Source organism: Lactuca sativa, chromosome 6, assembly GCF_002870075.4.
Source record: "Lactuca sativa cultivar Salinas chromosome 6, Lsat_Salinas_v11, whole genome shotgun sequence".
NCBI classification, from domain to species: domain Eukaryota; kingdom Viridiplantae; phylum Streptophyta; class Magnoliopsida; order Asterales; family Asteraceae; genus Lactuca; species Lactuca sativa.
In genome coordinates, this window is record NC_056628.2 from 125820375 (window position 1) to 125892463 (window position 72089).

Genomic DNA, 72089 nt, shown 5'->3' on the forward strand with positions numbered 1-72089 from the left:
AATTGGGGTTCGTGCTAGCCCTGGGGCAGCGAAGGCCTGAAGATAATGGCATGTGTGTGGGCTAAAGGCGGCGATAGTGGCCGATACATTGTTTGTGCTAAATTTCACGGTGTCGTGGATCGTCGATGGTATTTCTCGTAACTGGAAAAGCGACGGTCGCCCGAGCAGTATGTCATGATCTGCCGGGGAGTGTACTACTTAAAAATTTATCATACATGTGACCCTGTCTCTCCTGTCATGACTGATTATAGTAAAAGGGAAATTTATCATTCCTAACAGCCACATACTATGTCTTGTAAACCCTGTAAGGGAACCGACAGTTGGAGGCGTTAATCTTTCCTTCCAGGATGTTAGTAGTTATTGGAAACAATGCTTGTAAAGGATGCCGGTACTGCTGTCATTGTCTATTTAGACACAGTTGATTTGTATCTAACGTATGTGGGCGATTATCAGGAGTGGATCCTTGGGGTTGCAACCTGGCATCCTCGGGTCCTCTTACGAAAAGCTAATATTGAGGATCTTTTTAGGGAGTACCTCGATGTTAACATTCGTTTCACAATACCCTCTCCTCTTACGGGGCCTCGTGATGGTTAGGATCTCCTCCTTGACTTGGCGTTTTCTGGAATCTTTCCGATCTCGGGTATTCCTATGGTCAACATCGAACTTCGACCTCAAGTCCTTTGCAATTGTCATGAGGTCGTCCCGTAGATGTTTTTCATCCATTTCCTTCCTCAAAATTGTGTGCTCGTCGGTATTGTGTGTTTTGTTCTTGTGGTACTCACAATATTTCCCTTTCTCTTTTTTCTCAACTGCATGCACCTCAGCCTGGTGGCTCTGGGGCTCATCTTTTCCAAAAGGGTGAAATTTGTGAGATGGGTGTCTTGATTGTTGGTTATGCTTGTCGTGGCTTCTGTCATGGCTTCTATCATGGTGACCTTGGTGATTGGGGCTTGCGTGGGAGTTTGCTTCTTCTTGCTTCATATATACGTTTGTGACAGCCTTTAGGTTGGCTTCCTTCCGTTCCTCACCTTCGATCTGTCGAAGGTATTTCTCGACTTTGTATTTGAGCTCTTCTCTTGACTGAGGTACCTTCCCCTACATCTTCTTTGACAAAGGTTCATGGAGTAGACCTTGGGCGAAGGCGCCGGTTACAAGGAACTCTTTGTGGCCCGGGACATTGAGTGTCACCAACGTGAATCTATCATAATATGCATGTATAGACGCTCCTTCTTTTTGCTTGCATGCCATCATGGAGTTTGCATCTCCCTTCCCCTTTCTCAGTTGCATGAAATTGTTGAGGAACAGGTATCTTAGTTTTTCGAAACTCGTGATGTTGCCTAGTCGCAGCGCCTTGAACCACTTTCCAGCGTTTTCAGATAACGCAACGGGGAAATACGTACACATGAACCGCTTGTCCATCCTTAGTGAATTCATCGTCCACTCATAGGTGTCGATGTGCTCGTCGGGGTCAATTGTTTTGTCATACTTGGGGATATTTGGTATCATCGTCGAGTGTGGGATTTCATATTGCAAGAGCTCCTGGCAAAAGGTAGAACCAATGCTTCTCACCGGGTTTTCCATGCGAGAGTATGGAAAACCACTGTACATCATAAATTGTTGAGTGTAATACGAGTTCCCGTATGTTTGATTATACATTGTTGCTTGTGAGATGTATGGTTGGTGCTGGGAGCTCGATTGCGTGCTTTTGCTGCAGTTGTGAGCTTTGTTATGGCTGTTGGAGCATGTTCGGAATTGACCCCTGAGGCTGTTGAGCTACTGTGCCAATGACAAGTGAGGATTGGAATCTTTCGATAACGGTGTTTGGTGGTTGGATCTGTGCGACTGTTAGAAATATGGATTTAATATCGAGGGTTGTTGAGTGAAAAACGGGATATGCGACATTTCTATACTGGAAAGAACTGATAGCTTGACATTGGGTATTGTGTGGAGAATAGTATGGTCCATGGGGACCAAGTGTTCGTCCTCAAATACTGCGATTGCATTTGCGGCTGAGAAACCGCCGGTTGCGACTACTGAGTTGACGGTTGGGACTGTTGGGTTTGTCGTTGCGACTGTTGAGTTGCTGCTAGCTGAGGCGCTGCGGTTATGGTTGTAACCGGCTACTCTGTTGTGACGGTTGACGGTCGCCATGGGGTGGCGATTGCTTCCGCTGTGGTCCCGTTATTTGACCTGGCGTTTGTGTTGCTGGCATGTGGGTGGAGGCTTGTCCATCTGAGGCAGATGACTATGTGGAATCGAGCGACATCATTGATCTGAGCGGGCTCATTTCTCCCCCGCCGAACGCGGCAGTTGCCTTTCCTTTCATTGTCATCGTCTAGGGTCATTTTAAGGTTGTGTAACTATGAGTACACGTCTGGATGGCACCAAATGTTGTGATATGAATGAGCTTAACGTTGTCTGTGGTGGTTTCTCCTGAGTTAAGCTTGAAAATTACAACAATGAAAGAGTCGATGTTAATCGTCGTCTGGGAGGGGTCTTGGAACGAGACTCTGACGGTTTAGTCAGTAGTTGTATGAGAGAATTAGGGTTTAATTTGAGATAGTGAGAGAGACGATCCTTTCTTCTGGAGAAGAAGAATCTCTTTTATACTTATCATCGGGGGAGCATATCCCCCACAATATTTTTTGTCTTATCTGGATCGTCAGGATGTGGGGATGTCCTATTGGTGGGTCATGCACTACTAGTGGTTATCTGTTATTAGTGTAGAACCACCCAAGAGTAGCGCTCTGAACGCTACACTCGTCGATGTGGGGAGTGGTTGGTACTCTTTTGGCCTGTTATGGGCATTGGCGTTAGAACATCGGGCCGAAGCACAAGGCCGCAAGTGCGAGGGCCCGAGCCTAGCACTTACGTCGGATAACGACCGTCAGCTAGGTCGTCCTTTAGATAACCATCCCATTATCTTTGACGTATTTCTATAGGGATACGTTAACAACTCACGACGACTACTCTTTCCAGGAGAGGTATTAACATCCACCCTTCCTCATGTTAAATATGTTTCAACAGGGTGGATGTTGTAGATCACATCCTCTTGGATTGTCCTCTCTTGTTTGATACTCTAGTTTGGATTTTCAATTGGTGTGATATTCTTTTTCAAATATTCCTTTCGATTTCTGATTTTGTGAACTTCGCGGCCACACGGGGGAATTATCCTAAAGAGAGGAAAATCTTCCTTGCAATTTGTTATGCTTACTTGCGGTGTGTGTGGAAGGCAAGGAATGGTGTTTGGTTTAACAGATTGCAGGTGAATTCTTCAAAATTAGCGGATAATGTGATCTCCTTTATTTTTAATTTGATGAAACGTAAGGGAAATTTTGATAATTATAAATGAGAACATTGGGTTTGCTCCCCTTTGACATTGTTTAAGTTGTTTTGTTGTTTATCTGACGCCCGGTATGTCGTTTTTTATAAAGTCCGCCCGTTCAAAAAAAAAATTTGCAACACGTACGTAGGCTTTCCCATTTTCCCACTAGTTATAAATACAAACGTAGTCCAATAGCAATACATTAATTACTGATATACATTAATAATATTTTCTATCGACTTAAAACTTACCAAAAAAACATAAATAAATCTTGCATTCTGTTATTGAAAACCCACAGAAGAAAGGAATACCCATCTCGGGAACTATTTCCAAATAATATGCAAATCCAAAACTATGATTTCCAATTTTGAGCAAACCTCAGTGCACATATTCAAAAAAAAAAAAAAAAAAACTAACAACATGATTAGATTCAACAAAACCAGAGCACATACAATTTATTTAGCTTTAGAGAGTTATTGTCGGTGTTCTGATGCCTAAATCTTACAGTTTCAGGCCTTGTGTTTTCTTATTAAAACGGCCTCTTTGTGGGTTTTACATAAACAAAGAACAATTACTAGCTAATTATGACTAGAGATCTCTCAAGTTCATGATGTGTCTTCAATGGCAGTCGATAGATGATCTTGATATGGAGTTTCTACCAAAGACTTTTCAGGGTGATTCACTGTCTCCATCATTCTCGTATAACAACTTATTATCTCTTGATCCAACTTATAGTAGTACGCCATTTTCTCAAGAGGCTTCATATCCAAATCAATAAAAGACGCCTGATAAAATAAAATAAAATAAAATAAAAAATCAGTCTTTTAAAAACAAGAAAGTTTATGGAGAGAGTCCTCAAAAAGGGTAAAATGGTCATTTACTTTGTAGTCAAAACTTTGGTTACTCGAATCAATGGAAACAACATCATAATTAGACACCGTATTTCCCTTTCCTCTTCCCCGAAACCCAATCATCAAACTCAAATCTTTAGCAGTCGACGCCACAAGAAAATCTCTCACAATCTTCAAACTTTCTTCAAACGAAATCGAATGCAAAGCATCATATTTACTTTGATTACTCAAAACATTCCCTTCTCCCAATTCCCTACACACCACACATGGTTGACCCATTACATCATAGTAAGCATGAATCGCACCTTCAATATCAAACGCATCCAGTTTTTGAACATCAACAAGTCGATTCATGATTCCCGATTTAAAAACCGCTTCTCCAACGAGTTGCAAAAAGGTTGAAGTTCGCATGCCATCGTCTGATTGAATGATGGGTTTTAGGGTTTCTTCGAAGGATTGAGCGATTTGAATATCGGTGTCTTCGGCTTCTCCACCTGAGCTTCCGAAGATTAGGGAACCATTGATGAATACTCGGAAATTGTTTTGAGGGGTAAGGAAGAGGTTTTTGATGGATTTTAGAACTCGGGGTTTTGATCCGGAGAATAAATCCAAAGGGTCGTATTCGCTGATTTGAGATATCTGATTGATAGTCAAATGTTAGAAAAAATATAAAAAACGTGTAATGTATGATTGAATTTATATTTTCATAGTTCATATCAATATTGGATGATTGATTTCTAAAGAATAGTAACTTACTTGTTACTTCCATTTATTTGTTTATGATAGGATCTTAATTTTGTTTTTTTAGAAATGTCTTCCAAATAAAAAATAATTTTCAATGCTATAAAATAGGTGTCACTTTAAAGTATAATGTCCCTTAACAAAAAAAAATGATAATACAAACTACAAGGCTTAAAAGTGAGTAGATTTTTTGAGTATAATTTATTTATAAGAAAAAAAAATGGAAGTATGATGATGTAATAGAAAGAAACAAAAGCATGATGATATAGTGAACAAATAAATAAAGTATGTTGCTATTTCTTCTATTTAGCCAAAAGATAAAAGGTTAATTTCATAAAAGACCTTATATTTTGTGTTTTTTTCTGGATAAAACCTCATCTTTATTTTTTTTCATGAAAAAGACCTTATATTTTTTCATTTTCTCCGGATTAAACCTCATCTTTATTTTTTTTTTTAATGAAAAAGACCTTATATTTTTTCCAAAAAAAAAACTCAACTTCGTCATTTTTTCTAAATGTTTCCAAATAAATCCTCAACTTTTTTAGTTTTCCTGAAAAAGCTCTCACATTTTAGAACTATTTTACAGAAAAATGACTAAAAGGGCCAGATCGGAAAAAATGAAAAAATGCAAGGTCTTTTACATGAAAAAGTAAAGTTCGAGGTTTATTCTGGTAAAAACACAAAATATAAGGATACCCAAAGATAAATGAGGGCAGATTCGTAGATAGTTGGGACTTAATGGGAAAAGCTCATTTCCCTTTACTTTCCATATTAAGTAAGAAAAAACAACCATAAATATAAAAAAAAATGGATTAATTTCTAATTGAGGAAAATGTTACAACCTTTCCTTGATGGAATTTAAGGATCTGATGCAGCTTAAAGCGAGATATCCTTTTCTTAGCTAAGTTTACATCTCTAATAAATCTTGAAATTGGAAGAAATCCACATTTTGGCTGCATATTTTAAAGAAAGGAAAATAAAAAAATTATTTATTAGCAAAAAAAAAATCATATATCAACTCCAAAGAGATTATGCAAAATAAATAAATAATTCAAAGCAAGAAGGCTTACCTTTATCTCAACAGATATGCAGAATTCTTCTCCATGAACAGCTTTGATGAGGAGGGGAAGAAAAAAATAGTAAATTAATAGTTTTTTTTAAACAAAATATGCAACAATGTAGTAAATAGATACATTTACATTTAATCAATCTTAAGGGTGAATAAATAATAAATGAGTATTAGTATTATAAAAAAAAATAAAGATAATTAGATCAAATGTTTGTTTGCAGGAAAATAAAAATAAAGACAAAAAGAAGGTAAAAAGATGAGGACTGAGAAGCAATTAAGGAAAAGTTGAAAAAGCAAAGTCAAAAGAAGGATCAAATGGCAATTTTGGAAAAGACAATAAAACATATTCTCTCATTGTTGAATCACTTTTACTTTTATGTTTTTGAGATAAAATAAAACTAGACTTTCTTTCTCCCTTAAAAAACACACTTCAAAATAACTCTTTCTTTCTCTAAAATCCTTCAAGAGAATGTTTTTATGCAACAACATTTCACATATATGTAACAACTTTTCACATTTTTACGAATCTATGCAACACTTATTCACTTTTTATCAAATTAAGGAAAACATTTCATTCTTTTACGAATTTATACAACTAACACAAATTCCAAAACTAGAGAATTTAGAAGAAAGCATTTATACCATGAGGAAAAATTGAATGATCAGACATGAGAAGTGCAGAATCATGTAGAGTATTAACCCTAGCATTGTCAACTCTCCAAGAAGGGCGTTTAAATAAAACACCTTTATGTACACACTCAAGAAATTCCTTTGTCACCTGAACACGAACCTGACAAATTTCGAAAATATCAACTTTATATAAAAAAAAAGATATAACAATAAAATTGAAATTATCTACATAAAAAGCAATCAAGATTTCCTTTATGTCACATCTCTTGTTATACAGTATATGACACGACTGGCATAACATAACATGATGGTCTTTATGCATTGGACTGATACTGATACTGATATACAGTGATTAGAGACTATGACTAATGACAGATGTAAATGAGATAAAAATTTGATTTTTTTTTTTGAATTCCAACCAAAAGGTGGGACATACCCCGGGATCAACGTGTTGAGAACCTAATAATGGAGACATTACATGCTTAGCATACATATGATTTACAATATCCTTTGTTGAAGCAGATAAAAGGTCTCCCACTCTTTCCCATACAAGACATTCATGTGTGGATAAAGCTGAAGGAGCTTTCTCAAATTCGGATCCATTCCTCTTAACCTTTCGCACCCTTAACACTTTGCCAATCTACATGAAGAATAATAATACAATTGAGTAAACTATATATATATCAATTAATGAACTTTTTGGCAAGAAAAATAAGTAACATTTGCTAATTAAGCTTTTACTTTCAAGTTTCATCTACCCTTTAGATTTAATACTAAACTATACAGAGGTGTTTCTTTTGTACTTAATACAGGAAGAAAGACTTTTCTTAATGGATAAAGAAAGAACTTTTTGAGATGATGCAGAAAGAACTATCTTTTGAGAAAGCCAGACTTTCCACATTAAGTCCTAGTTGTTTTACAGATTTGCCCTAATTTATTACTCCTACTTTTCTTCGATTTCGTAAAGTTTCCTTTAGTGAAAAAAAACGACAGAAAACAGTTTGTTATCAGTTGTAAGCTTCTATTCTGATTTTGAACCCAAACAGACCAAAGAGAGGAAATTGAACGCAAACCACCTTCGAAAACAAGTTAATTTGTAAATATTGTGCAATAATCTTTGAATTACACCCCTCAATTTCAGAAATTTCTCGTGAATTTACAACTTCCACATTGCGGAACTATACCGAGGTCTATGGGGGTAATTTAGGGACTTGCAGTTGACACCATTGGAGCAAAAACAGTTCAAAGTAAGAATGAAACTTACAAAATTGGGAGAGGATCCTTTGTACGCAAGAACAATATTAAGGCCTCCTTCTCCTCTGTAAATCCAATTGCCTGCATCTTTCTCCTCTAAAACCAACTCCACCATCTGCAAATTTGTTAAGAAATCCCTCGAATCTTGTTGCTTATGAGTTTTGAGTTTGGAAAAGAGGTGAAGAATCAAAGGCAAGAGGTGGTGTTCTACTCGATTACCTAAAAACTTAGAGCTTTTCAGGCCATGTGGGTAGATGACTGCTTGGTGGGAACATACTCGCGTGAGAAATTGTTTGGACTTTTTTGACACTTATTCTGATATTTGGACGCCAGGTGGGTGATGCATAGCTTTCAAAACATTTACTCAATTCATTTAAAAAGTACACATGGCTTTCGTATACTTTTTGTTTTATATTAGTTGATTAAAAAACTGTTTTTTTTTATTATTTATTTTGGTTTATTAATATTTTTAACATATGTTTATTTCGTGACGTTATGTTCTTAAAAAAGTTATTTGAGAAAATGCGTGATAATGAATAGATGAAATTAGACGGCGTAAGTGCGGTTAGAAGGTTACATTTTGATTGTGTGGATTGTGTTTTTTTTGGAATTTTTGAATATGTCGAATAATAAGATACATATTAATGATAAATTGAAATTTAGAGTAAATTAAAGTTTTGCTACCTATGATGAAGGGCATAGGATGTGTGGTGGTAGGTGAAGGGCGGAGGAGGTGGTAGTTGGGAAGAGAGTGGGGTTTTTGGGTTCGTGGTTGAGATAAAAAAAAAACAAAAATTAAAGGTCACGAAAAATAACTCCACCTTTTAGATCCAATTCCAAATTAGTGGTTTGGATTGATATTTTTCAACATATTTATATTAGATGTTATTTAATTATTTATTATTGTTTGATTATAAAGTTATATTAATAATTATATCTAGACATAAGTGTGAGATTAGATTTCGAATAACAATAAACTTGTATAACTTTTTAGATCGTGTATAAATGTTTTTTTGGAATCTATAATGCGGCCATAAGTCTAGAGTTACACGAATTAAGATCAAGGAATAATCCAAGAAAACGATTTGGAATACATGCTTAATCAAAATCTCAGAACTCTCGACCCAACTCGTAACCCGATTTTGACCAAACTCGAAAATAAATAGGTTTGGGTTGAGATTTTTGACCCGCCAACCTGTCAACCCATCAAACTTGTATAACTTTTTAGATCGTGTATAAATGTTTTTTTGGAATCTATAATGCGGCCATAAGTCTAGAGTTACACGAACTAAGATCAAGGAATAATCCAAGAAAACGATTTGGAATACATGCTTAATCAAAATCTTAGAACTCTCGACCCAACTCGTAACCCGATTCTGACCCAACTCGAAAATAAATAGGTTTGAGTTGAGATTTTTGATCCGCCAACCTGTCAACCCATCAATCCGTTTATTTCATTGTTTGGGTTGGGTTACTTGTTTGGGTTTGCGGGTCAACCCGCCAACCCGTTTATATATATATATATATATATATATATATATATATATATATATATATATATATATATATATATATATATATATATAGGTTTAGGTTCTATGGAAAACCCTAAAAATCATAAAAATGTATAAAAAAAATACTTAGAGATCACAAATTTTTTTATAAAAAATCGCAGGTTTTTGTTAAAATTCGTTGAAAAAAAAAATAAAAAATCAATTTTTTTTTGTAAAAAAAAAATTCAAAATGTTTTTCACCGATTTTGTATAAAAAACTGCGATTTTTTCAAAAAATAAAGTTTTGTGATCTCTAAATATTTTTGTATGCATTTTTATGATTTTTAGGGTTTTTTTGTTTTCCAAATAACTATATATATATATATATATATATATATATATATATATATAACATTTTAAAAAATTGATATATTTAATTATTAATAAAATTGATTTCCATCTGTATTCGTAATATTCGTATCATTGTATTCATTCCATATTTATATGTAGCTAATCTGTATTTGCGGTTCGTCAATCGAAAAAGAAAAATCACATGTCGTTATTTTTAGATACTCACGAGTCACACATCCACTTTCTATGAATGTTTTCATTTTTCAAATTTATTTGAATATTATTGACTTCATGAATTTATGTTGAAAACTTTTTTTTATGTTAATTACTTTAATCTTTATATGAATTTATGTTAAAAAAACCTCATTTTTTAAAATGTGTTACTTATTTATTAAACGGGTTATATAGGGTGGGTTTGAGTCATTAACTTGTGAACCCGCGAACCTATATACTTAAACAGGTTATATGGGTTAGGTTGGGTTGAGGTTTCCAACCCATGAACCCGTGACCCGCCAACCCATATATTATATGAGTTGGGTTGAGGTTATGTTTTCTAACCTGTCAACCCGCCAACCCATGACCCGTCAACCCGAACCCAACCCAATTATCAGGCCTATGTAATACCTTGTTGTGTTAATCTATTCTTAAGAGAAAAGTACCCAGAGAGAAGAAATAGTTTTTTATGTTCACCTTCTACAACGTCCAAGTCTTCTTTTTATATGTAGAATGTTGGATCCATATGTTTAATTAGGGGTGTTGATCGGGTAATTTTTTCGGGTTTCGGATAATTTAGGTTTTTCATGTTAGAAAAAATACCTGTTACCCTACCCAAACTAAATTCGAGTAATTTGGGTTTGGGTAATTCGGGTATCGGGTCGGGTTTGGGTAAATTCGGGTATTACCCGAAATATATAATTTTTTTTTTTAATTTCACCTGAAAATTAATTTAATGAAATAAATACCTCATGCTTTATTAGTCTTGTTTATATAAACAAACGGGACATAAACGAAGTTACTCAAGCTTTGAACATTGAAATTTTTTAGTCAATAATACCTGAGATGTCAAGTAATTTTTTAACAACTTAATCTAATCTAATAAGATGTTAAAAAAACAAATACTTAAAGATCTTAATTTAAAAGTTTAAAATGTTTAAGATAATTGTAACCATAAGTTTTGTCATGTTCTGAAGTTTCGTCAAGATAATGAGTTTGTTAGTTGCAATAAAAACTATAATCTAGAAAACAGTTAAGTTTTAAAGAATATGATGATATATAAGCAATTACTTTTAATATTGTTAGTGTGATATTGTCATAATAAATAGATTCATGTTTTACAATAATGATAGTTTAAGCGTGATCAAATACCTTCTATATAGTATAAGCTCCACAAAAAAAATGAATTTTTAAAATAATTCGGGTAATTTGGGTATACCCGAAACCCAAAAAATGTACCCTTTACCCAACCCGGAAAAAAAATCGGGTTACCCGATTACCCGAAAAAATTTACCCGATTTACCCGACCTGATTTACCCGATACCTGAAAAAATTGGGTAGGTAATTCGGGTATCGGGTATTTTCGACAGGGCTATGTTTAATAATCACTTTGGAATGATTTTTGTCAATAACATATAATCATATAGGATCACACATTTAGCAAGTCGTCACTTATTGATTATTTATTAAAAAATCGATTATTAATAAATATATTCAAGTCTTGTATTTTAATTTGGAGAAATATTATTTTGTGAAAATATATTTGGGAAATTATTATTTTATTAAAATAATATTCTAAAAAGTATTACTAGCTATTTAATCATATGATATAATTAGATATGAAAAGATAAAGATATGTACATGTATTAAAAGTAATAACGTGTAACACACTTCTTCTCCTCTCTTTTCCCTATTTTCGGTCGAACCCATGTGGGTAAGGTGAGAGTTGCTTGTTTGACTTGTTTTTACATGCATTATACCCTAAAGTTGCCATCCTTTCTCATTAATTAAAGCATGGGTCTTAGATTTCAAGTGTGAGTATATAAGTGTAACAACCCAAAATTTGGAAAGATTTGACTTTTAGTCAAGTATTAACCAAAAGGGCAATTTGGTCATTTCTAAGAAAAATATGAGATTTTGAAGTTGTGACTTCATGAAAATGTCTAAGAAAAGTTGAAGTCATTAAGAAGAGGTTAGATGAGTAAGTTCAAGAAAAAGAATACATGAGGAGATGCATTTTTGGTCAAAAGGGTAAAATGGGAATTTTATGCTTTTTGGGCCTACTTTGGACTTAATAGATTAAGACTTGTATTAATTTAGTGAGAAGTGACTTAATAGAGTTGTAGAATATGTTCCCACTTTCGTGTGGGTATAAAGATCACTGAAAATGGGTAAGAAACAAAGAAGTTATGCACGTTTGATGTTGGAAGAAAAATTGTCTCGAGCTGGAATGGAATCAACAATGTACTTTGCTGATTCCCAAAGACCACGATGTGGCAACACGTAGAGAACACATATTTAATCTGTTAAGCCTCTGTTTTCAAACCAAATTATCCCAACTCAAGCTAGGCTCTATAGGGGCAAATTCATCCTAAGTGTAGATGCACCCTAGGATATAAGTTTTACTATTATAACAACGTTGTTTTAAAACTAACCTAACAAGCTAAAAGAATGAAGGATTAAAACTATAACCTTTTGATAAAATCGATTTGTCCTTCAAGCTGACTTATGTTGATCTCTTGTTGCTCTTGGAAAGATTAGTACCCAAAGTAGAGCACCTCTAATGGTTCACACCCAAAAGTCAAGAACCCTAGAAACTAAAGGAGAGAAATATTAGAGAGGTGAGAAATATTTTTCCTAGCCTTTCAGGACAAGAGCATGAGATGAAAATATGAGCACCCCAAGGGTCCTATCTATAATTACAGCAGTAACAGGATAACCCTAATTTGAATCGATTAAATATTAAGATTTAATCTAGATTCAAATCATTTCTTTATCTATTACTTGGATTGATTATGAAAGCCTCCAAGGAGCCTCCTAAAACCGTCCACCACCTTAAGGTTCCATAATATTCCATCTGTTCAATTATTGAACAATTAGCATTCAGTTAATATACCTCCAGATTAATTCCAAATTAATTCTAATTAATTTCAACTAGTTTATAATTAATTTATTAATCATATAATAAATTAATAAACTATTTTCTCAATCTCCTAAAACTATTTCTTGCTATTCTTGCCCTTGAGGGCAACCTAAAAAGGATTTTGCTATCATTCTCAAAGTTACATCGATTAGTTATAACATTGGACACCTATTTCCAACATAAATATGTATGCAACGCTGTTTTACCATGCTCATTATAAACTTTAATTAACTTATGTTTGTCCATGTACGTCCTCAAATGGTTAATGTTACCGTCACTAGCCAATGTAAACAATCCAAAGTCTAAATTTGAAAAGGTTCTTTTGAAGTAGTAATAAAGCAACTTACCCTCCTCAACATAGTCTAGGGAGTTCATCATCTTGTCAATATCGTAAACACAAAACTCATCAATGTCCATTACATCAACATTTTTTTCTTTGCCCTTGATGTATCTCCTTTAAGAAACATCATAAACTCTCCACCATAGAATAATTTGATGGAGAAGATAGTTGGATGACCATCTATAAAAGAGAAAGCTTGAACTTATTTACTTGAAATTTATTGTTTAGTAGCAATTTTTTAACAAGAAAAAGGGTTACCATAATGTTTCTTAACGTCTTTTTCTGGCATGTTTGCTCTAATCCTCCATCCCACCATTATTGCTTCAAAGAGTCTTGCAGAATTTTGAGAAATTAGGGTTTCTACTTGATTTAATTAAGAGAGAGAGAGCGGTGAAAGTTTGTGTTTTTGATCGTATATAGGGAATGATCTGGAGGAAGAAATGATTTGCATATCTATTTAGACTCCATGTATAAAAGGACGAAAATACCCCTTGTGTGCCAAACACGTGGGGGTCTTAACATTTGGGATAGACGACAAACGAACGCATGGATGAGACACATAGTAAAAATAAAAGGTGAGGATGGTCTTAGTACAAAACAAAAGATAAGGACGAAACACACAACTTTGCCCAAAAATAGGGACAATTTCGGTAATTTGTTCATAAACTTATAAGTCAACCGAACTCAAGATGATCCATAAATTGGCAGTCACTAGATAACTTTTGTCAAAGTTTTGATCCTTGTATTTATTGGTAGTTTTAGGTCACACAACTAGTATTTATATTCTCTATTTTTTGTAACATAATCTATCAAAAATCCATTTCACTGAAGGAATAAGATTGCTCGTGTTCATCGTGGATATAGTCGATCATATTGATCATGTGAACCATGTACTGTGTACTTACTTTTCGTTCTACATTTTATTATTTTGTAAATTAGTATCCACAACTTAACACACAACTGTTGGTATCCATTAATTTCACTTCGATCACAAATATAGAAATTATATAAAAGATATTTGGCACCATATGGTGGGAGGTCCATGTTTTTTTTTCTTTTGAGAAAACATAGATCTACCACACGTTCTTTATTTTCACAATTTTCTCTAGGACTTTATAATTGTTTACAAGATATACACCATTCTTTGGAGAGTTCGTTTTAGGGGAAAAAGTGAACAAATTGATTACATATTTATAAAGGAGCGATCAAAATGTCATCTATTTTGGAAATTGAGGTACTTGATGGCATAGACGAAAATGAAGAAAAATAGAAGTATCCAACCAATGTGAGCTGTTGCCACAATTGGAAGGAAGTCATACTCATACCCAAATCTCTCGTTAATGAAGCTTTTCAACGTCATGTTGCCAGCTCCAGGCACCTCGAGCATGTCATCTTTCTCACCAATTTGGCTGGTAATGAGACCATAGACTGTCCAACTTAGTGGGTTAGCCCAGTAATACCACCTACACCATATTGGTATTTGCTGCAATATGCATACATAGTTTGTTAGGTTCAAAGTGTACATGTCATCAAATTCATTAATCACATGTAAAACGGTCTAAAATAATCCAAAATATATTCATGTGTTTACAACCCTTACATTGTTTTATTATGAAATTTGATTAATTATAGTAATAATTTTGTAAATCTTATTTAATGTTTTTGTTATTTATTTATGAAAATAATAGAGAAAAAATATTTTACAACACCTAGTGTAACCCTAAGACTATAATAATTGATAATTCAATAAGAAAAAAGAAAAATGAAATATATATATATATATATATATATATATATATATATATATATATATATATATATATATATATATATATATATATATATATATATATATATATATATACAACTGAATCGTTACCTATCTCACCCAAATACAAGGTCACACTCACACTCAAACACAAGGTCACACTCACGCCACATATCATAATTCTAGTGGCCTTTTTTTCAACAAAAAATTTATAATTTGTAGGTTAGAATACATGTTTTAAATAAAAAGATAAAATACACTAAAGTTTCATAAATAAGGATATATATATATATATATATATATATATATATATATATATATATATATATATATATATTAACCATCTTAAAAAGAAAAAACAAAAACAAAAATAATGAAATCTCATTTTCTATAATAGAATATTTCTTTTTTATAAATAAAAAATGTTTATATTTTTTATATACTTCAAAATAATAAAAGTTTGGTTATAAATGAAAATAATTCTTAATAAAAGATTGAGTTTTTCTTGGGTTTCTATTTTCTAATAAAAAAAAATGAAACAACAATTAGGTTAATTAGTCAACAATGATACTAAAAAACTAATTTTACATCATAATCTAGTTACTTGTTAACTAACCAATAAGATAAATGCAAATATAAAGTTTTATAAAAATGCATTTAGCTAGTGTTCATTTGAAAAGTAACCTATAAGAAAATGCAAATATAAATTACATAAAAAGACATTTAGGTATATATAATTAAATAAGGTAAAAAGTCTTGTTAGCTTATTAATAAGCTATCTTAATTCTTTTTTTCTAAAATTAGTGATAAATTATTTTAATGGTTTCACCAAATAGTTCGTTGAAATAAGTTCAAAAAATAAGTTATGCCCTTGAAACACAACTTAATAGTTTTAAACCTATTCCATAATTTACTACCTATAATTATACTTTTGAAGAAAGAAGGCAATAAAGAATGATATACCGGTCGTGGGATGATGAAACCAGAGAAAAGGTTCCAAAGGCAGATGAAAAAGTAAATCAAAACAGCAGAAATCTGAGGAGCAGGTGTCAATGCCATAGTCGCCATTCCAGATAAGGTGAAGGCAATGAAACTCATCAACAAATAGTAGTAGAACCACAGGAACTTGGCAACGGTCCACCCGAGTCCCATCATCGGGTACAAAAAGAAGATATAAATACTAGTTTGAATTGCAATATATGTAGACTCTATTATCACCTACAAAATGCCAAGCATTACATCAAGTTATTATTTCTCATTTGTAATGTAAAGTACTTCGGCTTTTCTTATTCATTCATTACCTGAGCAAGTGCATATGGTGAGGATGAATACATCCCTGCAGCCCTTTCCCGATAGAAAACTGTTCTCTCGACAGCAACAACTGGTTGCACAGCATTTTGGTTGATTGCTCCAAGGAAGAGAACAACAGCATACAATGCCCCTAAGAAATCTTGCAGCTCTTGTAGTTTTTGTCTATTTACATAGACTCATAGTTAAGTTGTTTAGTACCATATATTAGGTTGAGAGAAGAGAAATGAAATGAACTAAAGTATGTGACACCAAAATTTTATGATTAATAAGTAAATTGAGGGCCTTACATCTTTCCACCCTTTTTGAAGAAAATTGCACCAAATAGACCAGCAATCACAATGGTGGTGATAAACCGAATAAGATTATATTGTGGGTTCCTCCAGTAAGACCAATGTTGTTTCCACAAACAAGCTTTACACTGTATGATAAACGGTTGTGTGTACTTGGTTTGGAAAAAGAGATCTTGGGAGCCACTTGGGGGTACACTAAGATCCCTTATTAGTTCTTGGTTGTCCCTGAAAAAAAACATCACATGCATCCATTAAAACATACTAGAAATACACAAGGAAAACAATCATATGAGAAATATAGACTTAGAACTTACTGATAAAGGGTGGATTTGGCATAAATCTGAGCATAGTCAACATTAAGTTGATGTTCAACTGAAGAAGAAGTCACCTCTAAGACCCATGTAGCAGGATTATAACCATTCCTGATCCTTGGAACTCCTGGAATAGCCTATAGGAAGTGACTTTTAGGAAAACTTCAACTTAAAATTTATAGACTATGGCTAATATTGCTTAATAGAAATTTATATAAAAAACTCACTTGAAAATATTCCACAAGCTTGTGAGATTGATGACCTAAAGGTCCTGCATAGATAATTTGTCCTCCAATCTTCATCAAAAGTAACTATAAAGTGAAGGATCACAGTCAGATCAACATCGACACCATTAACAATGTCAATATTTTATTTGCTACAAACCTCGTCAAAAGATTCAAATATATCTATGCTTGGTTGGTGGATTGTGCAGACGACAGTCCTCCCAGTGTCAACTGTGTTTCTTACGGTACGCATAACAATGGCTGCAGCTCTAGCATCAAGACCAGATGTTGGTTCATCCAAGAAGATGATGGATGGGTTTGCCACTAACTCCACAGCTATTGTTAACCTCTTTCTTTGTTCTATTGTAAGACCATCTACTCCAGGAAGGCCAACTAAAGAGTCCCTTAAGGGATTAAGCTCAACTAGTTCCATCAATTCATCAACGAATATCTATAGTTCACAATTATATCGTCAATTAAGTGTTGAACAAAAGCATACAAGATTTTGATTTATGATCAACAATAAGATTTAGATGACAAAAAAGACAGTAGATAATAAGTAAATACCTTTCGTGTTCTTGTATTAACATCTGAAGAGAGACGTAGCCATGCAGAGTATAGAAGAGATTCATAAACAGTGACATTTGGTGAATGGATATCATTTTGTTCACAATAACCACTAACACGAGCAAATGTTGATTGGTTCTTTGGGTATCCTGAAATGAAGATGTTTCCTTCAGTGTATCCACCAGTCTTACGTCCTGCTAACACATCCATCAAGGTTGTCTTTCCAGCACCACTAACACCTATAAGTGCAGTCAATATCCCCGGTCTAAATGCACCACTAACATCCTTGAGCAATTGTAGTCGATTATCTTTAACCTCTCTAGCCTTCATTTCCTAGTCAAATGAATGTGATAATATGTGATCAATGTTGAATACAATTTATTCATTTTTGTATAAGGAAGTACATAGAATTAATGAAAATAGTGAATGAAAAGTTGTAAGAAAGTGACTAACAAAAGGTGTATCGATGTAGTAGTTGACATGGTTGAAAGCAAGTGAAAGAGGCTTAAATGGTAAAACCATTCCTCTCCTTTCCATACGGTGAGCAACAATATTCGAATCATTTCTTCTTGAAGTTTTTCTCACGTCTACCATATTAATACCTTCAAGATAATTTACATGTCAAAATAATTTGTCATATTTTCTATTGAAATTGTTCCGAACCTCCTTTCTTGCATAAACAATGTTTTGCTTTTAGTGCAAGCTTTTTTGGATGTGTTGTGTTTGATTGTGATGCATAAGAGCAATACTTTCCTTGTATGCAACATTTTATGTATTGATGTTGTGTGTTTATTAGTTTGACTATGATGCATACAAGGATTCTTATAGGGCTATTATATGGCTATAATAGCCATATGATTAGGATTCTTATATGGCTATTATAGCCATATAAGGATTCTTCTTGAAGTACTTTCCTTGTATGCAACATTTTAGATTATATATACAATCTAAAATGTTGCATACAAGTATTCTTATATGGCTATAATAGCTATATAAGAATCCTAATCATCTTGTAGAGCTTTCTGTATGATTAGGATTCTTATATGGCTAATATACAATCTAAAATGTTACATACAAGGATTCTTATATGGCTATAATAGCCATATAAGAATCCTAATCATCTTGTAGAGGTTTTTTTTTTTTTTTTTTTTTTTTTTTTTTTTTTTGTATGATTAGGATTCTTATATGGCTATTATATAAATCCCTTTAGATTGTTTATTATCATTCATTACTCCATCTTTTTTCTCTCCTTTCTCCTCTGAGATTTATCATCAATGTAACCTTCCAATATGTATTGGTCGTTCATAGTGTTTCTTTTTCCCTTCGGTGTTTCCACTTTCTATCGCGATGTTTGCATGATTGTTCAATTGTGTTTCTTTTACATTGCTTATTTTATGACATTTTTTCTTTTCTAGGTAACTTAGTTCCCTCGACTTCAACCTCTTTTTTTATTAAGGTTAATCATTATGATAGCAAAAGAAAATGCTTACCTTCATAAACCTCCTTTGTGTTAAGGCGATTGTCTGCATTCTTTATTTCCTTTTCCTTTTTAATAACAGGTTTAGCATCAACAAGAGCTGAAAGAAAAGGAACCATAGAATCAAAATATTAAGTATGAAACTAGAGAAAAAGATGTAATGCTTGGTAACATACGATTCAAGAAAGTTAGAGCTAGAATAAATAATATGTTGAAGACAATCGAAAACCCAAGAAGGGCTCCAAGACATATCCAGAACCAATAGTCCTCTGTAAAAAAGCTTCGTGATTTCAGAAGGGCTTCTCCAATGGTTGATGCATTAATTCGCGGATCTATGTTGGGCTGTATAAATCAGACATAAATTAAGGTGCAATGTAAAACATATTAACAACTTCTATATAGTTCTACCTTAAGTTGTAGGGAAATATACAAAAAAGGCACTATATATTGAGCATTTATTTGGTTTAAATATTAGGTTTATTTCGGCCAATACAAGCCACCCTATAGAGATAAAAATGACCACTTTGGCATGGTAGAGTGTAACATCCTAATTTTTAGATGAATTAAAATTTTAATTAAATAATACTCATTCCGTCCCAAAATTATTGTCCACAGAAAAAAACACACAAATTAAGGAAACATTAATTACCACTAACTTTATTAATGAAATGACAGTTTTACCCTTTTGTTGCATTTAATTCCATGGTAGTTACATTTAATTTCATGGTAGTTTAACTAATAATGAGGGGTATTTTGTCCCAAAATTATTGTCTACAATCAAAAAATACACAAATTAAGGAAACATTAATTACCACTAATTTAATTAAATGAAATGACAGTTTTACCCTTTTGTTGCATTTAATTCCATAGTAGTTGTATTTAATTTCATGGTAGTGTAACTAATAATAAGGGGTATTTTGGTAAAATGAATATTTATTTTTAGAAGTAAGCTATTATTTTAGGACCAACCAAAAAGGAAACATGGACTATTAATATGGGACAGAGGAAGTAATTAAATTAAATAAATTATTTAATATTTAATATATAAAATAAGATAATGAGACTTATAATTTTAAGCTCAATTAATTATCAAAGTTATGTTATATAAGTAAGTTGGAGGGACTAACTTTGACAAGTTTGTAAAACATGATTTCCCTTGTGTAGACTTGCTTTAAGAACAAAAATGTTTTATAAATTATGTAAAGGTTAGTTTGGTAAGTTAAGGAGTTAGTGAATAAAGGTCAAGGTGTGATCAAATAGAAAAATGGAAGACTGGGGGTGGGGGTGTTGGTTAAAAGTATTAGTTACGTAAAATATAAAAATAAGCTCATTCTCCCCTTTCATACGAGGAGATAAAAAGCAATTTATTGCTTCTCAAACTCATTATGGATTTTTCCGAAAAGCCAGGAATGCCTGACTTTTTGAAAAAATCATTTTTTCACTGAAAAGTTAGTGTTTACCAAACACCTTTTTAACTTATTGGTTTTTGAAAAGCTAATAGCTCAATACTTTGAGATCTTGGGAGGATGAAGATGGCGATTTCTACATATTAAGGTTTTTGTTGGATAGTGATTAATGCGGTGTTGAAGAAGCTAAGCTAGGAAATACCTTTAAAAGTCATTAAAGGTAAAGAATCTAGCTTATATTCTTCAATTTTTGAATTAGGCTTTCAAAATTTTCTAAATCCGAAAATCAATTGTATCTAGGATATTTTAGTTGAGTTTTTAGTTATTTTCTATCTCTAGAACATTAATATATGTTCATTCAACTCATATATTGTTTGATTTGTTGTTTAAGAATCAATTTTGAAAGTTCCAAACCCTAGCTATAGTGGAACTCGATTTTGAACATCATCTTATGAGTTTAATGTGACTTTCAAACTTGTTCCAAGTTTTATAAATTCCATTTGATCAAGTACATCCATCATTGTTAGGAATTTTCCCTAATTGATCTAACTGAGTATTTCAAATTGACTTGTGGATTTAATGGAGTTTTCAAGCGTCATTCATGAATTTATCTTGATTTTGAACCATCAGAATTCCTTGTAATGTCATGATCTGAAGTTATTAGAGCAATTTGAATCACATTTGGTGATGATCTAGAGTTATTAAAAGTTTTGTTTTCATTTGAAGATCATATGGTTTCTATTGAACATAATCAAGTTTTTGATGTTACTGAGCATTAGATAGTCGCATTCTTGGACTTAAATTTTGGTGTACTTATGTTTATGAAATATAAAAGATAAGTATTAAGATTCCAGTACACATATAAAATCATTGGAAGTAGTTTACGTGGTGTGGGAAGAGGTTTTTACATATCATGAAAACATTAAGACAAATCCTCTCGTAATTGTGCAGGGTATAAATGTCTGCAATATGGAATAATTATTTGTTAAATATGCATATTTATGTATGCAATATGGGGCAATTGTTTGCAATTTTGGTTATATATGTAATATAGATATTCAACTTTGTCTAAATGGGCAATGCTCTTATAGTTTCTTTGGTGCTTCTTATATGCTATGTAATGGTGAAAATAAGCTAACCTGAATTGGAAGTTATGTTTGGGATTGAATTTATGTGTTTAGTTTATTAGTTATTGTTAGATGCTACAATTGTCGATCATAGGTATTCAAAGGTACACTCTTGTATCTATGTACCAGTTGGTGTTGATATGGTCATTTAGATTTAAAGTATAGAATATGTGAAGGAGATAAGTGACGTGACGGTGGTTGTTACAAAGAATGGAGCCTCGATTCTTGTTATATGGTTGTAGTTTATGGTGTGTGACATAGTTGATGAGTGTGAGTAGGAATCACCACCCATTGGCGAGACAAGAGAATTAAAGAGAAGACTTAATGGTTGGAAGTCCAATGTGATGGCTAAAATTCCTATAGTGATGGGTTGAAATATGCGGTGATGATGAGAATTTTGGCTGAGGAAGACATTGAAGTTGGAGGTCCGACAGTGTTGGCCAGAACTACATTGTTGTTTGGGTATATTTCAGAAAAGAAAATAGAACAATCTGATAACTAATACTGAGAAATAATTATCAAACTACCAAAACATCAAGAAAACGATTGAATAATTGATATTCATGACTATATATCCAATAATTATAATCAATGCAACAAGATGTCTGTTCAATATATGAACACAAAGTGAATATTATTTGATGATGACGCTTGACGTATCATAGGCTTCCATGTGGGAATTAGGGGTGTAAGCGAGGCAAGCCAACTTGTGAGAAACTCGAAAAAGACTTAGAAAATACTTGAAATCGACTCAAACTTAATCCAGCCGAGCTCGAGATCAAGCTACTCGAGTATCTTATCGAGTCGCGGTTGAGTACTAAAATACTCGACTCATAAAGCTCGCGAGTTTAATTGAGCTTAGTGTAATTTACATATATCTCATTTCTTTAAATAATGTTTATTTTTGGTATTTTGGAAGTATGTAAAAGTTATGACATATATGGTTGGCGATGTATTGATATTAGGAAGTTAATTTTGATATTTTTTTTGGTAGTTAGGACATTTTCATGTGGAATGTTTTAATACTTCTTACTCAATTTACTGATTTTTTTAAAAAAAATATTAGTTGAGCAGAGTTGAGCTCGAGACTTTCGAGTATTTCATGAGCCCGAGCTTAAAATCAAGACCCGAGTCAAGTTTGAGCTGAGTTCCGAGCACGAGTATTTCAGTCGAGCCGAGCTTCGATCTTGGTTGTACCCGAATCGACTCGTTTCGTTTACACCCCTAGTGGGGATTCATTGACTTGATAAATATCCTACGAGTTGGCATTGTTATCCAAATGCTTTTTCAATTTCAAAACTAGAGTTTATCAGATTTCTAGAGGATTCTAGAGACTTCCATGTGCCTACTCACGAAATCAACGTATGTTACCCAGGTAGGGGTGTCAAAAAAACCCGAACCCGATTAACCCGACTCGAACCGAATCCGAATAAGGTACTTAGGGTCGGGTTTAACAGGGTCAAAATTCTAAATCGGGTCATTCGGGTTAACCTGACATACCCGAATTGCATTTAGGGTCGGGTTTAGGGTTGATTTTTTTTAAAGAATCGGGTTGCGGGTTAACCCGATTAACCCGAACAAGGGGCATACTTGATAAATGCCATGTTCACACAGAATAAGGGGCATACTTTATTAACCCGAACAAGTATTTCATATTTAAGTTTTTACCATGTCAATTTATAAAGTAAGTAACTAACCAATTACAAATTACTAAAATACAAAAAATGACATATTTGATAAATGCTATGTTCATAGAGAGTTCAAAAGCTTAAAAAAAATCTTTATATATATAAGTTACACAGAGTTCAAAAGGTAACAAAAGTTATGTATATGTAAGTTAAAGTAAGTTTATGAACCCAAGTTTTTTAGTTTTTAAATTCATTCCATGTACAAAAAGTTTATTTTTTAAAACGTTACATTTTAGGTCCTTATATTTGTAAGTTATTTGCTAAAATAAACAAATATTATTTTATTTCTATTTAAACCCGATTAACCCAACTAACCCAATCCGGTTAACCCGAAACCTGACTAACCCTAACCCGACTAACTTGAACCTTAGTAGGGTTGGGTTTAGGGTCAATTTTTTTTTAAAAAAAATCTGATTAACCCGACCTGTTTAATCCGAAACCTGATCGGGTTGACCCGATTAACAGCCCTATACCCAGGTTAATCTAACCTAAACTGCAAAGTGAAAAGTATGCCTAAATCGCACCATTTTCCGAACATATAGCTAGTTGTGTCTGTCGCCTTGGGCCAACCTTTAACCTTCACTAAAGCCTTTAAAACTCAAGGCTATTGAATTATGAACTCACAAAACTTTCTTCTGGCGAAAGGTAATTTACCAACTTGTAAATTAGCCTCTTAAATTTCCAACATGGCTAGGGTTCGGCCATAATTGATGAGAGATAGCATACTACCATGTTTTAAAAGGAGAGTGAATGAGAGAAATATGGTGTTGTTGCGATATTAAAGTTATGATTTCCCATAATCTGGGAGTTTCTCATTAAGCAAAAAATATATAGAACATATGACAAGACTTAAGAAAAGATCTAGATACTTATACACCTTAAGGTTTCTAACTAAACATTTATACAAAATGTTGTCGATTTCAGTGTCATAAGGTCATTTTAATATAATGGAATTTATAGCCTACCATTAGAGTTCAGTTCTTGATTTTATCTACAATTTAGGTGGTGTAGAGTGCATGCTTATATAAAACGAGTTTGATATTGGTTCGGCCAAATGACGGGGGTCAAGGGGGTTGTGCCACAACGCCCCTTATAGGGTCCTAGGGTCAGCTCCATCCCTAATTAAGGGGGGAAAATCAACATTTAATATTTATTTGCACTTATCTTTGGTAACGAGAATAATTAAAATTCAATATAAATCCCTAGTTGTATTTCTTTTCAGTGCCTTGATCAAAAGTTGTTCCTTTTAAAGATTATCCCAGTAATCTGGATTTTGTGATGTCTAGCCATAGGGTTTAAATATCATATTCAAAAAGTGATTGCATGAGCCTTCATTAAATCCAGTAAACCTCTCGATTTAAAAAATGATACTTCCTCCCAAACCTTAACACAAAGAGGGTAGAATATACTGTCTAATAACTGAACAAAGTATCAAGAGAACTTACCATACTCCATCTTTTATCAAGAAACTCATTTAAAACCAAAGCATTCTGAGCATACATCATAGGAGAAACGTAGAATCCCCATGAAATCCATGCCTCGCTATCATCTGAAATTAATTTATTAGATTTGTCAGTTTGCTTAATTATGGTGTCAATATTACTTCTAGGGGTCATAAACTATGTTATATATATATATATATATATATATATATATATATATATATATATATATATATATATATATATATATATATATATATATATATATATATATATGTATGTATGTTGTATGGATGTTTGTATGTATGTTATATATATGTATGTAGGTTATATGTTTGTATGTATGTATGTATGTATGTATGTATATACGTATGTACATACGTACGTACGCACATATGTATGTTATAAAATCATAATCTTGAGCAAAGAAGATACCCTTAGCCACTATGAATCCTCCAAGGGTGACTATCAACAACATGATGAAGGCCCCCAAGGTATTTGCAAGTACCTCTGTTCTTGCTATAGCAGCAAGTAATCGAAACAGAGATAGAGCCATTTGATGTATGGCAAAGAAAGTCAAGAGCTGTTGACAAAATCTAAATCACAAAAACTGTTAGATCTATGATAATATTAAATCATGAAAATCCAGAAATTCTTAAAGTTTATTGATAAAAAAATAATAGTTTACCTGATGGCATCTGGAGCATACCCTATTGTGTAATACGTAAGAACCACCCAAATTCCTGATTCCATTAAAGACAAAGGGATTCTAAGTACCCAAATGGGAAGAGCAAAAGCCCAAGCAGGATACAACAATGCATCTCTTTGTTTATAGAAAACTGGAAGCCTCATCACTGTCAATGCAAGCTCAGCCATCCCATTAAACATCACAATAAGAAGACCAAAAAACAGTGAGCCAAAAAACTTCCCTCCATCCTCCATATTTCCCACATGCATTTCAGTTCTAAAAAACATTGCCATGCCTACCAATGACATAAATGTCAACTGGAATGTCTTAAATATATAAAGCACTGAGTTACGCTTTGATAACAACCATTCCCTGTCGAAGCATGCCTTAAGTAATTCAAGATTAGATATGCCATACTTTTCTTTGAACAATGCATCTAAATGTGTTTTAGATTTGTCATAAGGAATATGAATATCGGTTTCAAGTTTTTGTCCAATATGGAAAGACTTGAATGCTTGTGAAAACTCAGGGATTGTAATGAATCTGTATGGTTGATCTACTTTAAACCAGTATTGCTCTTGGTCTTTCTTTGATGTAACCTCTTGAAGAAAGTCAGCTACCCCTTTCCTTTCAGGACATTTAAATCCCATCCACTCAAAAAACTCAAGGACATTTTCACGAGGACCTTGATAGACAATCTGGCCTTCTGACATTAGTATGACATCATCAAAAAGTTTATATGTCTCGGGGTCAGGTTGCAAAAGAGATATCACCATAGTTAAATCCATTACATGTACCATTTGTCTTAAGAACTTGGTGATGCTATAAGTAGTGGAGCTGTCTAGTCCTGTTGATATTTCGTCCATGAAAAAGACATTTGCTGGCCCAACTAACATCTCTCCTGTATCAATTTATAATTAATCAAATGTAGCAACCAAATAGTATAAGTACTTTTATCATTTGATTTGTAGATTTTTACATCTTATGTAAATTAGGTGGAATATGAGAAATTGTAAGTGTAAAGGGTTCTTAATTTACCCTACAGTTCTCTGAAAAGAAGTCAAAGAGTAACATAAAAAGGTTTTAAATGAATACACTTACTACTCATAGCTAGGTTTTCATAAAAAATGGAGAACATACCAGTGGTTACACGTTTCTTTTCTCCCCCAGAGATACCTCTTCTCATTTGATCACCAACCATAGTATCAGCACAGGTTTCCAATCCAAGTATCTATAAAAACGAAAACACTAGTTTCTAATTACCTTAAGTATTCAACAAAAACCTTACAGAGAGCTAACTCTAAAAACTTTTATTCTAAAGAATAATAATATGTTTAAATAACTGATGCATAACAAATGGAGTAGCATAGGTCTCATTTTCCTTTTTACCGTATATATGAGCTGCTAAGTACATCATTTGCCCATTTTACTTTATGATCGAGTGTATCTAATTTTCTATTTTCTCCTATGTATCTGTTACTTTCTACTATATTTTCTTGCATTTTAATATTTTCTTTATCATTAGGTGGAGGTATATGATTGTCTCAATCTAACTTCCCCTTTCTTTTTTGTTATCCGATTAAAGTTATTGTTGTTGTTGCTGTTAAAGGATTCTGAAACATATAAATCTTCTACCTAGAATGTGTACTTATTGCCCTTTTGTTAGTTTACAAAAAAAATCTTGCTTCAATAACAAACCTTGAGAACATATTCAGTGACATAATTGGTTTCTCTTGTTGGGTTTGTTGTGGCATTCATGAATGTCTCGATATCTGGATCAGGTTTGGTTCCTGCATTTCTTTCCATCTTCAAGATTTCTGTAAGTAGTTTGTATCTTAGCCCAACACCCAAGCACCTTCCTGAAAAATCCAACGTTTCTCTCACTGTCATCTCCCCAGTATGAAGATTATGTGGACTTATATAAGCACAAGTTCTTTGAGGAGTAAATTCTGATAGTTGATGACCACAATAGCTGACATTTCCAGACACCTGCATTGCTTTCACAATCCATCATTTAACAATGAACCAACAAAAGGTGATTAAGAAGAAGCTGCAAACGATTTGCAAAGAAATATATTACTTTGAGATCATGATCCATTTTCCCTGCAAGTGCTAGCAGCAATGAGGTTTTACCTGCACCTGGTGGACCTAGAAGTAGTGTCATCCTGTATTTAATCTTAACTCCTTAATAGGAAAATGAAAATGATATCTATAAAAGTAGAAGAAAAGCAATATGAGATGATCATTGATCCATAAAAGATAAAATATTAAGAAATTCAAATACCTTGATGGTTTGATGATCCCACTAATGGATTGAAGGATCTTCACTTTTTTCTTCTTGGAAGGAGCGAGCCCAATAAATTGCAGTGTGTTCTACAAATTTGTTTGAGATATAACTATTAATGTGTCATTGGAAATTTGGTGACCTGAATAGATAACCCGACCTAAAAGGAATTCAAACAAAATCGAATGGACTTGTTTAATTATTATGTATTTCCATGTATATGGGCGCGACCCTATAGTTTCTAGGGTTTTACAGTTATAACTATTCATAGCCAGGGATTCCATTGTAAATACTATGAAACAGTCTGATAATTGAAGAGTTCTTTGGTTCTGTCCATGGACATAGATCACATCGAATGAGCCATGTTATATCCTTGTGTATTATTGTTTTCTTGCATAATACGTGATATTAAAGTTGTGGTTGTTCGAGCGGCAAGATATGTTGATTGAAGGATGTAGTTTTACATGTTTGATTTGGAGAAATTCAATGGATTAAATGATTTGACGTTGTAGAAGGTGAAAATGAAATCCATTTGGGTTCAACATGTTTGTGCGGCTGCATCATAAGGAAAGGAAAATTTTCCGAAGGAGATGCTGACATATGCAAAGGTGAATATTCTGGGGAAAGCACATAGTTCGAATGTGTTATATCCAACTGATGAAGTGTTATGGGAGGTTATTGATCAAACTGTTGGGCGTTGGGAGAAACTAATCGACAAGTATCGAAATAATTCTCTCATGAATCGGCTATATTAGAAATAACATTTGTACATCCTTCGGATGTTTGAAAGTACTTAGGTAAAGATTCATCTTGATATCTTTAATATATTATAATGAATTTACAAATTGTCGAAGTTAAGTTTGATGAAGAGGATCAAGATCTTATTTTGTTGTGTTCTCTATCAAATTTATTTGAGTATGTCGATGATACCATGTTGTATGGTAGAGCTACAATCACTTTCATTGATGTGATGGATTCTTTGATGTCTAAGGAACTAACGCATAGGGTTAATGAAGAAGATTCCAATTCAAGTATGTTTGTTTGTAGAGTAAAACATAAGAAAGAGAGGGTGGAAATCAGGGGAAGTCAAGTTCCATATCTAACACTACTAGTAAGGTTAAATGTTGTAGGTGCAAGGAATGAGGACATATTAAAAAAGTTTATCCACGGTGAAGGAAGGGAAACAGTAAGGCTGAATCAAGCAACAATGTTAGTGTTGATGTGGTTCAAGATAGTTTTGATGAAGGTGTAGATATGGTTCAAGTAAAATCGCATGGAGGACACTCGTATTTTATGAAATTTATTGATCACTTCTCTAGGAAAGTTTGGTTGTGTCCTCCCTGGTTATTCATAGCAGGTTCATCAAACTAGCAAGGAATAGCCTAAAAAATACGAATTTCAAGATCAACAAAGGGAGCAATAGTCTAGAGATGTTGGTGCCGAGAGAGAAGAAAATAAGGAAGAAACTATATGTAGTAAAGGGAAGGCGGAAAAAAAACTTTTAAAACTCAATTTGATATGTTGGATGTGCTAATACCAATGACACGGATTATGTAGCATTTGCATTGGCAAGTAGAGAAAATATTGATAAAAATGAGCCTTGATGATAATAAGAGGTTGTAGTAAGTAAAGAAGCAACAAATTTGTTAATGAAAAAGAATGAAGAGATGCAATCAATGGAGAGGAATGAATAATAGAATCATGTTCTATTACTAAAAGGAGCAAAACCAATGGGATGCAAGTGGGTAATTAAAAGAAAAGAATAAATCTCTGAGTTAAACCTATAAGATTCAAGGAACGGTTGGTCGCAATGGGATTCTCACAGAAAGAAGTAATCGACTATCATTAGGTTTTCTCAGCTGTCGTGAAACACAAAACAGTTCAGTTTCTTTTTAGCCATGGTAAGTGCATTTGCTTCACAATTCAGTTTCTATTAGCCATGATGAGTGCATTTGATCTAGTTCGATGTAAAACCCACATTTTTTCATGGCAATCCAAATGAGAAGATTTACATGTCTCATCCAGAAGGTGTTCTTGATTAAAAAAAAACACTCTTATATGTTTGCTAAAGAAATCTCTTTTTGGTTTAAAGCAATATCCAAGATAATGTTACAAGAGATTTGATTTTTTATTTCTTTACATGGTACATTCAAACCCAGTTTGATAATTGTGCTTACTCAAAGGAATATTCTGATTGCACATACATATATTTGTTATTATATGTGGATGATGTGCTAATTACAATAATGGATATGACTAAAATAAATGATTTTAAGAAAGTGTTGGAAAGTAAGTTTGAGATGAAGGATTTATGAGATGCAAAAAGGATATTAAGGATGGATATTCGGAGGGACATAAAGGCATGAATTTTATTCATATATCAACAAAGAAACATTGAGAATGTCTAACAATCATTCCATTTTTATCGGCCCAAATTTGTTGGGACTCCTTTAGTAGCACACTTCACACTTGATCAATGTACAATACCAGGTGCAGATAAGGAAAAAGGTTATATGAGCATGGTTCCATATTCAAGTGTTATTGAAAGTCTCATGGATTCTATGGTATGTGCTAGACCTCATTTGGCTCTTGCGGTTATTGTGGTAAGCAGGTTTATGGGTGATCTGAAGAAAGCTCACCAAATATGTTTTAGAAGAAAAAGGTTCTCTATTCAAAAGATAGATACTAAGGAGAATCTGACCGATATGTTGACAAAGTCATTTCCCTCAAAGAAGTTTAAGAATTGCTCTTGGGGATCCTTGATGGTTGAAGACAATTCAAGTCAAGGTGGAGATTATTAACGTGTGATTTAGGATTTGGTAAAATGTATGGATAAGTCGGCCCAAAAAGATGTAAAGAAAACCCGAAGGGAACTTATTCGTTTTTTTGTATTTCTGTGTATATGGGCTAGACCCTGTAATTGATATGGTTTGAAAATTATAATATTTATAGCTAGGGATTCCAATGTAATAACTTTAATACATTTTTGATAATAAAAGAATTCTCCAATTTATGCCAGTAGACGAAGGTAACATCGACCAAACCACATTAAATCCTTTTGTCGTTCTATAGTTTTCTTGAGTATCAATAACAAAAATTAATATTAATATATAAAAACTAGGATAAATGAAGGAAAATTGTACCTCGATTGAATTGAAGGTGACATTATAAAGAGAAGGAAGAGCTCTATCACCGACATATCCATATCCTTCAACCAACAAATTCTCATATCGTACTTCAATCTTTGGTATGAACTCATTCCCTACCCTACACATATTAATTTTAAGAAAGTATCTTTTTATTATCTTGGAAACTATCCAAAGCTACAAAATTACATATACGTGCTTTTAAAGATTCAAGAAGGATTATGAGCATCGAAATATATGGAAGATATGTAAGGATTAAAGTTTTCGAGAAACACAAACACGATAATGAAGATGCCAAGAATAATAAAGACGACAATAAGTTAACATGGTTTATTTGACACCATCGATATAGATCGACCCATAGTCGTACTTGATCCCTAAATTATTATGCCATTCTGAGATTCAAAATGTAGAACTCTATCTAATCACCAAGTACCACGACAATATGGAGATATTCAGACTTGTTTTGAAAAAAAATTATAATGTCTTATATTTTGTTAGACAGAAAAACTAAATATATCAATATTCAAAATTATGTATACCTTAAATAAATAAACAAACATATATATACACACACACATATATATATATATATATATATATATATATATATATATATATATATATATATATTAAAAGAATATTCTTTTTTCATTACTTCTCATTTAGATTCAAACATCAAAAACTATATTTACACATATTAATCAATATAAAAACAACCATTATATATAAGTTTTTAAATACTTTTTAATCATTCACGTTGAATTTGAAGAAATTTACTTATAAATATAGTAAATTTATTTGTATTTGATCAAAATGGTGAAATTGTAACAAAAACAAAATCAAACAAATTTATTTAAATTCATATATATATATATATATATATATATATATATATATATATATATATATATATATATATATATATATATATATATATGTGTGAATAATTCTTCAACTTTACAGGTATATTATGATATGTAACAAAAACAAAAACAATTTTAGCTTATTAAAATTATATGTTAACGAGTAATTAACGAATGATTAATAATTTTTGAAAAAATAAGCATCTTGGCCATTTACAATTTCAATTATCTTTTATAAAAATCCATCATAGTTTATATTCATAATTTGTATATGAAGTAAAAAAGAATCCTTTTTATATATCAATATAAATGTTTATTTATAGCATATAAAAAAATATGAATTACGATACAAAATAAAACTAAAGAAAAAAAAAAGGGGTATTAATAATCTAATACATTTGTGTTTCAAACATGATTTAAACCCGTGACTTTAAGAAAAGAAGACAAGATTTAATACTATTAGACTAAAATTGTTTATATATATATATATATATATATATATATATATATATATATATATATATATATATATATATATATATATATATATATATATATATATATATATATATATATATATATATATATATATATATATATATATATATATATACACACACAAATGTATATCCTTAAATGAAAAACCAATCAAGAGCCAAAAGTTGAGTTGTAAATTTATAAGTTGGAGTCGCATTCAACAGATAAAATCAAAATTAGTTTGTTTTGTTTTGTTTTGTTTTGTTTTTTTTTTTAATTTTATTGAAAAAAACCAAATATACCAAAAATTCAAGGTTTTTATTTTTTGTCATCTTTCCATAAAGAGTCAAATAGTTATTTAAAAGAACATTTTTCCATGCGTTTTTTATTCCTTTGTACATCAACTATCGTTCACATTTACTTGTTAATCTCAACTATATTAAATATTTATGGAAGATAATTCACATTTAAATAGTTGTTGGGTATAAAAATCATTTAAATTTATCGAATTTTTAGTCCCAAATCACATTTGGATGACAATTAATATTAATGATAAATATCTAAATGAAAGATTGTTAATCAAAAGTTATCAAATTTACAGGGGGTTTGAATAAAAATTCATATTTACATGTGAATCTAACTAAGTTAAATATGAATCTATGAAGTTAAATGGAAAATAAACTATTTTTTATATACTAAATGTGAATCTAACTAAGAAATATAAAACATTTCTTTTAGATGTCGATCGTTTGGATTTCTAACAACTAGTATGTTACTGTGGTTCTTTAGTTCCTAGTTAGTTATGGTTACTTAATACTATATATATATATATATATATATATATATATATATATATATATATATATATATATATATATATATATATATATATATATATATATATATATATATATATATATATATATATATAAAATGGTTGGAACACATTTTAACCTCCAAGTACTCTTACGCTCAAGGAGTTGTTACTTGGGGTGGAAGATTTTTAAAACTAAAGATGGGATGGTTGAGGATTCGTTAATGGAAGAATAAAACTTGATTTTGATTGATGGTATATACTATGTCTGCGAATTACATTGTTAACTAATTATGTGACGTTGTTAAAAAAACTAATTATGTGATAAAAGGATTTTGTTACGTATCTAAATATAGTAAGAATTCTAATTCAATAAAGATTGGAACAATTAATGCCAAGTTGTAAGACCCGTTACTATGTAGATTGATTAAACCAAAAAATTATAAACATCTAAACCACAATCATTTTTTAAATAAAAATTCGAAATAAATACAACGGAAATGATAAATAAATAAGTATTTCAATGAAATATTAAAAGAAAATTGTTGTCATATAACATACATAATGTAGACATTATACTCGTATAATTCAATGACATCTACTCGCGATTTATGTTTAAATAAAACTAAACATGGTTTAAGATTTAATATTACAATTTAACATTGTAATTGTTTATTTAGAAATTACTTATCTATTGATTTTTTATTTAATTTCGATCATGATAGTTAATGGATATATAAATCATTGTTTGCAAGTTAACGTAATGTAATTGTTATGTTATTTAATTAAAACTCAATTCTTTGGAAAATTTGAATTATAATAAAAATAATTTTTGATAATTTTTATTTAATTTGAATTGCCGTTTTATATTTACAACATTTAAACATTTTTACTTATTTTGAAAAATAGTATTTTAAATATATTTTTTATAAGTTAATTTAATAATATAATTTATGTTTTGGATTTAACGTAATATCTAAAATAACAAATATGTGTATTGTTATAATAATTTTAAAAATCTACCAATAATAAAATAATATTTTGTATTTATTAATATATTTAAAATTAGATTAATTATATTAATTTAAAATTGAATATTAGATTTTAAATTTGAATGAAAGGGAATCAATTCTTGTATTTTAAAATCGAAATACATTTATTAAATCAAGAAAGAAAAGCCCATTTGACTTATAAATACCATGTGAAATTAACAAAATAGAAATAAAAACCACAAAATGCCATGTGAAAAATATTTATTTGAAAATAACCAAAAAAATAAAATGTGACAAAGTTAATGAGAGTGTTAAATGTCGCAAAGACTTTCATTTATTACAATAGATATGTTTGCCAATAGTAGCTTATATCCGGTAGCCGAAATCTCGATGTTGGAAGTAGAAAACTATAACTTTTATTTGTATAGAAATATTTGAGAAAAATATATCTATGCTTTTCAAATATTGTTCTTAGTCTTCTTAGGTCTTATTCATCCATTTCTTATCATTCCTCATTACAATTTTAGATCATCAAGTTCTCTACTTTATGTTGTGACATATTACAAACTATAAATAAATCTTTATAAGAACATAGCAAGTTGTTGGTGATTAGAATAACCAAAGTGGTTGATTGTATAAGTCGTCAAATTCTTGATAACCCTTTGGATATATTTGAGGTGGTTAGTCGGGTAAACAAACTCGAAGAACAACTTCTTATTTTTAAAATCGATTTTAGAAAAGAGTACAATACTATTTCATGAGATTCTTTGCTCAGAATTCTTTTATTTTTTTAGGTTTTGGATCGTAATTGATAAGATGAGTCTCAACTTGTCTTTATTCAACCCAAGCTTTCGTTTTAGTTAATGGTGTAATGCCCGGACCTTGAGGTACTTTATGTTTTTAATTTGTGTTTTTGGCATTTGAGGGTTGCCACGACGTGGTGGAGGCACCACCACGACGTGGTGAGGCAAGTTGGAATGCGTGTTTCATTTAAGCTGCCATGACATGGCAGCTGGCTGCTGGAAGACCTTATTTTTTCGAGTTTTCTCCATATTTAAAGGAACGAGGAGGCAGGGGTTTGCTCACCCTCACCCTCCTAAAGATCTGAAGAAACCCTAATCTCCTTCCTCCATTGTTGAAGCCCTTCTTAGTGTTCTTGGAAGTTCTTGAATGAAGAAGGAAGAAGAAGTGATCTAAGATTTAGCAAGCAAGTCTCCATTCTTCGCCCTAACACTCTTCGGTACCTTTGTAAGTGTCTAAGACTCGAATCCATGTCTTGTTTAGCATTTTTGGAACCTAGGGTTTGAGATTTTGACCTTTTGGGCGGTCTTAATGGATAAAGTTGGAAACTTTATCCTTGTAGACCATGTTTTAGACTAGATTTGAGCTTTGGAGCTCTTGGAATCGAAGAAAACAACATAACCCATTAAGCTGTTGGAAACCCCAGCGCCCACAACGTGCTTTAGGTCGCCACGGTGTGGTAACTGGGAACAACCCATCTGTCTCGATGTATGAGGGCCACAACGTGGCCATGAATAGCCACGACGTGATGGTTGACTAAAGTCAGGTTTGAGCGTTGACTTTGACCATTTACTTGTGACTTGACTTGACTTTTGGTCAAACTCCTAGTTGTAAAAGAAGAGCTAAGGGCTTATTTGGTATAACTGTATAGGTGGTACGTAACATCGATATTTCTGGTAGTGAGAGCAGTAGCAGTTGAGTATCAACTGAGAGGTGAGTCTTCTCACTGTGCTTGTGGGTCGAAGGCACCAATGCTGGCACACTGGGTGGTGTTATGTAGGATGCTAGCTGTCTTTGTGACTCTTTGCATGTTTGTATGTTTAGTTGAAAAAAATCTCAGTGTCGGGCCCATAATTATATGATTGAGTGAAAGACACCCTAGGGATGAGCCCATTATTGCATGTTCGGGTTGAAACATACTCTTTGGTTGGGCCCATGATTGTGTGTTGGGTTGGAATATACCACAGGGCTGAGGCCAACTGTGTGTATGGTATATGATATTTTGGGAAACTTACTAAGCTTTGTGCTTACAGTTTTATGTTTATGACTTCAGGTACTTCCGATACAAAAGGGAAATGCCTGACATGATCGCACAACATCCCCGTCCTGATTCCGTATTTATGACTATTTTTACTCTGATGATTTTTGATATACTATTCCGTGGTTGATTTTGAGACATTTGATGTATGGTATTAATGACTTATAAAATGAAAAAAATTATCACTGTTTTTGGGATGTTACAAATGGTAATCTTATTCGTTAGTTTAGATTGGAAAGAGGTTAGCGGTAGGGTGATCCACTTTTTTTTTTTTTTTTTTTTTTTTTTTTTTTTTTTTTTTTGATGAAAGGTCTTTGTGTAGTCATGAATGATGCTATTAATTATACATGAGATTATTCATGGAGTTACAATTGGATCCATATATCTCAATCTTTTCTTTTATATATTGATGATATTTTGGTTATGGATAGGTGGATACGTTCAAAAATTGTAAATCTAGTAAACATTTTTTCTTTTATTTTGTTGTTGGGGTTGAGAATTAACCTACACAAATCAGCAATTTTTGGTGTTGGGGTTCAGATGAAGTAGTTTTGATTTATGGATTCCGTTAGGTGTGCTTTTGAGAATATATTTGTATTACGTTTTGTCTAACATGGAATGGGAAGTTGGTTAGAGTAAAATCATAAAGAGATTCATGGAAAAGTCATCATATTGAAGGTTTTTAAAAGACCGTTCTTGAATCACAGGGTATTTGAGAGTTTTTCAAAATGATTTATTAACTTATTGACTTTTCAAAAATTCAGTAAGTTAAAAAATGTTTGGTAAATGCTAAAGTTTTAGTATAAAAATAACTTTTTCAAAAGGCTAATTCTTGGCTTTTTTTCCAAAAGTCAATAAGTTGATTGAAAAGCACTCCAAACATCCCATTGGTTCATGTCCCACTTTTAAATACTTGAAATTGTTAATAGAAAACTAAATTAATCCTTGTTTGCACAACTCTTTTGGATGGTGAAGGTAGCACGAGAAAGATTAGTTGAATCAAATGGAATAATGTGTTGGCAAGTAAAGATAAAGATGGTCCCGAGATTGGTAGTATAAATGTGTTTGACGACGCACTCATCCAAAAATAGTGTTGGAGTTTCTATTCTCATGATTCGGCATTTTATTCTAATGACTCAACATTCTAGGTCTCTTGCATTAAAGCTATTCACGATGTAGAAGAGGGATTCAGTCATGTAGCTAAGCACTTAAAGGTTAAAGGCAATTCGTTTTAGATAGTAGGATCTATTAATTAATCACATGCATCATAAACGGTAGGTACCGCTTTTGGCTCAGTTAAAAAATGTATTAGAGATCGAGCAATGAATAGGTTCTGAAGGACTATTGGATTCCAGAAGATTTGCTTATGAATTGCTTCCTAGACTTTTCTTGGTTGAAATCATGGTTGTTCATGTTATAGATGTCGAAGATTAAATGGTTGGATTTGGCCTATATGTTGGAGGGAGTGTCTTTGGCCTATATATATGGGGAGTTGAAGGTTTCAAGGTGGCTTCGGTTGGGAAACATATTGACGATTTATGTATGGATGGTAGCTATATTCCCATGAGATGTGTAGATTTGTCCCAAGAAAAGTCAGTAACTATATATCTCCTAGTAACTATCCAAGTCTTCCAAATACATAATTTAAATATAAAAATACTAGAAAATATAAATTGTAGTATAAGTTAACTAACGATCGGTCCTACCTTGACATTGCAATGAGCCTTTGCTGTATTAATTAGCAAAAAGTACGCAATTTTGCAAGGACATGCCATTTGAAAGGTCTGAATTTGCAAACCCCATGTGATTAATGCTTTTAGAGTTATGAAGAAAGTGATTGTTACTTAAAAAACATGAGCTTCTTGCTTCTCCTCCACAAGTTCCTAATAGAAATCAAGAGACGCTAAACAGCAATATTCTCTTTCTTAATAAGCTCATAGATAGTAACAATTTTCCAGATGTGTAAATATTTATATGTCTTATATTTGACGCATCCTCTTTATCTAGGGGTGGAGAAATATTGGCTACACCTCATATTCCGTTACCCCCATTACAATGAATTTATGTATTATGATTGTTCTGAAAATACGTTTTTCCTATACAAAATTTTGCCAGTTATTTCAAACTCATATTTCGGGTTGTCTATTATGCTATTTTGTATGCCATATATGATTTTATGTTTGTGATATAAACATAAAAGAAAACTTCTTTTGTACATAATGAATATTTGTAAAAATATCAGAATATTAAATTGACACGTCTAAAAATGATTCTCACCCTTTTATCAGTATTAACAATCTTAAAAAATATTTCAAATAATTAAATTGACACATCTCAAAAGGAGACAAAGAGGCACACAAGCAAGTTAGTGACAACCTTTGTCTTTTCCTTTCTTTCTATATGAAACTCAAGGCTATAACTTCTACTTCCTGCTAACAAGTAAGAAACACTTTTTTGTAAACATTCATAATTTTGTTTATTATTTGTCGTCCTACATTACCCCATATGTCTATCAAACAGTTCTTACTTTTCTCATGCAATTTTTAATGGCCTGTTTTCATTGTTCCGACAATTGGTTATAACATTGCTTTCCAAAAACTATTGATGGTAATTTTCTATTACAAGTAAGTTTTTCATCTCTAAGTTTCAAAAAAGTCCCCTATTAGTTTTAGCTTTTAGAAGTAAACCGAAATCTTGGAGACTAAAATCAGTTAAGACATTTAGAAATGTGGTTAATTAAACATGTTACTATAATATTGTTGTATACAAAAATACTTAATTAGTCCTATATTTGTGTACACCGATATAAATCTCTTTCAGATCTGTTCCAAACCAAAACTGTTATATAGGATTGTAAAACAAAACCGTGAATGTGAATAAGTTTTTCTTTTCTGGCATAAGGATCGCCCAACCATATCCATAATAAATGGGTAGATGTGCCTGTGCGAAGACAGTTGAGGAGGTGAACATTTCATGTCTCTCATTTAATGAATTGAGCAAATACATTGACTATTTATTTTAATATTAATAAACATAACTTAGAATAAATTTTGATTTTTCTCGATCCAAAATTTAACTGTTTTTTAGAAACAGCGAATAAAATTAGTCAATGTAACACTAACGACATTATCCACAAACTAAAATCAACAAAAACCCGATTAAGTATTATATATATATATATATATATATATATATATATATATATATATATATATATATATATATATATATATATATATATATATATATATATATATATATATATATATATATATATTATTTAAGAACTCTAGATTTTTTTTACAAAACCAACACCACCCAGAAATCTAATACTTGTGTCTCATGCATCCACAATCTAAAATCAACAAAAATGGGATTTTTTTTTTAAGTTTTCTTTATGTGCAGTTGTGCACATTTGTATTTTTTTCAAAATTTGTATGTACGCATATTTGAATATGCATATAACAACATTTAAATGTGTATATATGGACATTTATTGTTTTTTTTTCCCGTTTTTTCAAGTCTTTGACCAAATGGCTTAGACGAAGTCTTTAGGGTCGTATGGTGGTTTTGGATTTAGAAAATTATGGATGGAAAAAAATTATCTAGTTCTCGCGTATGTATTTATTTGACTAAACTAATAACTTATATATATATATATATATATATATATATATATATATATATATATATATATATATATATATATATATATATATATATATATATATATATATATATATATATATATATATATATATACACGCACACGTTTGTGTGTGTACGTATAATCATATGTATAATGAATTCTTTGTTCAAAGATTTTATCACTCTGCCATCGGAAGATCTATTTTAGTTTTTATGGATAAAGAACGTTTAATAATATAAATTGCAATTTTCATTAGAACAAATTAAAAGACGAAGTGGGATTAAAAGCAAACACTTACCTATCAATTCTCTCTCTCAATCTCCTCAAGAATCTGACATGATCTTCCTCTTCAGCCTCAACTAGACTGTTCATTAACTTCATATCCTCCACTTTAAGTTTACTCCCATCATGGTGGAGTTCTTTTTCATCAGTTATATCTTGCCTCCTACTGCAACTGCTCAACTGCTCAGCGGAGCCGGAAGAACCACCTCCTCCGCCATTCACAGCAACTACTGCCACCATAGCAACTGCGTAGCGTGGCCTGAAAACTTATACGCTAGTTGAGGAGAATATATATATCTATATGTATGTATAGATATTTATATGTGTAAAGAAGTTAATAAGGTATAAAAACTAAGATGCACCAAACCGTCATATATATATATAAGAGGTGTTGGTGCATGAAGAGTGAAAATAGTGATTCTGAGTGAAGGGGAAAAAACAATTTTATATAGGCAAGGTAACATGTCACTATGACTTGTGAGTTGTGATATAGAAATATTGGACTTGAATAGTCTAATATTGATTTTATATATGATTGAAAGAAGTAAGACCATTGATTATACTGAAGGAAAGGTTAAGTGCCACTTATGGCAGCGGTGCATTTAATATGTTTGCAAAAAGAAAGAACCACCGTCATTATTATTATTATTATTATTATTATTATTATTATTATTATTTTTATCTTTGATTATTTTTTCATGAATTATTACAATATTTACATGGGTATGCTATAAAAATAGGCATGTTGACATGGGCGTTTGGTTCCAATCTCCATCTTGATGCAACAACACGTACTAATATACATAGATGTAAATGTAATAGGTTGTCTCATTTATATCGCCTGTGTATAAGCACAGGAGAGGACAAGTCGACAGAAATGGGTACACGTGTACTTTTATCATATGACAAAATAAAATTTACTCCCTTAATTAATTATAACCTTATTAAATAATTATGAAGAGTAGGGACGAGTAGCCAGAAATGGGTGCATGTGTACTTTTATCATATGACAAATAAAATTTACTCACTTAGTAAATAATTGTCGAGAGTAGGGACGAGTCGCCAGAAATGGAACTCGGGGGGATGATGAATCTAGGTGCCGTGACAAAAACCTCTCAAACATTTTAGTCCGATGGAGCGACTTAAGGCTATGCATGGGTTGAACCAAGAATTTATAATAGAGAAATTAAATATTCTTCTACCATTTGTTCTTACTTTTCTTTGTATCATATCAAATGTTGATATGTGTCACATTTAATTAGATATTTAATAAAATTAATAATCATTTAATCACTTGTCAACATTTAATATGATAGGAGGAAAAGTAGAAACAAATGTTAGGAGGATATTTATAATAAAAGAGGTTTATATTTTAATATTAGGTTTAAAACTATGGAAATCACGGTTGGATACAAATCAAAACCTAACAAAGTGATAAAACAAAATAAATCAAATTTAATTTTATTTATAATAGAAGGAATAGACAAAATAAAAAAAATTACAAAATGATACAGGTGTGTTGCTCTAGTTCTGATGACTGTACAAGCTCTCGCTTTGACCATAGTGCAATAACACGCTTAATGACATCCAATAGATTGTTTTGATTTATGGTTTTGCCCTTGACTGTAGTATCAGTTTCATTTGAACTTAATCCAAATGAAATTAACATTCCATAAGCCAAAGTACAAACCTTGGAATATCCAAAAAAATAATACTATAAAAAAGTAAAAAACAGATTGCTGTAAGAGAACATTGTTTGCATCAGGCCTTTTCCTCGTAGTTCATATATCATATGCAGTGAATTAGGGAAAATTGAGTAATCTAACCCATATAAATAAACAATTTGCACTACAAGAAAATCATTTTTTAGCGGCGACGCTATTACCGGCGACATGGGCCTTTAGCGGCGACTCTAGAGAGTGTCGCCGCTAAAAGCCCCTGTCGCCGGTAATAACGTCGCCGCTAAAGGGTGATCATCCGAATCTGCGTCTTCCCCTTCCGTTACATCTACACCGTTCGATCAAATATCCAATCCAACGGTTAGGGTACCCTTATCCGAACTAACCTAATACCGGCGACATATGTGTCGCCGCTAAAGCTTGAAAATGTCGCCGCTAATAATGCACTAAAAAATGACCGGGTACCCTTCCCTCCAGATTGTCGCCACTATTGATAAGAGTCGCCGGTAATAACCTAATTGTCGCCGCTAAAGGATGACGCAGATAAAAAAAAAACGCACGCAGAACTTCATTCTTCTCACTTGTTTTCTGTTTGCTGCCTTTTCTCCTTCGCCCCTTAAACCTTCTACCGAGTTCTTCCTCCATTTGCTTCTTCCATCTTGATTTCTCCATATATTGTGTCATATTAAGTGTATTAGGGACTAAGGTGTGATTTGGGACCAATTTCTAAGTGGAGTTCTTGAAAAAATTAAGGTAATTGATTTGAATATTTCTTTGATAATTTCTTTGTTAATTTATTTGTTAACACTGAAAAAGTGTTGATTAAATTTCTAAGTTTTGGTAATTTAATTTATATGTTACCCTTGCAAATATTGTTGAAATGATTTGTGACATTTTGAGTGGCTCCCAGGTTTTGGATTTGTAGTTTCATCGGGTGAATAAACGTTTTTCCAGTTATTACCGGTTGATTTCCGCCACTATAGGTTCTATTATTTCATTTTTTTTATGAATTTGATATTTGTATGTGAAAAATATGTGAAAATTGTTATATTTGAAAATTCTATGTATATTTGATATTTGTATGTGAAAATTGTGTGTATATTTGATATTTGATGTATGTGGTATATGAGTATTTGGTAGAAATATATATATATATATATATATATATATATATATATATATATATATATATATATATATATATATATATGATATTATTTAAATATATGTGAAATTATATGTATTTGTTATAAGTAGGATGTTATTGTGTATATGTGAATGTATGTATGTTTGTTGTAAATGTGGTATATGATTGTGAAATTTTTGTATTTGGTATAATTAGGATGTTATTATCTATATATGTAAAATTATGTGTGTTTGGTTTAAGTAGGATGCTATTTTGTGTGTATGTGAATGTATTTATATATTGTGTATATGTGGTATACGTAAAAGTATGTGAATTTCATGTTCTTATGTATTATGTAAAAGTATGTGGTATATGTATGTAAGTAGGATGCTAGAATTTAAAAAAAATATTGTTATAATTGCAAAAAAAAAATTATTGTTATAATTGCAAAAAAAAAAAAAAAAAAAAAAAAAACCACAAAAAAATGTTATAAAATTGTTAGGGTACTATACACATATTCACGTGTGTATTGGATATATATATATATATATATATATATATATATATATATATATATATATATATATATATATATATATATATATATATATATATATATATATATATATATATATATTTGGGGGGGGGGGGGGGGGGGGGGGCGAGGGTTGAACTTTGAATGATTATCCATTTTTTAAAATCATGTCATTTTGATTATTGTGACAAAGTGTTAATAATCACATTTTAATGTTTGAATAGATGTGAATATAATAAAATTAAAATGATTATTTAAAAACCAAATTGTCAATACGCACAAAAACAAATATGCTTTTTATGAAAACGATAAAAATTACTTATCAAACCTGTTTTAAATACTTTTAAGTCATATTTATTATTATTAATAATTTTATTACTAGAAAAAAAATGAGAATAAAAAATTGCAAAATAATATTAGTATAAGCTTTACAAAATAAGATTAATATAATTGACAAATATAAATCAACACTCTAAAACCAAAAATATATATATTTTATAATCTCGACGGTAAATTACAAATACTAGAAACAACAACACAACAACATAATATGTTACAAATATATATATTTTTTAATTTCGACGGTAAATTAAAAATATATATATATATTTTAATCTCGACGGTAAATTACAAATACTAGAAAGAACAACATATTTATAACATATTTATATAATGTTATAAATAAAAAATATATATATTTCTATAGTTTCATATTTATAACATATTTATAATATATTTATATTAAGTTATATAGTTATATAGTTAACTTATTTATAACATATTTATAATAAGTTATATAGTTAACTTATAATCTTCAAATTAACTTATAATGTTATATTTCTATAGTTTCATATTTATATTTAATACTTACAACTTTTGCCTATATAAATTACAAGTAATTGTAATTAAAATTAATTAAAAAAAAGCATAAATAAAAAATTTTAATTAAATTTTTTTAATTTTTAATTTTTTTTTCTTTTAATTGTAAAAAAAATGTGGATCGGAAAAATTGTATTTGTATATCTTATAGTTTTTCAGGAAATGATGAGTATATGGATTTTGTTTATGTATACCATGGCTGCTGTCATGGGTCGTGGACATGGGGGAGACGGAGCTGAGGACCCACCTATCCCAGGTGGTAGAGGTGTCGGTCAGCATGAGCAAGACGGTAAATATTATTATGAATTTTTATTTAATATTTTTGTTCAATTATTATAAATTAAATATCGTTTCTAATAATTTTTAATTATATTTGTAGTTGAGGAACGTGCCCGAAGGAAAGTCCGAGACAAAGCAAAAAACATAAAACTTGAAAAAGCAATCTTACGGAACCAGGGGAAACCAATTAGCTTGCAATATGATAGGGATATCACATTTGATCCCGTCGGAGAGCCGAAAGACATGTTTTTCCGAGAAGTTGGAAAAACAATGTGGCAGATGGTCCCGTTTGACAAATGGACTTGGAAAAAAGTTTCCCCTTCAATACAGGATACCGTATTACAACATTTAGCGGTAATTATTTATTTAAATATATTTTATATGGTTAACTGTAATTGTTTTTTACTTGTTTAACTTATTTTTTTTTTGTAGACAAAGTTTGATTTGGATCAGATGTACCAGGATGTACAAGGATGTACAAACTAATCTGTTGACAGAGAGTTTTCAAGCAGCTTTGTTAAAAGGTTATCGAGAACGTAAAGCTGACGCAAAAGAATATTTTATGTTAGTTGGAGGATATGATAATATCCCGGGAGCATTAGCCAATCCTCCGGAGGGTATGCTAGTTGATAACTGGGCGAAGGCAGTTGAGTATTTTCAAACGGACGGACACAGAATCGCATCAAAAAGGAACAAAAAGTCCGTGAAATGAAAGCAAGTGTGAATCGTGGGGGGTTCGAGCTTGTATAACAGTACTTGCTATAAGAAGGTACCGTACGATAATGTAATTACTTTTTTAAAATATAATCTAATATTTAAAGTTAAACAGAACCTTAACAGAGTGGAAACGTTTTGCAAAGCTCATACCGATAAGAATGGTGTATTTGTTACTGCTGAGGTGGAACAACAATACGTAAGTATTTAATTATAATTTTATCATATAATTAAATGTTTATTTATACTTAATTATTACTCACTTTTGGGAGTTATAGAATCGGTTAGTTGAAGAGCTGTTAGAACAAACTCAAGGTGAAAGTGAGTTAACCCCTGCTCAAGAAAGAGCTGCATTCGAGAAAGTATTAGGAGAGCGACGTGGCCATATTAGAGGCATTGGCCGTAAACCTTCTGCTCTCCCGCCGATTCCACAGCCTTCGCAACCATCATAACCATCACAGGTAAAACAATCTACTTTGGTTTTTGTCCCAAGTGCAAGAAATAACAATGTACTTTGGTTTTCTATCTTAGTTTAAAAATAGCAATCTACTTTAGCATCGTACAATGCAGGTTGAATTGGTAATTTTGGTTTTGTGGTGATTATTTGCTAAAAAGTTTGGTAATTTGGTTTTTGTCCCAAGTGCAAAAAATAACAATGTACTTTGGTTTAGTTTTCTATCTTAGTTTAAAAATAGCAATCTACTTTAGCATCGTAAAATGCATGTTGAATTGGTAATTTTGGTTTTGTGGTGATTATTTGCTAAAAAGTTTGGTAATTTGGTTTTTGTCCTAAGTGCAAGAAATAGCAATGTACTTTGGTTTTCTATCTTAGTTTAAAAATAGCAATCTACTTTAGCATTGTAAAATGCATGTTGAATTGGTAATTTTGGTTTTGTGGTGATTATTTGCTAAAAAGTTTGGTAATTTGGTTTTTGTCCCAAGTGCAAGAAATAGCAATGTACTTTGGTTTTCTATCTTAGTTTAAAAATAGCAATATATTTTAGCATGGTAAAATGCATGTCGAATCGGTAATTTTGGTTTTATGGTGATTATTTGCTAAAAAGTTTCGTAATTGAGTTTTTGTCCCAAGTGCAAGAAATAGCATTGTACTTTGGTTTTCTATCTTAGTTTAAAAATAACACTGTATTTTAATAGTTTTTATTTATGTTTGACAATCTAACTTATAAGTTTATATATATATATATATATATATATATATATATATATATATATATATATATATATATATATATATATATATTGTTATTAATTATGTAGTTGGAAAATTTTCGTGCAATGCTCAGCGACCCGACATGTAGGGATGAACTCTATTCGTTTTTTCAATCCCACAATAATCAAGGAAACGATGGGAACGAAGATGGTGGTATGTAAGGATGCGTTTTATTTGCGTATGTTGTCATGCTTTGCAACTTGGTAGATTGTAAAAATTTGGTTGTTTTGCTACTCGGATATTATGACTTTTGATATTTAATTGTAATCGGATGTTTGTTTGTAATTTGTATTGACACTATTATGTTTATATTTAATCGGATGTTTGTTAACATTTAATTTGTAATTAGGATCGACACTATTATTTTTGATATTTAATCGAATATTGTTATTATCGGCGACACTTTTACTGGCGACATTATCACCGCCAACCAAAATCATTTATTTAAAAAAAATGAAAACTGTTATTACCGGCGACACTTTTACCGGCGACAAGTGTTATTACCGGTGACATACTTATTAGCGGCGACAGAACTCATTAGCTACGACATAGTCAATAGCGACAACTTTTCTCATTAGCGGCGACATAGTGACCAATAGTGACGAAGCAGTAGCAGCGACTCATTATCGACGACGGGTCGCCGCTATTAGTATTACCGGCGACTTTTGGGACTTTTACCGGCGACTTTTGTCGCCGGTAATGACCTTTTTCCTTGTAGTGTTGATATAGGGATGAGCGAGTGATGGAATCAGTAGCGACTAGTACGGTTCTTGATTTTCCAAATACTGAATTGATTGAAATTCAATCTCAAGTACCCTACCGAATTAATGTTACCGGTATCGGTACCGAGAATGGTACCGGTTTTCGGTATTAGTACCGGTACCGACGGTACCAAATCCCGAATTTCATGATTTTGAATATAAAATACCGTCCCATATTTTTACATATTATACGGTTCAGTACCAGTTCCGGTACGAGAACAAGATTGGTACAAACTGTTCATTGATAACAATAACCAACTTTTTATAAATCTTAAAAAATGACCACTTACTCCATAATAGCGTATTCCGGAGTTGGGGTGGTTGGTAGTTATACCGGGTCCGAAATCTGATAATCATACGTTCTAGATTGACATAGTGTATTTAAGACTATATTTTCCAGAATGTGATATTCCGGAGTATTTATGTTCATTCCAGAGTTGGTGGTTGTTGGTAGGATTCGAAACCAGAATATGACACATGCACATTCCAGACTGAAAAAATTGTATTCCCGACTTTACTCCGAAATATACGATCATTATGGAATGGTGTTCCAGAGAGGTATTATTAGGGTATTAGTGCGTTTTTTGTTCATCCACAAGATACATGTAGTATATTTGTGTCTTTGTTCTCTAATTCATCCACAAACAGTGTTCTTTGATAATTTTCATGTTATAAAAGAATGAGTATGTATACGATTTTTTTTCGAGTGCCAATTTCTAGTAGAAGGCAATTGCTGCATATTGAGGGATCTATGCAATATATTGGTCCAGACTACATATGCTTTGGTATAAATGTAAGAAATGATATCAACTTCGTTGGGTTAATTGTGTTGGTTGTTTCTATGTCCAAGTTACACTAATCAAATATGTCTATCTTTTCAATGTACTGGATCAAATATAATTATGCAAATTCTTGACACTAGTTATGTCAGATATTTTCTTAGTTTTGTTAGTAGTATGCCTCCCAACACAGTACAATTGCTTGTTGTTGTGAAAACTATAGAAATTAGGTCATCGTTAAATGAACAGTGTTAACCTAATCATTGTTGTAATAGACCTAAATGTGTAAAAAAGATGTGGTTTTGTTGTTTATAGGGTTTTATACTTTAAACCATATCCAAAATATCAATCAAGTCTTGGATTGATGTGAAACCCTAATAAACGAACAATTTCAATATACATAAGGAATGAGTTAATGCATATGGTTGAAAGAGATATATGTATTAGACACTATTATGTGGTAACAATAGGCTCATCACCTAGTCTATGAAAATATGAAAATTTAGAAACAAAGAACATTGAAAACAAAGTTCGTATGCAAAAGATACGACTGTTTTAAGAATATGAACAATCGAGCAATAGCTCACCGCCTAATAGGTGTTAAAACCTGACTTCAAATGAAAACCGAGACTTCTTAGGAAATGAATTTTTATTTCCGATCAATTTTCCCATGAGTCTCATTCGGTTTAGGATATTATCATGTTCCTAACTGTTTATGCTCGAAAATATCCCAAGCTGTTGAGGACAGGGTTGAACAGCTAAGGTTCACCTTCTTCCCTAAGTAATCTTCGTACGACCTGTAGAATCATTTTCGGGTTTCGTATCGAAAAGTTAGTTATATATTATGAATCAGGTTTTGATATAGTATTTGATTTAAGAGCTAGCTTTTATGTCACACATCATATCGACTCTTTTACGAAGTGAAAGTTCGCGATTGTAAACGAATAATGTCCGAAAAACACTTTCAAACGCTTCGTTAGGATGGCTACACTATTTATTTGTGACTAGAAATCGAACAGTTTTTCTTAGGAAAATGTCTAATGTTTGATTTTATTAACGAAAACGTTGTCACTCAAAATTTCCCGAAAGCCTGCCGCCTGGTGTAAATAAGGTTGAAAACTTGGATTTGATTGTGGACCATTGTATCGGATTTTTCATAGACAGTCGTATTGGGATTAGAGTTCCTATAAAAGGAAGGGAGGGGCTCCCTTACGATCTCACACCTTTCTCTCCCTATCAGGATTTCTCTCTTTCTCTCTCTCTCTCTCTCTCTGATTCCGATCGCCGACGACCACCATGAGCCGCCCACCTCCACCGAGCCTGAGATTTGAGAACCGCCGGAAAGGTCGACTGCTATCCTTCGTTCTATGATCTAGCAATCAGCAAAGCTCCGACCAAACCTCACCTTTTGATGAGCTACCTCCGACGTAGCTCATGACGCCGAAAGCCACCCCCGTCGCCGTCTACTGCCGCCCACCGCCGTCGTCCATCGCCGCCCACCACCGTCGTCTACTGTCACCTGTGACTTTTTCGACCATATTTTCGCTCAGATTCCAGTGGGGTACTATTCATGCTAGTCAAGATGACTATTGTAACACCCGGAATCTAGAAGGCTAATTATGGAAAATAAAACCTCATTTTGAAAGGTCTACTCGTCGAGTTTAAGGTATAAACTCAACGTGTAGGAGTTAGGAGTCACGCTCATTTTCGAAGATCAACTCGACGCGTTGGAGGGACCAACTCGACGAGTTGGTCGCTGTTTGAGAAACCCTAAATTTGGGGTTTTGCACCCAATTTAAACAACTTAAGCTCCAGGGTTTGGCCTCACTTCTAGCCTCCATCGCCCAAAACCCTAACCTCGAAACCCTAAGGCCATTTTTGAGTGTTGTGAGTTCATAAGGAGAATTTGTTGGTGATTCTTGAAGGAGACTTGAAGAGGGAAACACCTAGCTTGGAAGAGTGACACATCCAGAAACCCTTCATCAAGAGCTGCTTCTTTGAGGTATAAAGTCGTCACCTTGACCTATAGCTTACTAGATCTCTTTTCTTGAAGTTTTAGCTTGAGTTTTTGAACTTTGATCAAAAGGTCCGAAGAGAAGAGGTTTCAAGGGGTTAGTGGCATAGATATAAACCTTATATGACCTATTGAGGCTTAAAGTTGCAAACTTTAATGGCCTCCATGTCCCATTCATGCAATATGTCCATTGTGAAGCCAAAGATGGACATTTGAGGGTGTTTCTAGCATGCATGAACGTAAATTTGGAAACTTTATGTGATTTGTCCACCTTGGGACATCAAGTCTGTATGTTGGTGGGTTGTAGTAGGAGTTTAAGGGCTTAATGGATCAAAACCACCTTTAAAGAAACTAAGGCTAGAGTTTTAAGCTTAGTAGATGGTTCTTGAGGGTAAAGTTGGAAACTTTACCCTTCTAGGCACCATAATGGAAAGGACCTGAGGTTTGGAGCTATTGGATTTGAGAGAAATGGCTTAATGCATTAAGCATGGTTAACAGACTGAAGAACTCGACGAGTTCACAAGGAACTCAACGAGTTGGAACGACTATGTCCCGATTCTATTAAAGGAACTCGACGAGTCCATAGGGGAACTTGATGAGTTGATTCGAAGTGTCCCGATCCTGTTGAAAATGAGAGAACTCGACGAGTTGATTCATAATATCACAATTTTGTGGTTTATGGGAACTCGCTGAGTTGAATGACAACTCAACGAGTTGAGTCAACTCAGAAAGTTGACTTTGACTTTGACTTGGATGTTGACCTTGACCTTGACTTGACTTTGACCAAGGTTGACCCTTGGGGGTTATGAAGTACAAAATGGGTTCTAAATGGTAGTCCCATGTAAGGGTTTGGGCCCCATTTGGAAAATTGGGCCATTGATAGGCTTTCATAGATTTTACAATATGAACTTTGATGGGTCGGGGGTGAAACGGTCATTTCACCCAAAGTATGGATTATGGATCATGGGTTGAGACCCAATTGCTAATTAGGTGATATTTTGGTATTGATAGCTTGAGGAGTTGCTAGGGCAACAGCTAAGGATTTCTTGCGATAAGCTTCAACAGTGTGAGGTGAGTTACCTTCCAATAGGAGTGGGTTGAAGGCACCAATGTCGGCCCATTAGTATTGATTATAGTTGAGATGATTGTCTTTGTGATAATTATCTGGTATGCCACTATCTGTTATGCTTTATGTGCTAGTATGTTATGTTATTATGTGATAGTGGTAAGAGGGGTAGGTTAGATCCCGTAGCCGGTTGAGATAAGCCGGAGGGTAGGTCGGGCACCCAGTTATGCCTGACAGTATGTTATGCTATGTTATTATGTGGTAGAGGTTGGGGTGAAACAATCCCCAGTTACCGGTCGAAAGGACCGAAGGGGTAGGCCAACACCCTGATATGCTAGGCAGTATGTAATTTATGTGTATATGCTAGGGTATAACATGGTAGTGGTAGGGGTGAAATAGTCCTCGGTTACCGGTTGAAAGAGACCGAAGGGGAAGGCCAACACCCAGATATGCTAGGCAGTTATCGGTTAAAAGAGACTGAAGGGGTAGGACAACACCCAAATATGCTAGGCGGTTACCGATTGAAAGAGACCGAAGGGGTAGGCCAACACCCAGATATGCTAGGCGGTTACCGGTTAAAAGAGACCGAAGGGGTAGGTCGGGCACTAGATATGCCTGATAGTATGATATTTGTATGGTATGTGGTATAATGGGGGAACTCACTAAGCTTCGTGCTTATGGTTTACAATTTTAGTTTCAAGTACTTCTTTTTCAAAAGAAACAGAGCCGACATGATTGCAGCTCATCACACTATGATTTTTGCATTATGTTATCTTTGTGAGTTGTACTCTGATAATACTTTTCTATGACATTTTTCAGTGATTTGAAATACTGGTTTTTGATTATGAAATGGGATGACACTATGGATGTTTTTATACTTTTTGTTTTATAATAACTTATTTAAAAATGAAATTTTTGGTCATAAATTTTGGTATGTTACAACTACTCACCGGTCAAAGTTACTATTCGTCAGGTTATAAAACTGCCAATTTCCAGAAAATTGTATTCTCTTCGCTTTGTCGCATACACTTCAACCAAGTGAGTGTCACAACCTCATTCAAAGTCTTTTATCATTTCAGGGGGTGGGGGATGCATGCAATAACTATTTTATTTCTATTAGGCTTATAGAAATGGTATTTAAACTATATCAAGAATCTGTTTAATCAAAAGATATAGTAGGTTTGTATTGTAACAATGTTATTTCAAATACCCAATACAGTAGTCTTACTGTGGAACCTAAAAATTAAGGAATGTTTGCAGTATTGTATATTATTGCAGGATTAGTAACCAAAAACTTGTAATTAAAGTTAGGGTTATTAATAAACTTTAAATTCATGTGAGCCTTCTATTCATCAACCTAAGTATCACTATACTTAGAAAGACCTCTGGCTTATAACCGTTAATTGCAGGAGCAGGAGAATTATGTCTAGATGTTGAGGGGTTAACACCCCCACCTACAATCGCTAGCTACAACCTTGATAGTCGAGTTATACTGGGTGGTAAGTATCTTTTCTATTATTTGATGCCCTAATGAAGTGTCAGGAGAGGCATATCAGTCAAAACTAGCTCGGTTATGGCACTCATAGTGAATATAATATGTATAGGAAACTTGAAATACCTATAACATATAAAAGAATATAGGAAAATTAAAATACCTATAAGGGATATATTTTTATGAGGAACTTAGTTATGCAAAGTTAGGTTAATAAAGATACATTGTATATAGATAGAGAGCTATCTATATATCCAAATAACGCTTTTTGGTCTCGAAAAGTACTTACCAATTCTAGTATAGCTATACTTTAGGGAGAAAGTATGTTTTGGTTTAAATATTACAAAATTGTGAACTCACCAACTTTTTAGTTGACACTCTTTCAAAATGCATGTATTCTCAGGAGGTTAGACTTTTGGAAGAAATATTACAAGGATGATCATGGGTTGCAGTCATCTTTTATATTTCAGTATTTCCCTTGTTTCCTATATGTTAATGATCGTTTTGTACCTTTCATTTTTTTGGTACCCTAGACAAGGGGATATTGCAACCTACTTCTTTCAATGACTAAAAGTACCTATTTACTACATTATTGCGGTATGTTTAATGTATGCTTATTACTATGATCCATGATGTCGTCTCACCACCTGATGTTTTCACTGACAATTAGGGTGTGACATTTGATAATAATGTTATGGAAAGTGGTATTCAACGATTTCACACGGAAAATCATTTTGGTGGCAATGGGTCTTCCGGTGGTGGAAGTAACCAAATTTGTAATTTATAACCTACGAAAATCAACCATGTTCTTTCTTACAATAGCCTTACATATGGGGTTGATTTTAGGTATAAAGGTAAGGCTGTTGATGATGCTTCTCCAACATTTGATGTTGATGAATCTTCAAATGATGAGACAAAACTAATGTTGTTGGTTGATGATGGTAATATAATTCAACATGGAGAGCTTGTTAAACATTTTCAGAGTTTCACTGAATTTGATGGGGATGATACTGAACATAAAGATGAGGAAACTAAGCCCTTAAAAACTAGAAAATCACATAAGGAAAAGTTTTCTTATTATTTTTCTGATTTTGAAGAAACACAAACCACTCATTGGGGGTGTTCCTCAACCTTTACCATTGTCTGAATTAGCTAAAAAAAACATAAAGGTGCCACATCCAACAATTATATTTCCTATGTAAAGAAGTATCAACTCTTTAAAAGAAAAGAAGAACATAAGCTTAAATGAAGATTCAAATGTGTTATTGAAGGCTTCTAATATAAACTAACAAAATCTACAAAAGACAAGTATGGAACTGTTTTCTTTAAGGAAAATTGTAAATGGCGGATACATGCTACAAAATATAAAGATACTGATACATTTCAAGTTGTTAAACTATCGGAGAGCCATACTTGCTCAAACATACAACTCCTTCCTCATCATCGACAAACAAAAAAAGAAACGTATTGGGTTAATTTTTGAAGGTCATATTAGCCGATATTACAGGTAATACGTTGTGGGCGAAAGCTTTCTTTAGGGGTCCCCCTCAACAGATTTAGAGGTATTGGGTTAAGTTTGAAAGAATTCCTTTATGTTGTTTTATTTCGGAGAGGAAGAATCCAGGGGCTGTTACACATATAAATACAAGTTAGGAAAACAAATGTTAGTACATTTTCATGGGTATTGGTTGTGTAATAATATTTATTATATAGTGAGTTATTTTAATTGTTGTTATACATGTGTTTGATTGAATGACTAACCTATTAATAATTATTGTGTAGGTTCGAGCGTTTCAAACATGTTGTATCTTATTATTGTCATTAACAGAGCACATCTTAAAGGGAAATACTTGGGTTTCCTAGTTGTCGGCATGAACGGTAATAACCAAATCCCCCCTATTGCATTGGTATTGGAAAAACAGAAATTAGGGTTTCATGGATATGGTTTTTATCAAGACTCAAAGAACGTATCGGGGACATGTCCTCTTTGGCTATCATATCCGAAAGAGCCAATTCAATTGAAATAACCATTTAAGTTGGGTTTCTGAATGCATATCATGGAGTCTGCTATCACCATTTGTTGATAAATATGAGGACAAATATTGGCAAAAAAGAGATAATCGAAATTTTGTTTTAGGAGGCTGCATAAGCTTACCGAGAGTCTGATTGCAAATAAATCTTGGCTAGGCTACGTTGTGCCCTAAATGAAGACTATCGTACATGGTTAGAAAGAATTGGTTACCAGAAATATGCAAGGTTGTGTTTCCATGCGGTTCGGTATAATATAATGACATAAAACATCACTAAGTCCATCAATAAGTTATCTAAATACACACGAAAATTACCAATAACAATGTTGATTGACTTTTTTCGAGAAACTATGCGACAATGGTGGTGTTAATGATGTAATGTTGGAGATAATTGTTTAAATCATAATACTTCCATGGTAATTCTATTATAATTTACTATGAAAGATCTAGTATGCTCAAGAATCATATTAAAGTGATATTGTTAATTAACATATGATACTATAGTGCCGCACTAACAACAACTTGTTATAATTGATTATTTATAAGAAACAAATTTTAATAAATATTCAATAAACTCTTATAATTAAATTGGAAATTATTTATTTCTAGGAACTAATAATTTTCATTAGCAAGTAACATTACATAATTCATATGGTATGAATTAATAAGTCATGCACAACATTTTGGATTAGATAAATTGTTTTGTCTTTTACCAAAAAGTTAGTGTTTATATTTATAAACTTGGTTTATAAATATAAAATTTGCATTTATAACTTTGAAAATAAGTTGGATAAAAGAGAGTATGGGCTCTTCATTTGTTTAATGAAAAGAACACTTCTCTAAAAGGGCAAACATGGACAATATGATTAAAATAAAGAGTGATGGTCTTTTGATTATTTTATTCAAAAGAAAGGCATGACTTAAAGAATGGGGAACACATAGGCTTTTGAGGCATGGGTTCTTAAAGTGTTAAGAACTTATTGACCAAACATTTTTTATATAAAGTGAGGCTTTCAGTCTCTTGGCTTAACCCATGCAAAAAATTCGAAATTTGTTCTCTTCACCTCACTTTCTCTAGTTTTGTTAAGAACACTTGAATATTACTTGCTTCTTGATGCTCTCTTTAGGTTCTTATTTTGATAAGAACATAAAGCTTAAGAACCTTAAGAGTTTTATACAAAAGAACGAGCATTCTACATCAAGTTGATTTATTGTTGGTGCCTCTAAAGTTCTACATTCTACATCAACTTCCAAGCCTCCCAAGAGGATCCAAAGAACTAGAAAGGTTGTAATTTCTGCATCTTCTTCTTTAGTTTGTGTTTAATCTTTCTACAACTATCAAGAAGATCCTTGGTGGGTTATAAACTTGTTTATGTCATTCAAAATTTATTAAGTCTTCCGTTGCTAAAAAATCATGTTTTTGAAACTAGTTTTTGAATAAAAACCCAACATACTATGCATGACAAGATATACGTATTTTTTTATAGCTCAAAGCAAAAAAATGTTACTAAGTATGCTGATAAGGTTATCGAAAGGAAGATCAACAAATCCTCTAGTTTTCGAGTATACCAGATTGATCAAAGCAGACGTGAAGTGACTAACGAATGAAAAATGTTATAGTCAACTTGGAATCTCATTGTTGCACATATTAGAAATGACAATTGTCTGAAATACCTTGTTCTCATGATATGGAGGTATTCAAGGAATTAAGATATCAACACTACAATATATGGGTGTCATCGTACATCACAATGGAAAAATATCGATCACCATATATAGAGATTATGTTTCATATGCTAGTTCAAGCGGAATACGGACAATCGAATGAAGTCATGGTTGTATTACCATCATTGATTGAAAAACGAAAACCAAAGGACCATGAAGCGATAAACATATCCCATCCCATGGTGAAGGCCTGATTCAAAAAAAATGCAATCGTTGCCAAATGATCGATCACACAAGTAGAAACTATGACGCTCAGTTTCCAACAGATTCAACAAAAACTAAATCTTTAAGTAGAACTAAGTCAAGTGTCAAGATTAAGGGTAAGTCTAAGAGTATATCTAATGTCACAAGCTAGTCAAGAGTATGATATTGTTGGTCTAAATAACATGTAGTCAAGTTTTTATGAAATTATAATATTCTAGAAATTCTTCTGCTGTTAGGTAAACCTGTTTTTGCTACATCTTGATAAGGAGATCGCTTAAAACATAAACAAAAAAAACATATCTCATATATCAGGGTAATCTACAACATCTATCCTTGGTGAACTCTCAGTCTACTAGAAAGCAACATGCTCCTGCGAAGTAGGCTGCAACAACTTGTTAGGGGACGCCGCATAAAACAATATATAAAGGTTAATGTTATGTTATTTTATCATAGAAAGCTATAGATTAAGGTAAACTAAGATAGATACATTTCTAACATCAAGAATGCATTAACAATCAACATGTAAATGCCTCGTCCTAATGTATGCAACCACCCGAGGGATAACACCCGATATAGGATAACTAGCTATAATACTGTTGGGAGATTTCTCCATGATCCATATCTACAAAATTAAGATGTCAAACAACTAACTGGTTGAAATAGGTGTCCGATTTCATAACTAATTGATATGAATTTGGCATTAATAACAAAGTCCTTTTAGGGTTTCCCTCAAGAGCTAAAATTGCTAGAAAGGGATTTAAGATAATTAGATTAATAGTTTATTAATTTATCATAGCTTGATAAATTAACTAGAAACTGTTAAAATTAATATAAAATTATTGGAATTGATTAGAATTAATTTGCATTTAATTAAAAGTATAAGGACTAAATGTTAATTATTTAATAGTTGAGAAAGATGAAAATTCTAGATCCCCATAAGGGGTGGATGGTTTTGTGGAGTCTTGGAGGCTTCTAGAATCAATCCTGATAATAGATAAAGAAATTGTTTGAATCATGATTAAACCTAATTATTTAATTGATTCAAATATGCTTTTTCTGCAAGCTACCTCAACTTTAAATAGAATACTTTTGCCTTTGAGAAATTCAATCCAACCTTTTGTAAGTTTGATACATTAGGTTTTGATAGCCTCCCTCCTTTCTTCTAAACTTTCTAGGGTTTTAAACTTTTGGGTGTGAGCTATTAGTGACATTCTACTGTGGGTGCTAGTCGTTCCTAGTGATTACAAGGAATTTGATTTCTTCATGGAATTAAAAGTATATATGATTATACTTGAAAGGTTAGTAATCCTATCCATCTTTATTAGTTTAAATTCATAGTTTTGAAAGTATGTTGCTTTAAAAGTAAATCCTAGATCTATGGTGCACATACACATAGGGTTTTAGTAATCACTTCTGTTATCTGAAATTCATGTTTAGATACATAGAAAACCCATCAGTGGTATTAGAGCCATTAAGTTTTATTTATGTGCACTAATTGAAAAAACTAAGAAAACTAAAACTAACCTGCTAGTCGCAGGGCGTAGAGCACCTAGATCCGGACGCGCTGCACTTTGAGCAGATTAGGTTGATTTCAGGATTTTCACTATAATTTTGCTTTTTAGGGTTTATATTTAGGTTTAAATATTGTGTTAATATATTAATATTAGATAATTAAACTAAGATGATCAATATGCCTAAGTGATTTGAAATATAGATAATTGATTTAAAATTAATCAATTAAAGGTTAACTAAAGATAATATTTTTAAATCATGCAATTTTAATTTGTTTAAAATTCACCTTACATATAATTATAATAGTTTATAAATAGTATATGAAAATAAAAAATATTTACATATGTAATATGATTGCTATATGTATGCGTACCATATGAAATTTGTCCTCACATGTTTAATTAATGATCGTTAGTCGAATCAAGAATGGCCTATAAGAGGGGTATAAGGAAATGAATTGAAAAATGACTGTTGAATGAGTTTCCTTTTCACTCACCTCTTCTTTGTGTTGTGGATTTCCATTAGATGAAAGAGTTTGATAGGATGATGTAACGTTAAATGTATAACATGTAAAGTACTAGAACAAAATTTCCCTTCTAGTTATATTAGGAAAATGTGAATAGTTTTTGACCCCATGAAAAATGCACAATATTCCTTATTTGACTATATGTGGATCATGTGTGGTTAACCGAAACATAAAGTTAAGACTTAAGAAGAAGATGATGTAGCACTTGTAGTTGTGGTTTGTTGGCGATGCATGTGTGGTTAACCAACATGTCAATTTGATAGCCATGACATAATCAAGGATCAGACGTTTTTTGCGTGGTTGGTTCACCATCTTATTTGTTAGACCATGATATCCCTGTCACAGATGGAGGATCTGCAAACTGAGATTAACTTACCATTAAATAGTTTTAATGAATCTCAAAAGATATAGAGTTTCATAGTGATTTAAATTTGTAAAGTGTATTACCTACCTAAATAACTTTGTGGTGTGTTGATGGAAACCCTCTACACATCACAATGACAAATATGGATTCTACCTTAGTAAATAATAATTTAAGGTTGAATTTTTTTTAAAGGATTAATAAAATAACAAGAATTGAATTAACATTGAATGATGTCAACTAGATAATCCACTAAAATATACTACTATATGACCTCACAAAAGGATTAGATGGAAGGATGACCAATCTAATCCAAATTTGTAATTTGAGAATAGTTCTCATTTATGAATAGAAACATCATGCCTTAGATAAAGCTATTCATGAGGTTCCTTTATCCACTACATTCCACAATTGTTAAGAAAAGTTATGAAATAAATTTATTGAAGTGAAATGGAATTTCATTTGGTTAGGAGTTGACTATAGATATCAACTAGCTGACATGTACATATAATCAATTCACTTTGATTTTGATATGAACAAAATTGAAAAATGTTTGTTCAGGAGTTGAATGGCATGTAGAGACCCTTTAGGACTGATATGGTCCAATCATAGAAACTCTAAATTAAAATTTTCCTATATTTCCTATCACGAATAAAAGTTTCAAGAACAAGAAAGTTGTTGCCCATACGTAAAAGGTGATTAACGTTGAAATACCTAGTTGGTCCCCAAATGCCAAGGACAAAATGAAGGCCTATTCTAAGACTTCTTCTGATAAACTATCATTTCCTAAATAAGAAAATGACTTAGAAAGCATTAAAGCCTAATGTGTTTGATGAGTAAGACTAAAAGATTACGATCCTATGCTACTATCCATGAGATCAAATGAAAACTTATTCTCATTAATGTTTAGTCTACAATCGGATATGTAAATTTTTACCACCTTTAGAACATTACTTCCAAACCTTGAGTATTTTACTAAGGATAAAGTGTTGACATTTGCAAGAATGTGAAAGGACTAAAAAAGGAGTAAATGCACTAAAATATCTAGAAGCAAAGTTAATTATGAGTATCAGGCTCTTGCTATTATCCATATGATCAAATGACATCTCGTCTCCCAAATATTTAGTCTATGGTATTATGATTCGAAAAGTGTTTATACAAAATTCATGAGATTATTCTGACTCATTTAAATGTGGAGCATTTCATATGTTTTGTATTTAAAAGAAAAGTCATTAAATCCATCAAACCGGTATGTTGACAACAATTCTAAGGATTGATCCAAATATTTGAGTAAGATGTAATATTATGGAATCATATTCTTGAAAATGGGAATTGTATTGCCAAAGTTCCAGTTGGATAAGATTTTTGAATTAATTTGACCACAAGTCTTATGATAAATGCAAAACCGATTTGTCAAGACAGATGATAAAATCCCTATGTGATAGCGTGGATATCTGTTGGAATTAGTTTTGACTAATGGTCCATTCAATCTATCCACGATACGTACTAATTTGAATACATCCAAAAGTTTGGATAAAATCTATTTGTGGAGTCATTGTGTTGAAACCTGTAAACATGAAGTGCATTACCAAGTATCCATTTGGATTGGATCTTGGATATCATTTAGTTGCGAGTCTTATGGTAAATGCAAACCATGTTTATCAAGATAGATGACATTTGCATCACTAGGTGATGAAAATAGGGGAAATTAGTTATTAGGGTAATTAACTATTGCTCCTGTACTCAATTGGTCACTTTTTTTGTATCTCATTTACCATTGAACTTGTTGTAGGTGTTCACAGAAACCATTGAAACCGGTTATTGAAGGTTTCCGGCAATTTATTATCTTCGGCAACTCTCCGGCAAAAACGAGTTTTTCCGGCGGACTTTTCTCGACTGCCATCCAAGCGGCATCCACCGCCCACCATCACTAGAACCCACCTGCCACCTCCCTCTCTCCCTCCTGTCGATTTGCTGCCAGAAAAAGGAAGAAGGGACGCAGGCAGCAAGCCACCTGTCACCTCATCCTGCCATCACTGGAACCTACCTGCCACCTACCTTTTGCCGGTGGTAAACCACCATTACCACCTCCTGCTACTATAAATCATCAAATTGAGACCCAAGGATTCGTTGAAAATCTCATTTTTGTCGGAGGCTCGCCGGAGAGGACGACCAGAGAGTCGCCGGAGATAAGAAATTACCGGAAACCTTCAATAGCCGGTTTCAATGGTTTCTGTGAACACCTACAACAAGTTTAATGGTAAATGAGATACAAAAAAAGGAAGTGACCAATTGAGTACAAGGGCAAGAGTTAATTACCCTAATAAGTCATTTCCCCATGAAAATATATGTTCGAATTAGTGCATACTAATGGACCGTTCAGATAAACCAAAATACATAGTAAGATTGACTTTTTATGAACATGTTTATCTGAATAAACATTGAGATTGGAACCTTATAGGTATTCAGAGTTCTCATAAAATGAAGTAAAGAATCAACTAGGAAAAAGGATAAGATACTTAGATCCAATAGGAGTGGTGAGGATCTTAGTCAAACCATATCGATCATCTAAAGAATTATGAAAAGTGTCATAAATTATCTCCAACATTGTCGCAATGGGTGTTCTAGGAGTTTCTTTTGTTTGCATAACTTATAATTTATTGAGAAAAAAATGAAAGAGAGAGAAGCCGAGAGCGTTAGAGTTTTAAAATCGAAGACCACACCTTTTGATAAATGCGGGGGGCCATCGTGTGCAATTTTAGCAAAGAAAGGAAAGAGTTACATAAATTATGACCTTAAAAGGTGTCTTAAAAACTTAAGAGGGTAAAAGAGTTTGCATAACGTGAAGACTTTGAAGAGGAAACACATTCTGTTCACGCCTAGTTCTCACAACGTGAGATATATCCTTCATGCCGTGAGTTCGATAAAATCATGATTCAAACATTTATTCCAGTCTAATGTCGTGCCTCTCTGCAGTTACAATGTGAGATATCATTAATCGTGTTTATGTTCTTTCTTTCGACCATAAAATGTGGCGTATGCTTTCCCAGATTACATTACATTACTTTGAAGTTTCTTGCACCAAACTTTTGAAAGACGTGAGTTTTTTTTTTCACACTTTTATGTGGCGAATTTATAAGTAGCTGCCTAAGTCCAGTTACTGTATAAATTCAAGATGCTCAAGCTTTCCACACACTTTCAAGAATTCGATCTCGCCACTACTATCCTATGGGAGTCTGTTCCAATATCTCCTTTTTACTTTTATGTTCTTTAATTGTTTAAGTATGCAATGGGGACATTGCATCAATTAAGTGTGGGGTAGGGTTTGAATTTAGGAATACAAGCTTACTGATAAAATGACAAAAAATGACTAGGATTTAAAAGTTTTAAATGATTTGAAACAATGATCTAAAATTTAATCTAGTTAATAAATTGTTGTAGTGAGATCTAGGTTGCTAGTGTTATGTAGGACGATCCGATATGGGTTTCAATATTTATTTGAGACAATAGATGTTCTAGTGTATTTGTGGCTTCCCTGTCCCAGTGAAATCATGGAACAAAAACACGACATTGCTTTGTTTGAGGGACATAATATGTTAGGCAGCGTGTACCAAAAATGTATCCAGGAGAGCTCATTGCACTTAGACTAATACTTTTAACCAATATGGGTTGAAGTTAAGTTCCCTTGCTTAAGCAAATGTTTTTTTAGGATTTTAGTTTTGAGTGAAAAAAGTGAGAAAAGAAAAAAAGTGAGAAGGTTGTGAAAAAAGAAAAAAAAAAAAAGAGAAAAAATAGAAAAGAAAAAAAAAGTTGTTGAGAGAATATGAGTCTGCAAAGCTATGAAGATCAAAGAAATATTATGAAGAAACATTCGAAGACTCAAGAATAAGGCAATTTGCCAAGTTATTATTATTATAATATTTCTTTCTAGGTTATTTTTCCACATGTATGCTTGGGAGCTTAACCAAAAATACATTGAGATTAAAAAAGTTTTATGGGGATGGATTGAATGGATGCATAAAATGAATGTTGTTCAAAAGTAGTGGGGAAGTGTTTATGAGGATCATAAGTATTTTAGATTGGAGAAGCTCTTAGGAAAATTTAGACACAAGTACATGCATTACGGTCTTGATGTAATGGAGAAACTCAAAACGGATTGTCTTGTGCGATGTTGGTAGCCAGGGTTTTAATATGATGGTATGATAATAAAAGTCAATTTTGCTTGAGGGCAAGCAAAATGTAAGTGTGGAGTATTTCGATATTGCTATATATACATATATTTAGGCATTATTTTAATATATTTTAAGCTATATTTTGGTTGATTGCAAAGATATTTGGTACTTATTGAGTTGAATTACATTTTGCAGCCAAAAAGGACATTTTTGAAGAAAATGGAACAAAAATGATAAAAGGTGGAACATGGAAGGACTAGAGCTGAAGTTGGGGGCTAAAAGGAGCATAATAGGAAGAAAAACCATGAAAATACAAGTTCCAAGACATGAGGAAAAATGTCGACGATATGAATTATAACTGAGCTCATGATGTGTAGATTATAAACTCAGGTCGTGAGGAAGATTCTCCCAGAAGATAACTATGTGAATGCAGTTTTCATGCCGAACACGAATTGTACTGAGCTCACGACATGAGCTTTAGTTCTGACGACCTGAGAGGCGATATTTAGAAACTAAAAGTATCCCTTTACATATCGACTTTAGAGAGGTCGGATCTAATTTTCTTGAGATAATCGATTTTACAGGACTGAGATCTGCAAAAAACAACCCTTTGAGAGATTGAGAGAGAGAGAGAGAGATAGATAGAGAGAGAGAGAGAGAGAACACTTGGAGATTGAAGATTTAAAGATTACACACCACATTCGGTTTGCATATGATTAACTATAACACCCGTTTTCTTGAATGAATTGAATTAGGGTTTCAAGGAGTTAAAAGGTTGGGATTTTGGAAAAATGGAGTCTCACAACATGACCTTTGAGTGGTCATGACGTGAGATGAGTTTATATAAAACTTTTGTTCGTGACTGGTCTCACGATGTGAGACATAGAGTCTCACACCGTGAGAACTGATGCAGCCGAAGCCCATGATCTTTTAGGGTTTCCTTTGTATTTAAGCTCCTCTAAACCCATTTTAAGGTTCATTATCAGCCTCCAAACCCTCATTCACCTCAGAAAACCCTAGCCTTCATCCCTTGCTTGATTTTTCGGCCATTTTGGAGCCTTTCTTGGTTTGAAGAAGAAGGTGATCTTTTGTAGAGGATTGCAAGGAATCATTGTGATCATCGCGTTATATTGTTTCTGGACCCTTGTAAGTGACAAAGCTTCCATATTTATTGTTGTTTCTAGCTAGATCTAAGTTTTGTCCCACTTTTCTCCTTGGTTGACAAATTTTGAATGAATAGAAGCCATAAAGTTGGAAACTTTATGAGTTATAAAGATCCTTAGAGTGCCATGAATTCCTGATCTAGTGAATGGTTGGGTTTTGGAACCTTAAATGAAAGTTAGATGATCTTTTCTTTAATATTGGTCCCAAATAATATCTAGAAATGTGTTGTACGTACATGCCCATAAATCATCGAATTTTAAGTGTATTATGGAGTTATAAGGCATTTTGGAAAGTTAGAGTAAAAGGCTTAATGGATTAAGGACTTAAATTGTTGGATTTTTGGCTTCAGACTATGCTCACAATGTGAGACATAGGGTGTCTCGACATGAGGGTCGAATGACCCCATTTTCTATTAAGCTTCTTGGAGCTCATAACATGAGAGGAGGCTGCTCACGACATGAGGGCATATATAGTGACTTTTCATGTCTAAGTTGGCTAAGTTGAGTTGAGATGAGTTGGAATCGGACCAAGTGAGCTCTCAAGATGTGACCAAGGGTTGGTCATGACGTGAGGCTGAATAATGGACATTATGGGCTATTGACTTTGACTTTGACCTGGGTTAACTTTTAGCCATGATGACTGATTTCAATGTGTAGTCTAAGTTTGGACCTTGTATATTGTGATAGGAGTGTTGCAGCGATGGTTGTGTGGCTTTGAGCTGAGTGTTAGTCGGCTTTGTGATTCAGGTGATTTTACTCACTATACTCATGCATCAAAGGCAACAATGCCAACCCACTAGGATATGTTAGGTAGGATGCTAGCTGTCTTCGTGAGTCTTCCATTTGTATGATAGGCTAGGCCCATCATATGTCGGGCTAGGCCTATTGTATATTGGGCTAGGCCCATTGTATGTTAGGCTAGGCCAATGGTATGACGAGCTAGGCCCATTTTAGTTTTAGGTTAGGCTATTGATTAGGAAGGGTTAGGCCCATATGTATGTTGGGCTAGGCCCATTTATTAGGAAGGGCTAGACCCATTATTATGGGTTGGGCCCGATGTGAGGGATATACCTAAGGATATGAATGGTATGTGGTATTTTGGGGAACTCACTAAGCTTTGTGCTTATGGTTTCATGTTATGGTTTCAGGTACTTCCAGTATAAGAGGGAAGGGCTTGATGTGACTACACAACATCCCCTAAAGCTTATTTCGCATTGATAACTTTACTCTGATGATTAAATACTATTTTTCACCTTGAATGGTTTTGGGAACAAATTGTTATATGGATTATTATTTTAAAAATGAAACTTTTACCTTGGATTTTTGGGATGTTACAAGTTGGTATCAGAGCCTTGGTTTGAGGGATTCGGGCACATTGTCGGGTGTGACTGAACTCAAACTGATTTAGCCCTAGAATGACTGATTTAGCCTTAAAAATAGAGAAAAAATAGAAAAGAAAAGAAAAGGTTGTCAAAAGTTGTTGAGATAATAAGAGTCTACAAAGTTATGAAGATCAAAGAAATATTATGAAGAAAAATTCGAAGACTCAAAGTTAAAGACTCAAGAATAAGGAAATTTGCCAAGTTTTTTTTTTTTTTTTTGTAGTTTTTCTTTCTAGGTTATTTTTCCATATGTATGCTTTGGAGCTTAACCAAAAATACCTTGAGGTTAAGAAAGTTTTATAGGGATGGATATAGAGGTTTGCATAAAATGAATCTTGTTCAAAAGAAGTGGGAAAGTGTTTATGAGGATCGTAAATATTTAGGATTGGGGAAGCTCTTAGGAAATTTAATACAAGTACATGCATTGTGGTCTTGACGTATGGAGAAACTCAAAATGGATTGTCTTATGCGATGTTAGTAGACATGGTTTTAATATGATGGTATGATAATAAAATTGAGTTGTCCTTGAGGGCAAGCAAAAGGAAAGTGTGGGGTATTTTCATATTGTTATATATATATATATATATATATATATATATATATATATATATATATAGGGATTATTTTAATACATTCTAAGCTATATTTTGGTTAATTAAAAAGTTATTTTGTACTTATTGTGTTGAATTATATTTTGCAGCCAAAAAGGACATTCTTGAAGAAAATGACCAAAAACGACAAAATATGGAACGTGGAAGGACTGGAGCTGATGTTGGGAGCTAAACGGAGCTTAAAAGGAAGAAAAATCAAGAAATTACAAGTTCCACGATGTGGCTTCAGAGTCCCATGGCATTGCGAGAGGAAAAATCTCGACGATATACATTATAACTGAACTCACGACGTGAGCATTATAAACTCACATCGCGAGGAAGATTCTTCCAGAAGATAACTATGCAGAATTCAGTTTCCTTGCTAAACACGAATTGTATTGATCTCACGACATGAACCTTAATTCTCAAGACGTGAGACGTGATATTTGGAAACTATAAATATCCCTTTACATATCCACTTTATAGAGGTTGGATCTGATTTTTTGGAGAGATAATCGATTTTAGAGGCCAGATGTCTGCGAAAAAAACAACCCTTTGAGAGAGAGTACGCTTAGAGATTAAAGATTTGAAGATTTCACATCACATTCGGTTTGCATAAGATTAACTATGTTGAATTCTTATGTTTTTGTGTGCTTATTTTCTTCTATTAGTAGCTAATCATTAGGATTTCATTTAGTTTTGATGAACCCTAATACTATGTGTTAGTTTGTATCTTATAATTGGATTTTATGAAGTTGGTTAATGCATCTGTTTGATTATCATTACCTAACATGTTAAAGTTTTCACCTTTGTTGCTTTGAGTCAAGTTAAGTGTAGTTTAATGACCATTTAAATTAGATGAACTTGTTTACCTTGTAGTTTATGATTATTAAATTTCTAGAGCTAGGATTAATCACATCATAGATTATGTAATAAAGGTAACAACTTTAGATGTGTTAGAGAGCGTAATTGATCGTAATTTTCTTTGGTAATTTATCTTGATCATAGATAGTTATCTTAGATATATCTTACATAGCCTAATTATCTTTAATAATCAAATATGTGTTTGCCTATGTATGATCATTACATAGTAGTTCATGAACTGATGAAAATAACGATGGGGACAAAGCGGAAATTCAAAAAACAATCAATTAGTATGCTGAGATAAGGAGGGTTATACATTAAGCGGCCCAGATGTTGATGACTTAGGATTCAACACTGTTTACAAAGGGGGAGAATGTTGGGGTCGAAATAGTTGTAAGGTGTAGAAGCGTCCTTTCTTTTGTATTAGTATCGAAGTTGTCTTGTATGTTTTGCATAAGGGAATCTATATGCCGAAGCGTTATTGTTTAATCTGTGACATCCCCAAAATCACGGCCAGAAAAGACCGGTTTCTTTATGCTTTGTTTAAAAATCAGAGTAACATTTTAAATAAAAGTGTTGCGGAATTTGTCCCAAAACAAAATATTATAAAGATTTATCAAAAGCATTTCCATAGAAATCTATTTCATTAAAAGACTCGGGATGTCATGTTCGTACAGATCAAAAGCATAAACAGTACAATATAAGCCTTAATACATTATTTCATATCTACAGGCCTATATCCGTAATCCCTCATCCAACATCATATCTATGCTCAAGCGCCACTACCTGTAATACATAAAACTGAGTGGGTCAGGCTTGGGAGCCTGGTGAGCACATAGGGTTTTCAACCCACAATAAATAAGTTTATTAATTTCATCAATCAACAATAACCCGATTACCCGTTCCCGTTATCCTCACTTTACGTCCCTAAACACCTATCATAAGGGACCTAGGCTAAGGATCATCATCGGGACGGACACTACTGCTAAAGGGATTCCTCATCAATAAATGTCCTAAAGGCAATCATGTGGGGGATGGAGTACACCGGTGAACACATCGTTCACAAACACCTACAGGTTGCGAGCCTGCTAGTGTTCCACTGGACTGTCTAGAAGAGTCCGTGGTCGTCATCCATACTCCGCTAGATGACAGAATCAACAACATCAACATCGAGGCCTCTCATCATTTTATCACATATCACCTATTACGTCTACCCATGTTTTACCCCAACATTTTCGTAGATATAAAATACATATACAGTTTAAATCATTGAAAACATGTATAACAATGTACATCCAGCATAGATAGCAAGTATTCAGGTAATATGCACACATAGCATGTAATTTATATAAAATACTTCATATCTATGTGTAAGCTGAAAGTAACTATGCACTCACCTTATTAGGTGGTGACTCAGCACTCGGACAGAGCTTCGATACTCTCAAAACGATATTCCTTCGATAAAACCTAGTATCGATACCACTAGGGTTTAGTCTAACGATAACCGTGACAAATTAATTGTCTGACTATTATTATTATTATATAAGCGTTAATAACACTCAATATAACTCATAATAATAGCCCAAATAATTATTTTAAGGACCTAATAACATTCCTATAATTATTTGAAAGCTATATTAAAAATAGCGTAAGCGTATCACACTTACAGCGAATTTTATCGAAAACCAGGAGTTAATTGGAGCAACGTTTCGAAACCGAAAAACTCATTTAGACTTCGTCGGCTAATTTTGGCTCGATTTTAAATTTTATATTATTAACGGGCCGGGACACGATTGGTCCGTTAAATCCTCATAACTTTTTCATCCGACATCCGTTTTTGCCCATCTTTTTCTTGTTACGCTACTCTAAACGAGATCTTCGATTCTCGTTTAGGTCGTTTCGGCTAAAAACCGCTCGATCTAATATTCGAATTTCTGGCTGTACACTGCTAACTCGAAACTTCGAAAAATCATAACTTCTTCATACGAAGTCTGATTTGGGAGTTCTTTTTATCGATGTTCTTAGTTTAACATATTATACGACTTTCGTTTAGATCGCTAAAGCTAAATCTCGCTCTATCATAAATTCACTATTTACGCTTTCCGGTATCGTGCCGGTTCTGTCGCGAAACTTCGACGGGTCATAACTTCTTCCTTCTAACTCGGATTTCGGCGTTCTTTATATGTATGGAAACCTTGATACATATTCTACAAATTTATGTAGAGATATCGAGATTATCTCACACTTTAATTTTGACGCTCATTTGATTCTTTATTAATTATACATTAATAATAAACACATGAACACACATAATTCACATAATACTCAAATATTTCATCTTTATTACTTCAAAAAGAGTTACAAGAGTTGACCTAGACTATTACATTGACAAAAATGCTTAACCCTGAAACCCGGGCGTTACAATTCTCTCCCCCTTAGGATGATTCCGTCCCGGAATCATGCATCAACAAACAGATGTGGATAGCGACTCATCATGTCATCCTCTGTTTCCCAAGTGAGATTCGGCCCATTCGAATGTTTCCATCGGACTAGCACTAAGTCGACCATCTTACGCCGTAACTTCTTAGTCTTACGGTCAACAATTGCCTCAGGCTCTTCGATCAGCATTTTATTTTCATCCATCTTTAACTCTGAAATTGGAATTATGTCAGGAACGTCTCCCGTGAATTTCCTGAAATAACACACATGGAAGGTATTATGAATACCATCGAGTTCTTCGGGCGATTCCAGCTTGTAAGCTTGGTTCCCAATCTTCTGAAGAACTTTGAATGGTCCAATAAACCTTGGACTCAACTTTCCTCGTTTTCCAAATCGTATAAGTCCCTTCCACGGTGAGACTTTCAGCAAAACGGAATCCCCAACTTCGAAGGTTATCGGTCGTCTTTTCTTGTCAGCATAGCTCTTCTGATGATCCTGAGCTGCTAACATTCTTTCCCTAATCACCTTCAACTTCTCAGCAGTCTCATGGACTATCTCGGGGCCCATAAACTGCTTTTCTCCAGCTTCAAGCCAACAAGACGGCGTACGATACTTCTGTCCATAAAAGGCTTGGTAAGGTGCCATCTTGATGCTCGAGTGAAAACTATTGTTGTAGGAAAATTCTACCAGAGGTAAGTGCTCGTCCCAATTTCCTTGGAATTCGAGGGTACATGCTCTCAGCATATCTTCCAACGTCTGAATCATTCTTTCGCTCTGACCATCAGTTTGCGGATGGTAAGCCGTACTTAAACATAACTTTTTACCCAACTCCTCTTGCAGACTCCTCCAAAACCTTGACGTGAAACGACTATCACGATCTGACACAATCGTAAGAGGGACACCGTGAAGTCTTACAATTTCCTTCACGTAAGCATTTGTGAGCTTATCCATAGACCACTTCTCATTGGCTGCTATGAAGTGTGCACTCTTGGTGAAACGTCCACGACTACCCAAATCATGTCGTGTCCGTTCTTCGTCCTGGGTAGTTTAGTCACAAAATCCATGGGGATGTCTTCCCATTTACCCATGGGTATAGGTAAAGGTTCTAAAATCCCATACGGTTTTTGATGTTGTGCCTTAACCCTTGCACATGTCACACACTCGGCCACATACTTCGCAACATCAAGCTTCATCGTCGGCCACCAGTAGTAGGGTTTTAGGTCCCTATACATTTTAGTACTACCGGGATGAATTGAGTACATGGTCTTATGTGCTTCTTCCATCAGAAGATCTCTTATTCCTCCCGTCTTAGGTACCAAAATTCGATCTTGGAATACCTTCAGTTCTCGACTGTTTGTACCGAACACTAACGTTCTTCCCAAACGTTCTTCCTTTCGGTCATTTTTCTCTAAAGCTTCTTCTTGATCTTTCCTGATACTTTCCACAATCGTCGAGACGACTTCAATTCTTAACGCTCTTGGCCTTTTCCTTTCAAGATTGACTTTCCGACTGAGAGCATCAGCAACAATATTTGCTTTACCTGGGTGGTAAAGTATCTCACAGTCGTAGTCCTTGAGAAGTTCTAGCCAGCGTCGTTGCCTCATGTTCAACTCCTTCTGATTAAAGAGATACTGGAGACTCTTATGATCAGTGAAGAGTTTTCACTTCGTGCCATAGAGGTAATGCCTCCATATTTTTAAGGCAAATACTACCGCTGCCAACTCCAGATCATGAGTGGGGTAGTTCTTTTCGTGCTCTTTCAATTGTCGAGATGCGTATGCTATCACCTTTTCTCTTTGGGTCAGAACACAACCCAACCCGACTCCAGATGCATCACTATAAACCACGAAATCTTCGACTCCATCGGGTAGAGAAAGTATCGGTGCTTCACATAACTTCTTCTTTAGCTTCTCGAATGCCTCATCGTTCTTCTCACTCCACGTATACGTAGCTCCTTTATGAGTCAAAGCTATTAATGGAGCAGCTATCGAAGAAAAGCCTTGGATAAATCATCGATAATATCCGGCTAATCCTAGAAAGCTTCGAATCTCCGTGGGACTCTTCGGACGTTCCCACTTCATTACAGCCTCGATCTTTGCGGGGTCAACCATTATTCCCTCCTGGTTAACAACATGAGCCAAGAATTGGACTTCCCGTATCCAAAAGTCACATTTGGAGAACTTTGCAAAAAGCTTCTCCTTCTTCAACACTTCTAATACTTCCCGCAGATGCTTGCCATGCTCCTCTTGGCTTTTCGAGTAGATGAGAATGTCGTCGATGAATACTATCACGGATTTATTAAGGAATGGTTTACAAACCCTGTTCATCAAATCCATGAATGCTGTAGGAGCATTGGTTAGTCCAAATGACATAACCAAGAACTCATAGTGTCCATATCTTGTTCTGAATGCAGTCTTCTCAATATCCTGCTCTCTCACCTTCAGCTGATGATATCCTGACCTAAGATCGATCTTTGAGAAGTAGCTCGAACCTTGCAGCTGATCGAAT

At 33.1% G+C, this 72089-nt stretch overlaps 2 protein-coding genes across 6 annotated transcripts; both read right to left on the reverse strand.

Annotated features, from left to right (window-relative positions):
- Window positions 1–3749: 3749 nt before the first annotated feature.
- Window positions 3750–8172, reverse strand: LOC111880408 (inositol-pentakisphosphate 2-kinase). Its single transcript, XM_023876834.3, has 7 exons — window positions 7881–8172; window positions 7053–7256; window positions 6629–6776; window positions 5988–6028; window positions 5760–5870; window positions 4207–4815; window positions 3750–4110 (listed from the first exon to the last, which is right to left on the reverse strand). Exons 1-7 carry the CDS (start codon window positions 7983–7985, stop codon window positions 3931–3933), a joined length of 1398 nt encoding a protein of 465 aa, XP_023732602.1. The 5' UTR covers window positions 7986–8172; the 3' UTR covers window positions 3750–3930.
- A 6035-nt stretch (window positions 8173–14207) lies between these two features.
- LOC111880427 (ABC transporter G family member 39) lies at window positions 14208–40543 on the reverse strand. 5 transcript variants are annotated; one of them, XM_023876856.3, is made up of 20 exons: window positions 40075–40543; window positions 30917–31040; window positions 27774–27862; window positions 27570–27654; window positions 27188–27478; window positions 26630–26720; window positions 25490–26390; window positions 25237–25397; window positions 24805–24908; window positions 19315–19480; window positions 19152–19238; window positions 18115–18263; window positions 17662–17994; window positions 17255–17545; window positions 17098–17181; window positions 16874–17007; window positions 16557–16784; window positions 16260–16431; window positions 15922–16176; window positions 14208–14673 (listed from the first exon to the last, which is right to left on the reverse strand). In XM_023876856.3, the coding sequence occupies exons 1-20, from the start codon at window positions 40296–40298 to the stop codon at window positions 14404–14406; spliced, it is 4239 nt and encodes a 1412-aa protein (XP_023732624.1). In that variant the 5' UTR covers window positions 40299–40543; the 3' UTR covers window positions 14208–14403. The 5 variants fall into 5 exon arrangements, with proteins under 5 accessions (XP_023732624.1, XP_042751798.1, XP_042751800.1 ...); XM_042895864.2 differs by lacking the exon at window positions 30917–31040 and having other exon boundaries at window positions 40075–40212; XM_042895866.2 differs by lacking the exon at window positions 30917–31040 and having other exon boundaries at window positions 27623–27698; window positions 40075–40212.
- Between the last annotated feature and the right edge of the window lie 31546 nt (window positions 40544–72089).

Coding starts and splice junctions, on each gene's coding strand:
- LOC111880427 (XM_023876856.3), bottom strand. CDS start 40,298: ATGGTGGCAGTAGTTGCTGTGAATGGCGGAGGAGGTGGTTCTTCCGGC. Junction 27,655..27,773: donor GGGATCATCAAACCATCAAG/GTATTTGAATTT, acceptor GATTAAATACAG/GATGACACTACTTCTAGGTC. Junction 16,432..16,556: donor TTCAAAAAGGGTGGAAAGAT/GTAAGGCCCTCA, acceptor CTATGTAAATAG/ACAAAAACTACAAGAGCTGC.
- LOC111880408 (XM_023876834.3), bottom strand. CDS start 7,985: ATGGTGGAGTTGGTTTTAGAGGAGAAAGATGCAGGCAATTGGATTTAC. Junction 6,777..7,052: donor CTCAACACGTTGATCCCGGG/GTATGTCCCACC, acceptor GAAATTTGTCAG/GTTCGTGTTCAGGTGACAAA. Junction 4,111..4,206: donor ACCAAAGTTTTGACTACAAA/GTAAATGACCAT, acceptor TTATTTTATCAG/GCGTCTTTTATTGATTTGGA.